This window comes from Meriones unguiculatus, chromosome 17 (assembly GCF_030254825.1).
Source record: "Meriones unguiculatus strain TT.TT164.6M chromosome 17, Bangor_MerUng_6.1, whole genome shotgun sequence".
NCBI lineage: Eukaryota > Metazoa > Chordata > Mammalia > Rodentia > Muridae > Meriones > Meriones unguiculatus.
The window spans coordinates 99,096,117-99,166,615 of NC_083364.1; the positions used below are offsets into that span (position 1 = coordinate 99,096,117).

Consider the following 70,499-nt stretch of genomic DNA (forward strand, 5'->3'; position numbering starts at 1 on the left):
ATGACACAGGGCAACAACAGGATAACCGGGAGGATCCAATATTGATGGTGTCACAGAAGCCAAAGATCTGACTCATTACAATGAATATTTGCAAATGAAGATGTGTGGATAGAGGGGTATACAGTGGGAAATACTGTGACACACTACAGTTTCCACAATGAAATGTTTTCCTAAGCTTTGTTTTTGTTGATATTGCTTGTGTGTAAGTGTGTGTGTGTGTGTGTGTGTGTATTATTGGGGGGAGTTTGTAAGAGTAAAGGGTGTATACGAAGGGACAGGGATGTGACTGGGACTGAGGTTCATGATGTGAAACTCACAGAGAAACAATAAAAAGTTTTAAAATAAAAAAAAGACCATCTTTACCTGTGGTTTAGCAGAGCTGAGGGAATGTCTTTATATTGGGCACTGCATTATGTTATTATTCAGTGATGCAATTTGTTGGGAATGGAGTAAAATACTTTGCTGTTTTCCAGTGATTTTTAACCTAAAATAGAAGGACACTTAGAAAATGAAAACAAACGCTCCACAGGTAAAGGTAACTGTAACCAAGCTGGATGACCTGAATTCAATCTCATGACCCATATGGTGAATCTAGACTTCACAGATTTTTCCCCCCGGCCTTCCCATGTGTCCCATGGTACACATATACCCCCAACACAATAAACAAACAAACAAATAAATAATAAACATAATAATTCTTCGAGAGTAAAAATGGCAGCAGGATCTTGTAGACAACATCAAGTCTATAACAGGCATTTCTAACACACTTTTATCGGGAACAATGAAATATCAGCCCTCTTAGTTGAAGAGACCAACCTTGCATTTATGTTCCCAGTAAGGAGAAAAACCCGGGCCGGTGACCAGGGAGAAGCAGCTGTCCACACTGTCATGAGAACAAAAGGCTCATAAGAACTCAGGCCACCCTGCCAAATAGAGATGTTGACTGTGACAATGACTGAAGATTCTTAAGAAATTTGAATCAGCTTAGGCATTGAAACAGACCCCTCAGGAGCCCAGAGTTCTTCCCTCTGCAGTGGACAAGACTTTCTGGGCCACTGAATGAGTTATTTCTTCCTCACTGTCACCAAATATTTGGCAATAAATAACATAAGAAAGGAGAGGCTAATTTTGACTCATAATTTGAGGGTGTAGTCCATCATAGTAGCAAGAAACTGAAGCTGCTTGCTCACATCTGGTCAGAATAGGAAGCAGAACAGGCAGGAAGCAGCACCAGGCTATACAAAATAAGCCTCAAAGTCTGTACCCCAGTAGCCCCTTTCCTCCAACTAAACTTTTTAGGCTCCCCAAACATAATTATCAAATGGAGACTAAGAGTTCAAATATATGAACTTGTGGGGAATATTTCACCTCCACACTACAACAACCTAGAGATGGTGAGAATTGAAACACTGTTCTGAGTCCCTACAAATGAAAACAGCAGGTGAAGAAATTATCAATTTGCCATCCAGCTTTTGGGGTGCTACATCAGCCATGGGGGGGTGGACGGCGAGCATTCAGTTTTCTCAGGTGGAGGCATCACTCGTCACTTTGGGCCATGTGCTTGAATACCCAGGACAGGCACAGACTCAAAGCTGTCTACAGCAGCACCTCCTAGGGACATTTGAGCAAAAGGCAGACAGAGTAGAGAGAAGAGTAAGAAACGTGACTACAGGAGGAGAAAGAGCTTCAGGCAGAAAGCTCAGATGATACTAGGAGGATGAATGGGTGGAAACCACTGGGGACAAAGGGCCACACACCACATGCGCTTCACACATCATATAAACCATATTTACCATAGACCATACAAACACTCCAGAGCTCGCAATTCTCACGTTATGGCGCTTTCCACCACACACTACACACATGCTCTATATACTTCCCACACACATGCTGCACAACCTCAGACCTCACACCTAACATACCACTTACACACTGCACATCGCACAATTCGAACATGTTACGGAGCTATGTGCCACACACCATACACACCACAGTACTCTGTATACTTCACAGCACACACCACACACCTTCCACAATACGCACCTACCATACTCTATACCACATATGTCACAACCGCCTCGACCAGCAAGGAAGACGCCACACTGGACTCTTCTCAATGCAGTTTATTCAGGAACCTTGAACAATCTTCTGACTTCTGACTCTCGGGAAGCCCAGACCGCCAATTAAATAGCCTATGGCCAGCCAATCCTGACAAGCTACATGGCGCCTGCAGATTAGTCCACAACTGCGGAAGCGAGCCCAATGCACATACACAACCAATTAAGGAGTTGATTACCGAGAGCTTTTACCTACCAGAGGCAGAAGCCAGCGCCATCTTTAGGGCGCGGCAGAGCTTGGCTCTCCACACACATACACACTACACACCTCGAAATTCACATGGGACAGAGCTATGTGCTACACACCACATACTCTGTACACCTCACACCACACATACCACACACTCACATACCATACACACTTCACACCTCACATGCACCTAATCAACTCATGCCTCAGGCACTTCATACATCCCAAACTTCACACTCCTCACATCACATGCCTCACAACACACACATCTCATTCCACAAAAACTTCATACCTCACAGATAATGCACTACACACCTCTCATTCTACACAGAATACACACACTACACATCTAACACGTCACACATAATATAGCACTACATGCATACACTGCATATACCATACACAATGTATAAGCTACATACCACACATGCGTATATAAGCATTTATACCTTGCACACCTTACAAGCCAAGCACATATGCCACATATTCTACACACTGCACACTTCATACTTGTCACACCACATGTACTACATAGCATGCACCATTGTTTCACAAGCCCATACCTTCTGTGTATCCCCTGCCCATACACAGATGCCTGGGGCTGGGGAAGAGGGGTTCCCTCCTAGGGAAGGTTTCTCAGTGTGATGGCTCAGCTGTGGCTGCTGGCTTTGCATGCTGGAGCCCTTCGGCTGCCCTAGTCCTGTGACATAAGGGCCTTGTACCTGTGGCTTTAAGACAGACCAGGGAGCCTCTGGCATGTAAGGTCGCCATGGTTTCCTGCCTCCCCCCCAAGCCCCCCACTGCACACACATGCACCCTGGTCACACTGCAGCTTTGCTCCCTGGGTTCTGTGCTGTGTCAGTGTGACACAGCTGTACAGCAAATAGCCATAAACTGTGTGACCTGAGCCAACAAAGATTGGAACCAGAACTCCAAAATCAAGGTGTCAACAAGGCCATGCTCTCTCTGAAGGATCCTTCCTCAACCTTCCAAAAGGCTTTGGCTCCTGTTGTATAGCTTGGATGCTGAAGTCGATCTGTCTCTCTCTCCTTCTGCCTCTCCCTCTATACCCTTCCCTCTTCCTCTACCCCTCTCCTCTGTGTGTGTGTGTGTATGTGTGCACACACATGTGCGTGAATGTTTGTGTGTGCATACAAATGTGTGTCTCCTGTCTTTCTATGTAAGACATACTTACTCAATTTGGGCATCTAATCTACCATGATCTCACTTTAATTTTAACTAATTGTATCTGTAAAGACCTCATTTTCAGTTAATTTCAATGTAACCCTGAATTTGAGAAGACATTATTGAGCTGATGTGTATAACAGGGAGTAGAGATAGGAGACACACAGGTCCCAAGTACCCTTATCTCATTTTTCAATGTGTGTGAATCCTCATTGTGTAAGGGGGTCCATAGGGGCCTCCTGTCCATCAGGCTTGGTGGGATCAGGGGTGCCTCTAGGGCTATAGTGCTCGGTATGTGGACATGGCTTTACTTGGACTCTGAGCCTGTCTGATGTACGATGCTCTCTTCCCACAGCCCATCCCTAGTGTCTTAGCTGACTCAAAGTTAGGGAAACTCCCTCTGACATCTATGTGCAGGTCAGCCCAGGGTGTCTCTCTGTGGGGCTGGGTCAGCAGACACTCATGTACATTCCCCTCAGTGGATCATGCACAAAGACACAGGCACTCAGCATCTTTAAAAGCAAGGATAGAGAGACTCCCCTCACTTCGATTCAGTAACCCTGCAAAGCCTCAACCCCAGAGCATCACCTGAAACACGAATGGCCCACGCTATTGTTTCTGACCACAGCAAAACTGCAAACTTATGTCCCCATGATTAACAAGGCATATGTATCAGTTAGTTTTTGTCAACTTGGCACAAGCTCGAGTCACCTTGGAAGAGGGAACCTCAGTTAAGGATTTGCCTCCATTAAATTGGCCTATGGGCATAATCTACAGAGTATTTGCTTGTTAATTGAACTGGCCTATGGGCATAATCTATGGAGCACTTCCCTAATTGTTAATTCTGTAGGAGGCTCAGCCCACTGTGGGCAACACCTTCTCTAGGCAGGTAGGTCTGGCCTGAATAAGAGAAACTGAGCAAGCCAAAGAGAGCTGGTAAGCAGCATTCCTTCATGCTACCTTCCTCCAGGTTCCTGCTTTGAGTTCCTGTTCTGACTTTCCTCAATGGACTGTGCTATGAAAGTACAAGCCAAATATTCTCCTTTCCCCCATGTTGGTTTGGACAGTAATCTATCATAGCCGCACAATTCAAACTAGAACAGCATATCAATAACAAGGCATAATCATGTAGACCTTTGTACTGTGAGGTGGTGGGTTTGACGTAATAGTCAATGGCTGGGTTGTACAATATTAATGCTATAGTTTTTTCAGAAACACTGTGCTCTCTGTAAAACAGGCATACTCAGTCTTCATTTGCCATCCATCCTGTAAGAAGATGGACATCCTGTGAGAAGGCCTGAAACAGGGTGCACGATTCTTGAACATAATCTTCACCTCCACAGTCCTGTCCAGTCCCCACCTTCCTGGGTCACTTAGAAAAGGCAAGCTCACCAAGGGGATGACTTCTGCATTCCCTCCATCAAGGTCCAGCACAGAGGGAATTTCTCCTCTATCTGGTGGTCTCATACTCTCTGAGATCACTTCTGCGTCACTTCTGCTCATCTTCCAGGTGAAATGAAAGTAAGGCTTTCCTTAGCTGATCTTCACAACGCCACTGTCGGTTCCAAGAAAAACACTTACAAGCTATGTGGAGTTACCTGGGACTTGGGCATCTTACTTTCTACCTGCAGAATTCATGGTGGACAATGCCTGTGTTCTCTGCCAGGAGAAGCACCACAATTCCACAGGTAACCAGGGACAGCATCCTTCAAAGTAGCTTCTTCTGGGGACTGGTTGCCTCAGTGCTTTTGAAGAAAATCTAGGTTTGATTCCATGGGACTATGGCAGTTCACAACTTTCCAGTTCCAGGATATCCAGTGTCCTCTTCTGGCCTCTGTGAGTATTGCATTCACACAGTGAGTAGATATACATGCAGACAGAACATGCACACACACACACACACACACACACACACACACACACACACACAGTGTGGCCTTCCTTAGGCTGCTTCTCATTGAATACTTAATTATAGAAATCTCACTAATACAAATTCATGTTCCCCTCTGAAACCTCACAAACCTGACCTCTACTCTCTGCCTCTCTCCTGGTACTCAGATTCCAGGCTTCTCTAGCCTTCTCACAACCTCCTGAAACATGATTAGCTGGGAATCCGTGTTCAAACAAAGTCAATAAGTGGCATTTCACATTCAGCTCGTAACAGGAATGTATCAGATACACCTGTTTAAATAGCATCTGCGCACAACAACAACAACAAAAAAAAAAGTGGAGAAATGGTCCAACATGTGGCTATGTCTCTGTGGAGGAGAAAAAATTGTCACCTCTGCAATCCTGTGTCATCTGTGTATCTTGCCACCACACCCTGGCCCACCTGAGTCAGCTCCAACCAGGCCTGGCAAGTGTGGCCGTGACTTATCACTAATCTCCCTGAGAAGCCGGCTCACCATCCATTCATCTTTAAAAGCCCTAGGGTGACTCACGAGGCTCAACACAAGGGAACTGATGAGGCAACATATTTGCTTTCTACAGACCATAGAAGCAGCGATGAGCAACTCTGGCTATGATTAAAGGGATAAAGCAGGGCTCCATTGCACAGTGCCAGGGCAGCCATAGGACAACGGGCTTTAGGTCATGTCACGAAGATCTCTGTCAACCCCTTTCTAGAGATTTAGATCATTTACAGTCATTGACCAGAAGTTAGTCTTTCAGATCGCAGTTGGAGAGTCAATTCTTACATGTGCATTGCTGAAGATAAAAATAATTGTCCCTAGAGCTACATGGATATTCCCTGTTTTTGTCTCTCCCTGTCTGCCTCTCCCTGTTTCTGTTGTTCTCTGTCTCTGTCTGTCTTTGACTTTCTCTCTCTCTCTCTCTCCCTCTCTCTCTTTCTGTCTTTGTCTTTCTTTGTCTATTTCCATCTCTTTTTCTGTCTCTCTCTCTCTCTCTCTCTCTCTCTCTCTCTATGTATGTGGGTTTGTGTGTGTGTGTGTGTGTGTGTGTGTGTGTGTGTGTGTGTACGATGTGTTAAAGGACAATTTGTGGGATTCGGTACTCTCCTCCATAATGTAGGTCCTAGGGATCAAACTCAGGTTAACAGACTTGGTGGTGCCTTTTATCCACTGAGCCATCTTGTTGATCCTCGCCTTATTGGTTTGTTGTTGCTGTTCCGTTTCTGAGATAGACCCTTTCACCAGGGCCTGGGGCTCACTAATTTGATTAGGCTGGCTGGCCAACAGCCCACCTGTCTTCTCTCTCCAGAGCTGGGGTGTTGGAGATAGAACCCAGGTCTTCATGTCTACTGTTGAGCTACCTTCCCAGCCCTACAGTCATTCCTTTATTTCGGTTTATCATTCTCTCCCTTTCCATCTCATGCCAATGTGTTTCTCCCCTTCAGACGGTAAAGGGGAGATACCTCATTCCCTGGGCAGGTGATATGCTCCCAAATGACTTTCTCTTCCCTTCCTCTTGTTCCATTTGTAACCCTATCCCAAAAAGAGGTGACTTATGAGGAAGGGAAGAAAAAAGAGAGATGAGGTTTGGCTACCACTGGCTCATGAAAACTACTGTCTTTGTCAGTCTAGTCATATCCTTGGTCTTAGCTTGTCAGAGCTCCTGTCACAATGGACCTCAGTCTGGGTGTCTTCATTTGACAGAATGTCACTGAATGGCTTCAAATAACAGAATTCTAGGAACTCCTAGGAGTACTCTGCTTTTGTTCTGGCTCCTCGCTTCTAAATTGCCAACACCCATAGCATTCTGTGGCCTATGGCCACATCACTCCTATCTCTGGCCTGGTCTTCACATGACCATGTCCTCTCTGGACCTCATGAACTCTGTGTGACATTCTCTGTTCTTAAAAGCACAGTCTCCTTAAAAGTAAGACTGACCAGGTTCAGTGCCCTCATCTGACTTTGATCACATCGGTAAAGATTTGGTGTGCAAATACCCACTGCCTGGTACTGGGCTTATGACTTGAACATGACTTTGGGGGACACAATTGAACCAGTGCACAAAAGGAGGGCAGAGTAGAGACCAGCATAAAGGTCTGCATGGGGTCCTGGGTTGGAGCAGGGGAGAACACCCACCCACAGCTGAAATAGTTCTGTTCACTTGGGGCATAAGTGATGCAGATCAGACACTGAAATGATGTCCCTGAGAGGGATAGTGTTTACAATCCTGGCACTCTGTGAGCTCTTGAAAGGAAGGTAGATTATGTTCTTTCTTGAGAGTAGCTGGGTGTGGAGTTGCCATCACCTTGGTGACAGGAGACATGAAAGGTATGTAACAAGTGGGATTCTCTCCAGATCTGCCTGTAGGACCCAGGACCAAAATGATAGGACATGATCCTCCTGAGCAGGCCTAGCTATAGAGCATATGTGTAGTGTGTTTACACCTAGTGAAACAGCCCTCTGGACCAGGACATAAGGCAGCCACCCCTGGGGGTTGGGATAGGAACTTGTCTCTGTGGGACATAATTCAGTGAACAGGAGAAAAGGCATCACTCTCAGTGTGGCCCCCAGAAAGGCCTGCCAATAGCAAGTTAATTGGTAGCCTTCCTAGCCACAAGTGACTTTCGATGTCTTCCACAATGAGGGGGTTATGATGTCTGGAGCTGACCCAGGTTTAGGCCCCCTGGAGCCACCTAGGCCTACAGCTCACTTTAGGAGCCCATGAGGAGACAGCAGCTCACACAGCCAGAGACCAAGGTAGAAAACCTGACCCTGAGAAACTCTAGTTCCGAAGGCTTAACTGGTTTGGTTCGGGTTGGCTGGGTCTTCCCTCAAGTTTATGTTTGTTGCTACCCAGGTGTAAACACGTCACCACCAGTCTAAAGTCCTGATTAAGAATCCTCTTTTTTAAAACAAGAAAAATGTTTAGGTTAAATTAAGATCCCAATTTCCACTTAGAATATGGACAAAGCATCAAAGGTAGTCAGGATTTTGGAATTCAGGTCCCCTCTCTGCGCTGTGGATGGCAATCAAGCCTTGACTTAGTCTTATTTTAACTGTGATGGAATATTGATGCCCTCTTCACCTGAAACACTCTAGTTTCCAGAAGCTCTGAGCACTTTCAGTAGTTGCTAGGCAATGGGGGCTCCAAGCTTCTCTTATAGGCAAAAGCCTCCCCCACTTTTAATAGGGAGTGTCACTGCAGACCTGAGTGGGTGTCAGAGACTGCATGAGAAGACTTGGAGGCCTGATGGGGCAGGGTGCACTGAGAACCTTCTTTTCAGCCTTTGCTAGCTACCCACTCCAGAGAACCAGTAACCAGAACCAGGGCCCCACCCGCCTCTCCTTCCATCCTGGCCCAAAACCTTTACTGGTATTTCAAGAAGTCAGAGCAGTTTAAAGGCCCCATTCTAGATGCCTTGGTTTTGTATCACTTGTAAGATGGCAGTGTAATCATAGCCCTCTGTGCCGGATGAAAGGCACCCAGTGAAAGGACAGGTATAATTGGGCCACCTGAAGCCCATGTCAACATAACAGGGCTGAGCCCCAGGTTAGACTCCCAGGAATGCCAGTCTGGCTGGTGCCACTGGCATGAGAAGCAGGCAGATCCAGGGAGCCAAAGGCCATGCTGCCCTGCTCTCTTCTCAGCCTGCCCAGACTCTTGAGTACCCTTCTTCCCTTGGCCACCCATGTTACCTGTTCTGTTGCCTGCCCCTCCATACCCAGGTCCTGGGTAGGCTGCTGAATAGAAAAAATAAAGGCCTGTTCCCTGTATACTGAAGCTTGGCCTTTGTAAGTATTTCATTGAACAGCCTGCTTGCAAAGAATAATTTGGCAGAATCCCAAATATCTTCCTTATTACTCAGGATCTTGTTGCTCTGTCCATCTATCCATCATTCATGCATCATCCACTCATCAGCTGTCTATCATCCACTATTCATGTACCATCACTCACCCACCCATCTTTCATGGGTCAATGTTTCACCAGCCACGTGTAGGTCTCAGAGACAAGTACCAAGCACTACAGTGCTCATCTCTAGAGCCTGGGGTCTTTCCCTGGGGCCCAGACCACTGCTGAAACAGAAAGAGCCATGTATCTCATGGAATCCACGCACATTGGTCCATGAGCCACCTTTACCCTCTGCTCACAACTTGCACTCCAGTAGCCTGTGCCTCAGACAGGGTGCCACATGCTCAGCAGCAGAGCCTGGGAACACTCAGGAAGGAGCCCACAGAGACTCTTTGCCCCAGGCACAAGATGATCAGCAGCTCTGTGCCAGTCTGTACAAGACTTCCCTGCAGCCACTGAAGACCAATAACACTACATTTTTCTCATTTCAATAATACATAGAGTGCTTCTGGAGAGGAAGCCAAGAAACAACACCCTGAATTTGGCCCTTCAGGGACATTCTTGGCTGCCTGACTCTGGTTGTTTTTCACAGAGAAGAGGAACAGGGCAGCTGGGTGGTTCTGCCTTGACAGTTTACCTGTGACTCAGGCCCCAGGAATGCCAACCACCTACCTCTATCCTCCTGTAGAATCCACAGACCCTGGCCTGTTGACAGAGAGGACTGTAGGTAAGTGCTTGCAAGGAAGAGAGATATGAAAAAGTAGGATGGGAAGGGGTGAATCCCATGAAATAGTGGAGCCCACTCATCAGAGGGAGGGATGAGATGAGAAACAGATCAGAGGAGTCAAGCTTCCTGAAGCCATGTGTAACTGTGCAAGAAAATGAAGAGAAGTCTCTAGGCTTCTAATGGCTGTATCAGGCTTCATGGACCCTAGGCCACATCCAAATGATTAACCTTGGCCTCTGCACTCTAAATTCACCTCCAGATGGTCTCAGCTTTGATGCAACCAATGGAAGAGTTGTGTGGGTTGCCCTGACAGGATGTCCTTCATGTGAATGAGCTGGGAACACAGTGTATCATCATAATCTGTGACTTACAAATTCTGATTCTCTCATAGGCCCTGAGAAAGCTCAGGCAAAGCAGAGATGCAACTCAAAAGGTCTGGCAATGTTCAGAGTGTAGTGAGATGTGTTCCTTCTGCTTAGTCCCTCTGCTGATCCAGGAGCCTATAACTTTGGGTAAGATCCTCTACCTTCCTGGATCTTGTTTATTCAGTATTAAACAGTAATGATAATAACACACCTCCTTTTCCAAACTCTGAGGAATGTCAGTGACGGCTTTGAGCTCCAGGAGAAAGGCGCCAAGTTGCTAAAAGCTGTTATTAGACGTAATTGGGCTTGGAATAGGAGAACCTTCAAAGTGACTGGACTCAGTCGCTTTTCTTCTCCCCTTTCTTGTCTCCCTCCAACATGCTATTGCTCCTTTTTTCCACCCATCACATCATCATCATCCTTCTCCTACCCCTCATATCCTCTTTCTCTCACACTTAATCCTCCCAGATAACACCCTTCACTGGGCATTCTACCTTCACAGTGAAGGACTGGCAGAGTGTAGGCATTGAATCCAAGTCTCAGACCCCAGCGGTAAGGATTTTCCATTCAACCATCCATTATCCACCCATCCACCCATCCATAATCTACTCCCCATTTTCCATCTGCCTACTCACTCTTCAATCCTCCATCATCCATTCACCTCCCATCTATTCATCTATCTAATTAGTATCTATCTATGTTTCTACTCACTCTAGTCCTCATATATCTACCCTTCCACCTTCCATTAAACCACTATTCATCCACCTAGCCACTCATTCATCCATTTACCAACCTATCCAGGGCTGGCTCTTCCACGCCTGTGTTCTAAAGATGTCTAGAAGCAAAGCATAGCCTTGCTACCAGTTTCCAGCCAGGATACAGAAGGTAGGATTCACTTGGCAGAAAAAATGTGAGCTGGTACCCAGGCTCTTCACAGAGATTTCCTGCCCTGCCCTATGCAACTTTGTGGGCCCTTCTTCATTCTTCTTGCCCCAGCACATGCATTGTGCTCCTCTGTGGGGCTAAAGGTATGAAGCATGAGCAAGAAGAGACCTTAAAGCCTCTGTCATGCCCTCTGGCCTCATGATTCCTGGAACTTGTCTTCTAATCATGCTCAACTACATGCACAACTACATGTGGGCCCTGGGAAAGTAGCCCAAAGTGGGCATCCTCCTGAAAATGAACCCACTGGCTGGCTCCCATGGCATCCTCCCCCAGCATCTTGGACAAGTACAGAGCTCTGAAAAAGAACAGGTTCCCAGAGAGCAGCTTACACAGCATGGTCCTGGAACCACCAGCACCAGACTTGAAAGGGCCAGCTGACACATCCATGTTCCCACCTGGTGTTTGAGCCTGCTTAAGGTCTGGCCAGACTCTGTGCATGAGCTAGTTCTGAATGTTCTCCAGCACCAGCACCATGTATGAGAACCCCAGCTTAAAAAGAAAAAACAAACAAACAAAAAACAGTGTGGGGTGAACTTCCTCCTAGGATATTCCCAACCCTGAGCCCAGCATTGCTGTGGCTGAGACCTGTTCATGAGGAGAGACATGAGGTTTATCTTCTTGTTGTCATCCTGGACTAGGGAAATACAACAGAAACTTTGGAATGTCAAAAGGTCAGCTGCTCTTCCCTTGTGAGAACACCTCTGGTTAGGGCCAGGCCAGCCCAAGCAATGTAAAATCCCAAATGGGTAAAGCCATCTGCCCCCTCACCTCCACTCTTACATACCAGCTCTGCTCACTACAAAGGGCATTTATGGAATGTAAACTTTATTTTATGAGTCTTCTGTGATATATTGGGCAGCCTGCCAGGTGGTTGGTTGGTTGGTTGGTTGGTTGGTTGGTTGGTTGGTTGGTGTCTGCAGTGCTAGAGGTGGAACTGGAGTCTCCTGAATACCAGGCAAGTGCTCTACACTGGCTCCAGCCCAGTCCTTTTCAGGTGCCTTGCTTCCCAGCATCTCTCCTTTTCTTTTTCTTCTTCCCTCCTTATATCTTTCCTTGCTAAGATTTTTTTACCTAGTGCTACAGTATTTCACCCATGATTCAGACACTCAGAACATCTGTGAAGTACATACTGCCTGACAGTAATGAGGCCAGCATGGTGGAACGAGGGACTGCATGGAACAGCATCTGACACTGGGCCAGGAAGTACAGGTGACAGTTACTCTAAGAACTCATAGAGAAAACAGCCATCACACAAACTTCCTCATGAGCTGTGGAGCTGGGCTAGCTCAGCCAAACGACTCTTCTATGGCTATCCTGGTGTCCTTCATGTGACATATACATAACACAGCCACTTGGGATGGCCTGGTTCTCCCTTTAATTCTCTCTCAGGGACTTGCTTCCCACAGCAGACTCTAGAGTTCTGTCCTTGACATTCTTAGAGTGAGTTGGCCTTGTGAGGCACCTCAGAGTTCTCAAGAGTACAAAAGTAGAGGCTGATCATCTCTTGACATTTAACTCCACAGCTGCACAGCTGAACTCCTGCCCCATTCTGCTAGAAAAAGTGAGTCTCAGAACCAGCCTGGCTAAAGGAAGCTGAGCATGCTGCTGGGGTGGATTCATAAGGACTGCAGATGCAGAAGACAGATCATGGGGGACACAGACCAGCTGTTATGGCAACTGCAGGTTATTGGAGGACTTTATCTTCACCTCATGTTATGGTAGAAGCCACTGGACAATGGCCTCCATGGAGCCACAATCAGGGGTGCTAGATCAAAGACAAAGGTACCCAGAGAGCGAGTGCTCTGTGTCAGTGACCCAGGTCACTACAATGGTGTCACCATTGTGGAAGTAGCTGTAATTGAAGTTGAGAGGGTAAGACAAGGATGGCCTAGAAGTTAAAGGCAGCAAAGAGCTGCTTTATATACTAGAATGACAGAGCAGATATGATGGGTGCTGCTTTCAGCGGTGAGGTTTGGGATGATTTTTTGCCCCCTGCCTCCTCCCAACACCAAGAAACAGAAGAAAGGAATTTCCACAAGCTGTGTGGAGAAGAGTGTGTTCCAGGCCCTATGACTAATGGGGAGTTCAGTTTGGATACATGGGTCATGGGGCAACCAACAGGGATAACTGTGCAAGTGAGGTCTCCACCCCCAAACAGGTAAGTTTAGAGTCAGCATGGAGTAACAAGAAGTTCTCAGACAGCTGGGTTTCTCCTTCAGAAGAAACACAGGACATGGGAGAGGAGTGAAAGAAAAGCAAATAGTAGAACCTGAGAGAACTGGGTAGGATGAGGTCACACAGTGCAAAGTTGAAAGTATGACATGCAGAAACTAGTCACCACCAGGGGCTCGCTGACATCAGTGAGGAAGCTTGTGGGGTGGTAAGGCTGGTTCAGGAAGTTCAGATGAAACACAACACTGAGAAAAGGATGCCTTAAGATGCTGCAGGGCTTACACAACAAAAAGACAGCACAACCCCCAGAGGTAATGCCTAGTCTGTAGGCTCTTCACAACTCTCTATACAAAATGCAGATGTATTACTGTCATATAGCACCAGTCACACTGCCACCATTTTTCTACAAGTTCCTATGCTCCTTGGAGAGTTGTCAAATATCCCAGTCTACAGTTAAGACAAAAGGCTTATGCCATGAGACAAGGAGTAGCACTGTGGTGTAAATAGGAAATGTACATATGTCACCCTCCACTCCATAGGCCCCAGCTTGTGGTGCTCTTTGGCAGTCGGTGGAGGTCAGTGGTTCCCAACCTTTCTAGTGCTGCAACCCTATAATACAATTCTTCGTGCTGTGGTGACCCCCAACCATAAAATCATCTTGTTGCTACTTCATAACTAATTTTTGCTACTGTTTTGAATTGAAATATAAATATTTGATATACAGGATATCTGATATGTGACCCCTATGAAAGGGTCATTTGACCCAAAGGGGTCATGACCCATAGGTTGAAAATCAATGTATTAGGAGAGGGGCCCTTGCAGGAGAAAGTTGAGAGATGTAGCACACCTGTTTCTGGCCCTGCCCTCCCTGAACTACTGCCTCACCTTCCCACCTTGATGAATGGTATAAAAACTGTTATCCAGAATAGACCCTCCTCATTCAAGTCAGGCCTGTCAGCTAGAGAAGCAAAGTGAATAAGGGAGGGCATTCCCTCTGTGGGTTCCCTTGATAAGGGAGAAGCTAAAATTTGGGTGAAATGGTCAGGCAGGATTTCCTTAAATCTTCTTTTCAGGAAAGTAATAAAGACACAAAAAGAAAATGAAGTGCCCCAGAGATCCTGTAAATGTGGGTAGGCCCAGGGCCAGAGACATGCCACCAAGCACAAGAAGGTCCCATCCTATTGGTTTCCTGAGGGAGTTAGGGCTTATCATCCCAGGAATTTAAGAACAAGAAACCCTTTGGTTCAATCTCTTGAGAATGCTCAGGCTGAGTCACATGCTGCAGGGGGACATATTGTATCAAGCATGGAAATCGTGTTTGTCCCACCTTTTTTTTTTTTTTTTTTTTTTTTTTTTTTTTTTTTCATATTCCCTTACAGGTCCCAAGTACTAACCATTAAATGTGAGAAGAAGGACCTATTCTGTGAGAAATACCTAAGGTTCAGGGCTTCCCTACCTGCAGATAACTAATGGCATTACCATTAGCAATTACTCTGAAGCCACAAATCCCTCTCAAAGATCACCCCCATGATCTGGGACATGAACACAAGGAGCCAGGTGTTCCTGTAACTGGCTAGACTTTCTGAAAGGAACAGTTTGGGCAGAATCAGATCCACCAAAAGTAAAAAGGTTAAGAGCCACAAAGCTCTCTTCATATAGGTGCACAGCCTTTTGCATAGGAGGACATCTCTGATGCTAGGGAATGGGAGGAGTCAGCGGAAAGGAAATGATTAGAATGGGATGGAGGAGGCTCTTCTGTGGGTTGTGGCAGGAGAGAAAGACAGTGTCAGTGTGAGACTCCTGGCAGCCTTGAAAACAGCTGCTATCACACAAAAGACTGTTTAAGTTTCGTTGTGTTAGATTATCATGAAGTATATTAAGTTTCACAGAATAACATCTTAGTCCCCTTAGGTTCTGAAATTTTCTCTACAAATAAAGTCATTTTGTTCATAATGCTAGGAATTTTCATGTCGTTGTCAGGGGAGCTTAACTTGATTACCGTTAGAACTAAAGGGTTTGAATTCCTGAATACTGTAACTTAGTCAAATTCACAAGCCTGATACATGTTCCCTCAAAAATTCTAGACTGTCTTTACAAATCAAACTCATTATCCTTTAAAATTACTTCTAGTGTCCCAGAGAAAGCAAAGCATCTCCCATGCTGAAGTCAGACCACTAAATCTGAATGCAGTATAAGCCAGCTGAGCATCTCATGTCCCTGACTGTCTTCCCTGTGCTGTCAGAAACCTGCTCCTGCACACAAACACCTGAAAACAATGTCAGCAGCAGCCACAGACTTCCTGCAGTGTGCTCAATTCTCTCTGTATTTCCAGTGACAAGTACCTCCCAGGCCCAATATTTCATCCTAATTTAATTCCATGGTGCTAAATCTTCTAAATAGACTTGTTCCAACATTTGTTATTTAACTCCATGCCATCCCAGGCTTGGAAGATTATGGCCAATGCAAGGAGAGACATCACTTTGAGGCATGTTGGCTGAGTCGCTAGGGGCCAGAGGTAGCATATTAGCTGAATGCTTGATCCTCTGATGTGTAGGCAGCTGAGGTGTGTTACTTGGGGTCAGAGTGGCCATAGGTCCAAGCTCCCCAGATTCCTCGTGTCCCAGGTATGTCTTCTTCTTTTTTAAAATTCTGTTTCGTGTGTGTGTGTGTATGTTTTGCAACATACATGTATGTGTTGTACCACATGTGTGCCTGATTGCCAAAAAGATCATAAGAGTGTGTTGAATCTTCTGGAACTGAGGTTACAGATGGTTGTAACCTGCCATATGGGTGCTGGAAACCAAATCCAGGTCCTCTGCAAGAACAAGGGCTTTAACCACCAAGCCATCTGTCAAAGATATGACTTAGTGGAGCCTATCCTACCTCACACACACACTGACCTGGGACTACGTCTTTGTCACAGAGGTCAGTGACTATGAAATAGAATATCTATCTGTTCACTCCAGAGGAAGTCCAAACCTTAAGGAAACCAAACCAGACACCACGGCTGGCAAGAGTCAAAGAACAGACCATTTTCACTTCCTTCTGTCCATCAGGGCCACCATGCTGCATCTGGCTGTCAACAGGGGGACTTCCCTGGGTCCTGTACATTCTAAGAGCTATATTAAGCTCCACACTTCTGAAAATAATGTCAAGATAATAACAAAGGGCCAGGTACACTGATTCCAAAGACAAAGGCTGGCATCTATGTGAGTGTGCAGGGTTCAGAGATCAGGAACATCAGCAATGAAGGCATAGCAGAAAGGCTGCTGAGGGACAGTGAGGGAAAAGTCCTCACCCCAGGAATGTGGAAGGACTCAGAGAGGAGGCCCAGACCAAGAGTAAGGTGCCCAGTACCAGGCCTCTCCTCTTCATTCTGTGACCCAGTGTCCCCAGGTGTGAGTGGGAGCTCAGCAAAATACACAAGACAAAATCTGTCCTCTAGGCATCAGAGTTAGTCATATGTAGGTTGAAGGATTTATTTCATTGTCTCCAGTTCAGTGCAAACACAAAGTTCTAACCCAAAATATCTTCTTTCCAAAAGTTCAAGTTAAAGATCTCATTTAAGAATGGCAAAAGTATGGGCTGGAGAGATGGCTCAGAGGTTAATAACATTGGCTGTTCTTCCAAAGGTTCTGCGTTCAATTCCCAACAGCCATGTGGTAGCTCACAACCATCTATAGTGAGATCTGGTGCTTTCTTCTGTTACCCAGGCACACGTGAAGGCATAGTGCTGTATAAATAATAAATAAATAAATCTTAAAAACAAAGAATGGCAAAGGAAGTGATTTCACAACTTTAAAAATTGTATGGAGGTTATGGTGGTGCACTAGTATAAAATGCTGACAAGACATAGGCAGAAGGATCATGAGTTTAAGGCCATCCTAAGCTATATGTTGGGCAGGCAAGATGATTCAACAAGTAAAAACACTAGTTGTGTATTGTTTTGAAAAATGAAAATCCCAACTGTTCTATTTTACCAATAAAGACTTAGGAGCCAGATGCTGGGGTGAAAACCTGTTGGCTCAGAGAGGCAGAAAAAGCATTCAGTTGACCTTCTATCTCAGCTCACATCCAGATGGAAAAAAAAACCGAAAGGTTCAGTAGCTCCACTAACAACCCAGGAGGAAAAGGCCAAAAAACCCCAAGGCCAAAGTCTTGCTAGCTTAAAGCCCAAAAAAGCTAGAGAGCTAAAAAAAAAAAAAAAAAAAAAAAAACTTCTACTACTTCTACACATTGTCTTAAACACCCCCCAACTCCAAGTCCCTCCTACTCTTTAATCCCTGTCAGCTGGTTTCTTGCTCCACCTCTTGGCCCAGGTTAACTTTAGTAAATCCTGTGCACAGAAAGCTCTTGTATTAAAGGTGTGTGCTAGGGATGGCTGAACTATACAATAATCACCTGTTTACAATAAACAGAAAGTCCTTGGATTAAAGGTGTGTTATAGGGCTCAGCCACACCAAACAAAAAACAGGGTCTTACAGTTCACAATTTTCGGGGTTCACAATGGGAATCAAATATCCTGCAACATTACCCCCTTTTTGTCTAAATAAAAGACTTTTTCTAACATCAATAAATATACTATTACATAAAAACATATGTATTTAGCAAACTTGAAGAAAGTATTTTATTATCTATCATATCTTGGTGAGTCCAAAGTTCTGCACCTAAATCACTTTGTATCAAAACTTGGATTACAAACCAAAAACCATCTTTTTAGACCTATAAACATTTTCTTAAATCCTAAAGAACTTAATCTTAATTGTAAGGCTATAAGTATTTAGTCATCAACCTCATTAGAGATCTGAGAAATATAAATGTTATCAAAATAAACAAGAAGTTCAGAGCAAGTAGCTTCCAAAACTATAGAAATGACAGACAGCTGGCCACCTGGACAATCACCCAAAATTTATTTATAATGTTGGAGCATTATCATCAGCCTTCTGGCTCAGAATAACTGATGGACTTTTCTGTGAAGCAGATATTATGAAGTACCTCCCAACCCTATCTTGACAGAGCTTGGCAGTCAACTAGGCCTGCATTCAAGCTTGCCCACCCTAGGCAGAATACTGTGTGTCATAGAAACAGGACATTTTCTCTGCCCAGTGGCTTTGCCACATTTGAAGTCATCTCTACATGGAGGTTCTACTCATCACTGAGGTGGGCTGAGTGCTGCCAGGAGTTGACCTGTCTTGTCAAAGAATCCTTAAAACAATAAAAATTCCTTTAAATGACATATTGTGTAGGTCTTTGAGGGGTTTTTGTTTTGTTTTGTTTTGTTTTTTCTTCTCAATGCAGTTTATTCATGAACCTTGAACAATCTTCTGACCCTGGGGAAAGCCAGCCCACAGCTTAAATAGCCTCTGGGTAGCCAACCCCAGTGTGCCTCGTGGGCAATGCAGATAGGTCCACATACACAGAAGCAAGCCAGATCCTCAGCCTTAGCCAAATATGGAGTTGTTTGTGACAGAGAGCACTCACCATCGGGAAGGTGGAAGGCAGAAACCAGCTCCATCTTTAAGGCGTGGCATTACGCATCTCTCTACAGTTCCCCCTTTTTGTTTTAGACGCATCAGGCAAGACTAGAGGTCTGATCTCTGATATTAGAAATAAATTGGGACTTTGTACCAATGTTCATTTAGGTGTCATCCACCCAAAGAGCATCAGACCCGTCCAATACCTTTTTCTCAGAAGTATGACCTGGGGCATCAACCCGCATGCAATCAGACATGCTCTTCTCTGGGTCGAAAGCAGCTGACCCTGAGTGCAGTGCTTAGCCTCACATCCTGAGCGTAACATTTTAGCTTTTTATGGTAGCCAACCATGCTTGGGGAGACTTTCCTGCTTCAATGGCTGAAAAGGCCTGAATGATCATGGCTGCATTACGCTGTTGTGAGACTCTAATCTTGCATATACACCACAGGTAAACCAAGGAGACCAACACCAGAAGGCCTGCTAACACTCCCATGCCCGCCCATTCCTTCAGATGATTCATGGCTGCAGCAATCCATGATGATAATCCTGTGGCTAGTCCTGCGTCCATTCTGGTAGAATTTGCCGTAACAATGGCCACTCTCAGCTGCTCCATTATAGTATCGAATTCTTCAGTCCAATAACCTAAAATATAGCTAGACAATTGTTTAGACAGATTTGCAGCACAGGAAAAATTCTCATGTTGTATGCTAGTGACACAAAGTCCAGCATACTTTCATTGACAGCCAAGTTGAGTGATTTGCCACAGGGTATCAATTTGCTCCTGCACGAGGTCAATCCTCTGATTGAACACCATCAAGTCTCCTTTTAGTTGAGCATTAATTCCTTTTTGTACATCCAAAGCATGAGCTACATTGGCTAAAAGATTATTTAGGGTCTGAGCAGTCTGCATAGTATGACTCATGGCTAATGCCCTGGTGGTAGCTCCAACAGCCGCCAATGAGATGGCAGTAACAATGGCGGCTGTAATTCCAAGATCCCCTTTCTGTCTGAAGAGAGTCATAGCATGAGGGGCATCAACGGGCACAGGCACCCAGAAAGGCATGCGAGTAACCAGGGCATACCTAAATTCACTAGCATTCCGGCATTGGGCAAAAAAGCAAGTATCATTACCACAATTACTTGGCTCTATCTGGCTAACAATGAATAAAAATGGGGGTTATAAACAAACAGGTGTGGACTTATAGGAAATATTATGAGAAGCCTTAACCCCCTCATTGGAACATCCTGCATCAGTTCTAGAACTAGCAGTGGTGGTGTCTGAGGTCTGAGTAGGTTCAGGAGACCATTGCCCCCAGGGGCGAGACGTGCTACATGTAAATTGACTAACTCCATGTTTTCCTCCATTTTTGAAAGTCATTTAAGGTTCTTAAATTATCTTTTTTCTTTTTTTCTTTTTTTTTAATTTTTCATCAATTACACTTTATTCATTCTGCATCCCCCCATAAGCCCCTCCCTCCTCCCCTCCCAATCCCACCCTCCCTCTCCTTTCTGCATGCATGCCACACCCCAAGTCCACTGATAGGGGAGGTTCTCCTCTCCTTTCTGATCTTAGTCCATCAGTTCACATCAAAAGTGGCTGCATTGTCCTCTACTATGGCCTGGTAAGGCTGCTCCCCCTCAGGGGGAGGTGATCAAAGAGCAGGCCAGTCAGATTATGTCAGAGGCAGTCCCTCTTCCCATTACTATGTAACCTACTTGGAGACTGAGCTGCCATGGGCTACATCGGTGCAGGGGTTCTAGGTTATTTCCATGAATAGTCCTTGGTTGGAGTATGAGTCTCTGGGAAGTTCCCTGTGTTCAAATTTTCTTGTTCTGTTGCTCTCTTTGTGGAGGCCCTGTCCTCTCCAGCTCTTACTATTTCCCAGTTCTTACATAAAATTCCATTCACTCTGCCCAACAGTTGCCCATCAGGCTCAGCATCTGCATTGATAGTCTGTAGGGCAGAGGCTTTCAGAGGCCCTCTGTGGTAGGTTCCTAGGTTGTTTCCTGTTTTCTTCTTCTTCGGATGTCCATCCTCTTTGCCTTTCAGGATGGGGATTGACCGTTTTAGGTAGGGTCCTCTCTCTTGCTTAGTTTCTTTAGATGCACAGATTTTAGTGGGTTTGTCCTATGTTGTATGTCTATATGAGTGAGTATATATCATGTGTGTCTTTTTGCTTCTGACAACTCACTCAGGATGATCCTTTCCAGATCCCACCATTTACCTGCAAATTTCATGATTTCCTTATTTTTCATTGCTGAGTAATATTCCACTGTGTAGATGTACCACAATTTCTGCATCCATTCTTCAGTTGAGGGGCATCTGGGTTGTTTCCAGCTTCTGGCTATTACAAATAAAGCTGCTACAAACATGGTCGAGCAAATGTCCTTTTTGTGTACTTGAGCCTCTTTTGGATATATGCCCAGGAGTGGTATGGCTGGATCTTGAGGAAGCGCTATTCTTAGTTGTCTGAGAAAGCGCCAGATTGATTTCCAGAGTGGTTGTACAAGTTTACATTCCCACCAGCAGTGGAGAAGGGTTCCCCTTTCTCCACAACCTCTCCAGCATGTGTTGTCACTTGAGTTTTTGATCTTGGCCATTCTCATGGGTGTAAGGTGAAATCTCAGGATTGCTTTGATTTGCATTTCCCTAATGGCTAATGAGGTTGAGCATTTCTTTAAGTGCTTCTCTGCCATTCGATATTCCTCTGTCGAGAATTCTCTGTTTAGCTCTGTTCCCCATTTTTTAAGTGGATTACTTGGTTTGCTGCTTTTCAGCTTCTTTAGTTCTTTATATATACTGGATATGAGTCCTCTGTCAGATAAAGGGTTGGTGAAGATTCTTTCCCAATCTGTAGGCAGTCGCTTTGTTTTGATGACGGTGTCCTTTGCTTTGCAGAAGCTCTTCAGTTTCATGAGGTCCCATTTATTGATTGTTGCTCTTAGAGCCTGTGCTGTTGGTGTTCTGTTCAGGAAGTTTTCTCCTGTACCAATGAGTTCTAGGGTGTTTCCCACTTTTTTTTCAAGCCGATTTAATGTGTCTAGTTTTATGTTGAGGTCTTTGATCCACTTGGACTTCAGTTTTGTGCAGGGTGATAAGTATGGATCTATTTTCATTTTTCTACATGTAGACATCCAGTTGGACCAGCACCATTTGTTGAAGATGCTATCTTTTTTCCATTGAATGGTTTTGGTGTCTTTGTCAAAGATCAGGTGTTCGTAAGTGTGTGGGTTTATTTCTGGGTCCTCAGTTCGGTTCCATTGATCCACCATTCTGTTTTTATGCCAGTACCATGCAGTTTTTAAAACTGTTGCTCTATAGTACAGCTTAAGATCAGGGATGGAGATACCTCCAGAAGATCTTTTATTGTAGAGGATTGTTTTAGCAATTCTGGGTTTCTTGTTATTCCATATGAAGTTGAGAATTTTTCTTTCCAGGTCTGTAAAGAATTGTGTTGGTAATTTGATGGGCATTGCATTGAATCTGTAGATTGCTTTTGGTAAGATGGCCATTTTTACTATGTTAATCTTTCCAATCCATGAGCATGGGAGATCTTTCCATCTTCTCATATCTTCTTCTAATTCTTTCTTCAGAGATTTGAAATTTTTTTCATACAAGTCTTTGACTTCCTTGGTTAGGGTTACTCCGAGGTACCTTATGTCATTTGTGGCTATTGTGAAGGGTGTTGTTTCCCTAATTTCTTTCTCAGCCCTTTTGTCTTTTGTATACTGATTTTTTTTTTTAGTTAATTTTGTATCCGGCCACTTTGCTGAAGGTGTTTATCAGCTGTAGGAGTTCCCTGGTAGAGTTTTTGGGGTCACTCACGTATACTATCGTATCATCTGCAAATAGTGACACTTTGACTTCTTCCTTTCCAATTTGCATCCCCTTGATCTCCTTCAACTGTCTTATTGCTCTAGCAAGGACTTCCAGTATTATGTTGAAGAGATATGGAGAGAGTGGGCAGCCTTGTCTTGTCCCTGATTTCAGTGGGATTGCCTTAAGTTTCTCTCTGTTCAGTTTGATGTTGGCTATAGGTTTGCTGTATATTGCCTTTACTATATTTAGATATGTGCCTTGTATCCCTGATCTCTCCAATACTTTAAACATGAATGGATGTTGGATTTTGTCAAATGCTTTTGCAGCATCTAGGGAGATTATCATGTGGTTGTTTTCTTTCAATTTGTTAATATGGTGGATCACATTGATGGATTTTCATATATTGAACCACCCCTGCATACCTGGGATGAAGCCTACTTGTTCATGGTGGATGATATCTTTGATGTGTTCTTGTATTTGGTTTGCAAGTATTTTGTTGAGTATTTTTGCATCAATGTTCATAAGGGAGATTGGCCTGAAGTTCTCTTTTTTGGTTGGGTCTTTGTGAGGTTTAGGTACCAAGGTGACTGTGGCTTCATAGAATGAGTTTGGTAATGTTCCTTCTGTTTCAATTTTGTGGAATAGTTTGAAGAGAATTGGAGTTAGCTCTTTTTTGAACGTCTGGTAGAATTCTGCGCTTGAACCATCAGGTCCTGGGCTTTTTTTTGGATGGGAGACTTTCGGTGACTGCTTCTATTTCCTTGGGGGATATAGGACTATTTAATTGATTTACCTGGTCCTGATTTAGCTTTGGTAAGTGGAATCGATCAAGAAAATTGTCCATTTCATTTAAATTTTCAAATTTTGTTGCGTATAGACTTTTGAAGTAAGTCCTAATGATTGCTTGGATTTCCTCAGTGTCTGTAGTTATGTCCCCCTTTTCATTTCTGATTTTGTTGATTTAGATGGTGTCTCGCTGCCTTTTAGTTAGCTTGGCTAAGGGTTTGTCTATCTTGTTGATTTTCTCAAAGAACCAGCTCTTGGTTTCATTGATTCTTTGAATTGTTTTATTTGTTTCTAATTGGTTGATTTCAGCCCTGAGTTTGATTATTTCCAGCCATCTGCTCCTTCTTGGTGTGTCTGCTTCTTCTTTTTCTAGGGTTTTTAAGTGAGCCATTAAGTTGCTTGAATGCGCTGTCTCAAATTTCTTCTTGAAGGCACTTAGTGCTATGAACTTTCCTCTTAGCACTGCCTTCATTGTGTCCCACAAGTTTGGGTATGTTGTGTCTTCTTTTTCATTGAGTTCTAGGAAGATTTTAATTTCTTTCTTTATTTCTTCCCTGACCCAGCTGTCATTTAGTAGCAAGTTGTTCAGTTTCCATGTGCGTGTAGGCTTTTTGCTATTTCTGTTGTTACTGAGGTCCAGCTTTATTCCATGGTGATCAGACAGGATACAGGGATTATTTCAATCTTCTTGTATCTGTTGAGGCTTGCTTTGTGACCAACTATGTGGTCTATTTTGGAGAAGGTTCCATGAGGTGCTGAGAAGAAGGTAAATTCTTTTGTGTTTGGTTGTAAGGTTCTGTAAATGTCTGTTAGGTCCATTTGATTCATGACCTCTGTTAGAAATATTGTTTCTTTGTTTAATTTCTGTTTTGTTGATCTGTCCTTTGTTGAGAGTGGGGTGTTGAAGTGTTCCACTTTTAGTGTGTGGGGATCTATGTGTGGTTTAAGTTTTATCAATGTTTCTTTCACAAATATGGGTGCCCTTGTATTTGGGGCATAGATGTTCAGGATTGTGATGTCTTCTTGGTGGAATTTTCCCTTGATGAGTATGAAGTATCCTTCCCCATCTCTTTTGATTAATTTTGGTTGAAAGTTTATTTTATCAGATATTAGAATGGCTACTCCTGCTTGCTTCTTGCATCCATTTGCTTGAAAAGCCGTCTTCCATCCCTTTACCCTCAGGTAATGTCTATCTTTGTGACTTAGGTGTGTTTCTTGTATACAACAGATTGCTGGGTTTTGTTTATGCATCCATTCTGTTAGTCTGTGTCTTTTTATTGGAGAATTAAGTCCATTGATTAATTGAGAGAGATTAATGACCAGTGGCTGTTAGATCCTTTGAATTTGATGTTGGCTGTGGTCATACGGTTGTGTGCTTGGTTGCTTTTTGTTTTACTGTAGTGGGTTTATTTATTTCCTGTGTTTTCTTGAATGTAGCTAGTTTTCTTGGGTTGTATTTTTCCCTTCCAGTGTCTTCTGTAATACTGGATTTGTATGTAGGTATTGTTGAAATTTGTTTTTGTCATTGAAAATCTTGTTTTCTCCATCTATGAGGACTGAGAGTTTTGCAGGGTATAGTAGCCTGGGCTGACATCTGTGTTCTCTTAGGGTCTGCATGATATCCGTCCAGGCCCTTCTGGCTTTCATAGTCTCTGTTGAAAAGTCAGGTGTGATTCTAATGGGTTTGCCATTATATGTTACTTGGCCTTTTTCTCTTGCAGCTTTTAGTATTTTTTCTTTGTTCTGTATAGTTACGGTTTTGATTATTATGTGGCAGGAGGATTTTTTTTTTCTGGGTGTTCTATAGGCCTCTTGTATTCTTATTGGCCTCTCCTTTAAGTTGGGGAAATTTTCTTCAATAATTTTGTTGAAAATATTTTCTGGGCCTTGGTGCAGGGAATCTTCTTTTTCCTCTATTCCTATTATTCTTAGGTTTTGTCTTTTTATGTTGTCTTGAATTTCTTGGACGGTCTGTGTCAGGAATTTTTTAGATTTAACATTTTCTTTGACAGATACTTCTATTTCTTCCATTGTATCTTCCACACCTGAGATTCTTTCTTCCATTTCTTGTAGCCTATTGGTTATGCTAACCTCTGTAGTTCCTTTCTTCCCTAAGTTCTTTCTCTCCACAATTTCTTCCATTTGTGTTTTTTTTTAATTTTTCCAATTCTATCTTCAGGTCTTGAGCTATTTTGTTGGTTTCCTTCCCCTGTCTGACTGTATTTTCATGTTTTTCCATCAATTCCTTCAGCTGTTTGTTTGAACAATCCACTGTTTCTTTTATTTCATTCAGTGATTTAAGCATTTCCTCTTTAAAGGCCACAAACTGTTTGGCTGCAGCTTCTTCTATTTCTTTTCGTATTTTATTTGTTTCCTCTGTTATCATCTTCATGAGCATAGATGTTAGGTCGTCTCCTTGAATTTCATTTATGCTGGGGTGTCTAGGGCTATTTGCCCCTGGATAACTGGGTTCTGGAGATGCCATAATGCTCTGGCTTTTGTTGGTTGAACTTTTACACTGTCCTCTACCCATTGGGCTATCTTAGTTGTTTGAATTTAGTTTCTGGTTGTTCCTGGACTCTTGTAGTGGAGAGAATCCCTTTGGCAGGAAGATGGTTTTTCCTGAAGGAAGCCTTCCCAGTTTTTTGGGTATAGTCCCTAGATGTCCGGTGTTTTTCAGGAGTTGTTACAGCTCACCTCAGGCATAGAGACCTGGGTAGTAACTGTGGTCTTGATTAGTCAAGAGGGCTCTCCTCTCACCGGGAGAAGTCCTGGAGACAGCTGCCCTCCTTCTGGGTTTCTTGCTGTAAATTTAGTGATCAGCTGCTGTAACCTGTGTGTCCCGTGGTTTGGTTGGTTTTGTTAGGGATAACTGGTTGCCCCTTGGAGCAGTATCTGGGAGTTGATCTCAGGGTTCCCGGTCTTTTGCAGGTCTGAGGTTGGGGCTCTGTGCCCCAGAACCCAAGAGGTAATCTGTGGCGGGTGAGTACTGCTCTGGTGTCTTGGGGCACACAGTTCTGTCTGTAAGGAGTAGTTGGTACAAAGCAGGCCTCTGGGCTGGCGGAGCGTGCGTCCACCTGCTAGTCTGCGGGAGCTGAGTTTCTAATCACTCTGTGCTCCCTGTTTGGGCCCAGATCTGTGATGGCTGGGCGTACTCGCCTGTTTGCGATCTCCAGTCTGCTAGACTTTCCCTAGGTGACCCCAGCAGCACGGTTTCTTCCTTCTCTGTGGGGTCCTCTCCGGACAGGGGTTCCCAGTCCCTGTTGTACTGGGGCGCACAGCTTGTCTGTACAGCTGAGCTGAGCACGCAGCTCTCCACGCGGCAGGAGCTCAGTTGTGTTGGTGGCGGGTACCCACCGTCCCAGAGACCTTCCGGGGAAAGACTGGGTGACCCGAGATCAGACCTGCAACCTTGCTTCCCCGTGAGGTCCCCCGCGACTGGGACTCCCAGCCTCAGGCAACCTTGTGCCCACGGATCAGCCTGGGAAAGTGATGGGGACACGCAGGCTTAAGGCACCAGCCCGGAGACCCAAAGCCCACGCCACCAGGGATCTCTTGGTTCTGGCTGGGCAGCCGAGAGTGGACCCGACCGATTCCCACGCCGTGGGAGCCTCCCCTCACCTGGGAAACACGACCGTTGTGGTTTCAGGGCCCAGAGTTCAGTCTCCTGGTCGCTGCACGGAGAGTGCTGTCCTGCTTCTCAGACACAATGCTCTCCCGGCACCGCCATCTTGGCTCCCCCGGTCTTTGAGGTTTTTAAAGACCATATCTATCTAGTCATCTCTGCACAATCTATCTATAGAATCATATCTATCTATTAAACCTAGGATGTATATTCTGTTATAAATTAGACTAGTATCTTACATGACCATGAGTTGATTAACTTGGATTATATAATTATCCTAAAATTTAATTTAGAACATGGTTGCTTTGGCAAGAGATCACATCCAAAGACCTTCTAGATCTGTATGATCTGGCTGGAATACAAATATTTCTTTAATCCAGGAGACATAGACAAGCAGATCTCTGAGTTCAAGGCCAACCTGGAATGGAGCAAATATCAGATAAAAAAAAAAAAAGCTTAGGTATGGTGGTATATGACTTTAATCCCAAAAAATAAAGTAAAGTTAGTTTATGGAAGGAAGCACCCATGTTTAAAAGTGATGCCTAATCGAGTGGCAGGAAAGGTGATGAATCAGAGAAAGACTTGGCAGAATAGGGTACGCCCAACTCTCACAAGAAGAGAGAGAAAAGGGAAGCTACTTAAGGGACAATGAGAGAGAGGAGGCAGTTTTACCAGGACAGTAATAGAGAGACTGATTGCAGAAAGAGAGAACTCAGTTAAAGACCAAATGAGCCAGAGAATGAGAAGGAGCCAGATTAGAGCAGATTGCTGGAGTTAGTTTAAGGCCAAGCAGAGCAATTCAGGGGCCTGAGAGAGAAGCCAGATTGAATCAATTAGCTGGGAGAGGAGTTGAGGCAAACAGCTGAGTTGAACCAGCCAGCCCAAAGCTCAGTAAGAACAAGAAAGAAGGAGCTTGTTAAGCAGTAAGTCTCAGAGGCTGAAAATGTTCTAGGCCTAGGTTAGATTGTATGGAGGCTAGACACTTCCAGGACTAGGCCTAGGTAAGCAGACAGAGGCAGTAAGCCTCCCGGACAACAATTGAACCAGGCGAATAAAAGTTCTTTTTACAGCTGTGCAAACGTGACGAGCCGAGCTGGGCCCCCAGGACATAAAACGTTGAGTGCAGTGATGACATCTGTGACCCCAGCTATGAAGCAGAGCAGCAGAAACAAGGGAGATCTTAACTCCAAATAAGGTAAAAGGAGAGAACCAACTCTCAAAATTATTCTCTCATCTCCACACCATGGTGTGTATACACCTACACATAAAAATAAATAAACATAAGCAGCTGAAAAGTACCAACAATTGGACACAGATTAAATTACCGTAAGCCCATAAAACAGAATATTTCACAGCTACTAAAAACAATTGAGAAGAATATTGAACAAGGGAAAATGGCATACAAGAAATGGTTCAATTTTATATACTATGTAAGAAATTTTGTATAAAAATTTACTTGTAATTAATTAAAAACTGAACTATTAGAAAATTAATGTAAGGGACTGGAGAGATAGTTTAGTAATTAAGAGCAGAGGACCCAGATTTGGTTCCCAGCAGCAACATGGTGGTTCACAACCATCCATAACTCTAGTTCCAAGAGATCTGACACCCTCTTCTGATCTCTGTGGACACAAGGCAAACATGTGGCATACATATGTTCATAAGGTTAAACATAATTAAATAAACCTTTAAAAAAATAAATCCCATTCACTCTATGGAGGTCTTGTAGGAAGAGCTCCATCTCCATCTGTGACTCACTGATTTTGAGCTTCGTCTAGCCAGTGATGAGGAAGTAACCTCTATCTAGCACTCACTGGGACTGGGCGGCCTGCAGGGCCAGAGAGCAGTATGAGCCTGAATGGAAAGGACATGTGGATCTAGCCATGCCTCCCTGTAGCATTTATTTCTGTGTGTGAACACTCACAGCATTACTTTGCCATATAACATACATATACCTAAGATAAGATAACAAAATAAAACTTAAAGTGGTTGTTCTATTGTTATAATGCTCACCTGTTTCTCAACAGACTAACATTTGAAAATGTTAATCAGCAATTTTAGACCTAGGACTCTTCCCCTCAATAATGAATGAAGAAAGAGACACAGACCAGTGGGGTAGAATGCCTTGCCCCAGATTACACAGGCAGCAAAGCTGGCTCTCAACCTCAGTTTGCCTACACCTTGAACCAGGATAGGAGGCAGACAGAGCCTGACTCCACCCAGAGCTAGTAGTTTGAGGATGAGGGTCAAAGCAAATACTAAGAGGAACCATGTCTCACCAAGACCCCAAAGGTAATGATGGTAAGCCCTGGGCTGTGTCCTGGTCAGTGGATGTTGGAGATGGATGGATGGTTGGAGCTTGAGCTGATGGAGGACAAGAGAAAAAAACCACCATCTGGTTGGCGCTAAGATGCACACTAGCAGTCAGTGGGGGTCTAAGACATTCCTAGTTTAGAATTATCTGTTTTACAGTTTTTCATGCTTTGCAGTTCTAGAGCCTTGAGTACACTAGGTTTGCACTCTGACAGTCCCACATCCCCAGAACTTTGGTGGCCTTTCCACCTTTTTAAATTGAAAATGAAACAAAACAAAACTGTATAGGCCAATGAGATGGCTTAGTGAGTAAAGATGATTGCTGCCAAGCCTGAAAACTTGAGTTTGATCCCTGGGAACTACATGGTAGAAAGAGAAAATTGACTCCCTAAAGTTGTTCTCTGACTTTCATCTCCACCCTCATACAAATAAATAAATAAAGATACATCTTGAAATAAAAGATGATATTATTAATATATATTTTATATTTTATAGACTGTATAGTGTATTGCTCCCATTGCGCTAGCTGGTTTTGTGCCAGCTTGAGGTAGGCTGGAGTTCTCTGAACAGGGTAGAGCCTCAGTTGAGAAATGCCTCCATAAGATTTAGCTATACAGCATTTCTTTTTTGTTTTTGTTTTGTTTCTCCAGGACAGGATTTCTCTGTGTAACCTGGCTGTGCCAGAATTCACTCTGTGTATCAGGCTAGCCTGGAGGTCAAAGTTTGCCTGGTTCGGCATTTCTTAATTAGTGATTGATGAAGAGGTGTGGCAGGTCAGCTGGAGCTGGAGAAGCAGCTGTGATTAGGAAGAGGCCAGCTTTGCTTTCTGATCACCTCCTCCTGAGGGGGGAGCAGCCTTGCCAGGCCACAGAGGAAGACAGTGCAGCCACTCCTGAGGAGACCTGATAGACTAGGGTCAGACGGAAGGGGAGGAGGACCTCACCCATCAGTGGACTTGGGGAGGGACATGGGTGGAGAAAGGGGAAGGTGGGTGGGGTTGGGAGGGAAGAAGGGAGGAAGCTACATGGGGGGATACAAAGTGAATAAACTGTAATTAATAAAAATAAAAAATAAAAAAATTTCAAAAAAATAAAAAGAAGAGGCCAGCATCACTGAGACAGTTTTCTAGGAAGTATTTCCTCAGGGTCAGCACACTCCAGAAGTGGGCAAGGTTGTACTTCATGCTGACAGCTAAACTTTGTAGTCTGAGGCGTTACTGGTTTTGAAGGCATGAAGGCATCATGAAAAGCAGCTGAAGTTTGACATTGTGTAGCAGGGCTGAAGTCCCTGAAGAGAGCCTAAGAGATACTGTTGGTGAAAGTGCAGCTCAGCTGCAGCAAAGGACCCCAACATTTTAAAGATGTCAGTGCCATGGGATGACCACCATGAACAGCAGCAGGTATGGAGTGAAGCCAGCTGAAGCCTACAAGACAGGCTGTGTGTGCTGCAGGGAGCAGAGCTGGAGAAGTGACTCAAGCCCTTTGGAGGAACCCAGAAGATCACAAATGGATCCCATATAATTGAACATTGAGTTATTTACACTTTTGGAGTTTAGTTTTGCTGTTTTAAGACTGTGACTGTACCCTAGTTCTTTCCTCTTGAAGTGTTTAATTTTTTTATTTTATAGAAGCCCACAATTGAAAGATTTTAGATTTTAAAAGAAGACTGAATTTTTAAAGACTGCAGGATTTTTAAATTTGGGATGTTTATGTTAATGTGTGATCTTGGAGAAGAAAAGAAAAGAAGGGTTGTGGCTTAACAATGAAGTGTTTGTGTGTCAAGTTGACAAAGGTTCAATTGTGCTGGCTGGTTTTGTGTTAACTTGATACAAGCTGGAGTTACCTGGAAGGAGAGAGCATCAACTGAGAAAAATGCCTCCACTAGATCCAGATGTAGGGCATTTTAGTATTGATGGGGAGGACCCAGGCCACTGTGGGTGGTGGCATCCTTCGACTGGTGTCCTGGGTTCTATAAGAAAGCAGGCTGAGCAAGCTACGAGGACCAAGCCAGTAAGCAGCACCCTTCCATTGCCTCTTTGTAGCTCTTGCATCTAGGTTTCTTCTTTACTTGTGTTGCCATCCTGACTTTCTTTGATGATGCACTGTGATGTGAAAGTGAAAGGTGAGTAAGCTCTTTCTTCCTTAACTTTCTTTGATCATGATGTTTGGTCAGCAATAGTAATCCTAAGTAAGACACTCATCCATTTAAAAAGCAAAATTTAATAGCTTTTATCTAGTTGGGCCATTGTGAGTCCATTCTAGAATATTGTCATAAGCTGAGGATGAGATCTTATGCCTTTAATTGCCACACAAGCTCTCTCCCTAGCTGCCAGCAACTGTTCTTCTGCCATGGACAGCTTGGTCCAAACATTTCACACAGTGTCAGGTACCATGTGTGGTCCTTTGCACCAGTGATACCCTTGGGTTCATCTACACAGGCCTGACTTGAAGCATCTTTCTTTGCTCTTTCTTCCTCACTGTATCACTGTATGGCACAGGTATTCTGTGGTATAGCTGTGGACCATGGATGGGGCTCTATTTCCTGAGTCCCAGAAGGATGCTCCAGGAAGCTCTTCCACACTGTCCTTTATTCTGTCTAGAATGACCCTGGTCTCAGTTTCTAGCTTTCTGACCTGAGACCCCTCTTTTAGATATGGCTAGAGACTATGCCTATGCCATCTCCTACCTCATATGCCTCTAGTCACAAGGGAGCTGGCATATAAGATATCAAAGACAAGGGTGCTTGCACTGTAGCATTCATCTGACTACCCCCAGCCCTGGGTCTCACTCGAGACTATCAGGCTCCACTTCCATCTGGTGTGGATTAGAAAGGTTGCCAAGATGCAGAGCAGACCACCTTTCAGCCCACTGAAGCTTTTAAGCATGCTCACCACAGCAGGAGGTGTACAGAGGCATAGTGGCTTCTACTTCACTGTGAGAGAATGCCTTGGCTCTACAGAATTCACCGTGCAGCAGCCCTAGGTCTTCATTTCAGAAGGCTTGGGTCTCATATGACATCCAGAATGCTACCACTTCATGCTCTAGTTACCGTGGTGCTCACATCTGGACCACCACAATTCTCTGCAGCATGTATAGATAGGCTGGGTCACAGTCTCTGTATGGAGCAGCATACAGACGATGCCTGAATTGGGTCCTCCCTGTGGGAGATTTCTTGAACAGGGATCAGTAAACAGCATGCCAAGGAGCTGTTAGTGAACATCCTGACAGTTCTCAGCTGAGGGCAGCTTTTACTAGGATTCCACCACTGTGGTGGGAAAGCAGGCTACTGCCAGTAAGACTTCACATGCAAAATCAGGCAGCAACCAATAGTATTAAGCAGATTCCACTGAGAACCTGGTTCAAGTGTAAGATGTGATAGAGAACTTGCCTGAAAGCCACGGAACTGAAGTGAATCACCTTGCAGTCTATTCAGTATCTTCAGAGATTGTGCTAAGAAAAGAGTAGTATTGTCCTGCTAGGAGCAATTAAACAGCTATCTGCTAGCCTGCAGACGCCTGTCCACAAATGGCCTCGGCAATTTCACATCCTGGCATTCAGTCACTGCTTTGATGAGGACTTCTGCTCCTTGTGAGTATACTGGTAGAAGCCCTCATCCCCAGCTCCTCCCTGTCTTTCCTTGGAGTGTCCCACCCCATCGTCCCTTGGTTCTAGAACTGCATAAAGCTTCCAGACTTTGTGTTTTCCTTCAGTTTGATGACTACCACATGAGAAACAGCAATGCCAAGATCCTTTTGGAAGGTGACATGCAGACAAAAGCTGTGGGATAGTTGCTGAGGTGTAATGGTTGCCTCTCAAGAAGTTATCATGAGCAAGCCTCCAATATTTCAGAGCAGAGCTCCCCACAAAGAGTGGAACAGAATGGTTAGTTGTTCCTGAACCCTGATAACCAGTGGCCACAGCCAAAGCTGTCACCACACCCAAACCTCAGAAGGCAGGAATAGGAGAGGTCAACCTTATGTATCCTGAGGCCTCTGGATGGCAATGTTTCCTCCCATCTTCCAGCCAGGTCCATGGAGATACTTGCAGGCTCAGAATTGAGGCAGGCCCATGCTGAGAAGCATGCAGAGTTCACCCACAGAGTAGGCCTCACTCACATGTCACAGATGGGGAAAATGACTGGCCATTCTGGAGATGAAGGGTAGAGATCCACAGACACCAAAGTTTCTCCTGGAGAAACCTCACACCCATCTGTCTGGGAGCAGTGACAGAACACAGGGCACATGGAGTTTCCCTTGCCAATCATCGATACATTGACACCTCTAGGGGGAGCTCTCCTCTGGAACTGGATCTTAGAGGGAGGTACCCTGGCACTATCTCCCCCCACACACTGGCCCTGAGGTGGGGCTCCTGTGTGGGTTGGGCCTGTGAACTCAGGCCAAACCCTAGAAGAAAGGATCTGATAAGGGAGCCCCTCCTGGAAGCTTCAGGGATGACTTCATCGAGTCATCACCTGGGATGAAGAAAACAAGGGCCTGGTCTTCTGAAAAGACATTCTTGAGGAGGGAAACCTTAGTCTACAGATCCTCTCCCATGAAGCTTGCCCTGCACTCTGTTCTTTATTGAAGGTGCCCATGGGCCCTTCTATGGGCACCACACTGCCTGGAGACAGACACCAGATCTGTGAGTTCTTGGTGGTCCTTGATCTGGGAGCTAGGGAGTCTTTTGTAATGTGTGGTGCTCTGTGGGTGCCTCTGGCCAGTGCTGTGCCCAGGTCAGGAAGCAGTGCACTATCTAAACCTTGGAGGAGAAGCTAGAGAGGACAAAAGGCAGCCACATTAAGGAGCATTCTCTGGGGTTGGGGCTGAGGTGGTCTTTTTACAGATCCAGCTCATGACCTTAATTTGTGCCACAGTAGGTGCTGCTCAAGTTGTTTCAAAGTAACACAATGAGGATCCTAAAGGAAGGTCAGAATAAGACGTTGCAGGGGCTGGTGAGATGGCCCAGCAGGTGAAAGAGCTTTTCACACAGTCCTGACCTGAGTTCAATTCCCAGAGCCCATGTGAGGGTTAGGAGACAATAGAGTCCACAAACTGTTCCTCTGAACTTCTCATGAGTGGCATGGCACATGGGCACACACACACAATAATTGTTTTTTTATAACACTGTGGTTTGTTAAAATAATAATAATAATGTGGTCTCAGAATGTCAAAGAATGTGTTGGATGTGATATCTGTGTGTTCTTATTCATGCGAGCGTTCTGTGGTGACACAGGCAGGAGGTCTAGTAACAGTCATCTATCCCCTCCTGAAAGCATAGGCAGCAACAGAATGGCAGCTCAGATGTGTGTGGCTTCAGTAGAGAATAAGATTGATTGCTAATGCTATTGTGTGTGTTCTACATCCCAACAGAAGAAACCTCTAGTCTGCCTCTGCAGGTTAGAAAAACAAGCTGTAGCTGCCCTGAAGAGATGGAGTCAGTAAACCTTTGAGAAGGTTTAAAGACTGAGAAGCCACAGGGTGGCCTGGGTCTGGGTGTGTCCTGAGAAATAAACCCACTCAGCAGAGCCCTCAGGATTCCTAGCTTACTGGATCAGGGCAGATGGAGAAACTGTTTGCAGCAGCTGTGGAAGGAACCATCTCCTAGCTTAATAAATTCATTCCAGGGTCACAGAACACCATGTCCTCTGTTATACCCCTCCAGTGCTTCCAAATGGGCCAGTTGTGAACAGAGGCTGTGTGCTCCAGCTAACTATGTCCTCATAACCTCTTCTCTGGCAATGCTGGATGTAGTACTCAAAACCCCCAAAGTACATCAGAGCGGCATGTGGGACATGGGACACAGGGAGGGAGGTGGAGAAGTGAGCCTCTGAGCTCCTTCCCCACCCCTTTATCATATCTGTAACTTCCCCAGACTCTAGGCTATAAAGTTCTCTCCCTGCTCCTCTGGGTTTGTCTCAGCTAAGGACCCTTCAGTCTGAATGGCAGGACTCCCACCTATCTAGTCTAGCATTTACCTCATAAAGGAAGTTTGGGGATTACTGGCTCCACACAGCTGAGCCACGTGGGTATGTAAAAGGCTGGTGGGCCTAGAATCACTCACTGCAGGTCCCTGTCCTGGGGTCTGCTCAATTTCAGTTCTGACTTTTAGAGACTTGAGGTGATTCCCTCTCTTGCTCCACAGAGAAAATTCCCTGAGCCCAGCCTGGCCAAAATATAGTCCAGCCCAGGAGAAAGATGCTTATGACCTCACAGCCTGAACTGCTATGGCTCCAAGATCTGATAACCCACTGAAGCCAGCCCTGGCATTTCCAAGTGTCTTTCAAGTATTTCTTGGAGGAAAATGAATCTCTTGTGAGAGAAGTCCAAATTCCCCGGAGTCCCTAAATATCCTTCCTCCCACCTGCCCTCCTAAGCCTGACCTTCTCCTAAGGCCTGAGCCCCCTCCAGAACAAAACATTCATGCCCACTGCTGGGTGTGGTGACACACACCTTTAATCCCAGCACTCAGGAGGCAGAAGCAAGTGTATCTCTGAGTCTGAGGTCAGCCTGGTTTACAAAGTGAGTCCAGGACAGCCAGGACTACAAGACAAACCCTGTCTTGAAAAACCAAAACAAACAAACACCCAAAAAACAAAAATCCTATGTCTATGTAGGTGTCCTGGGGGAGTCTACGGCTGCCATTGAGTGAGGAGCTGCAGACATGTCAGCCCATCCACAATGGATGGTCATTCAGAACTATTCCAGTTTCCTGATCAAGAGGAACAAGCAGATATACAGCACGGAGCCCAATAATCTGAAGACCTGCAACTCCTTCTGCTACAACAGGCTGATTCATCGCAAGGCGGTGGGTGTGGAGCTCGAGGCCAATGGCAAAGAGGTTGTGGTGGTCATGAAACACAGATCTGGTCAGGGAAAACCTGCCACTTCTTATATGAGGACCATCATCAACAAGAATTCTAGGGCCATCAGCGGCATCAGGCACATGATCCAAAAGAACAAGTACCGCCCTGATCTGCAAATGGTGGACCATCCGAAGGGCCAGTGCCATCCTGCAAAGCCAGAAGCCTGTGATAGTGAAGAGGAAATGGACTGCTCCACCAAAAACTCCTGAGCACACCCCAGAAAAAAAGAGTCCACTGACTTTTTCAACCACACACACACAAAGTGTCCTGGGGCAAAGCACCACATTTCAGGAGCTTATAGCATATTCATCTACTCTCAGTTTTGAAGGCTCGAAGTCCAAAGTCAATATCTTGACTTTGGCTGGATTTTCTTGAGGCTTGTCCCCTTAATGTGCAAATGGCATCTTCTCCCTTTGTCTTCACTTGGTGGTCTCTATGTCATGGTATTCTTTTCTTACAAGGTACCATTCATGTGGGATTAGGGATAATCTCATAACCCTATTTAACTTTAATTACTTCTATAAGGACCTGTCTCCAAATCCAGTCTTCTAAGAATGTCAGTCCGTTTGGGGACCTTTGCCACCATGGTGAAGGATGGAGGTCACAGGCTATAGGAACACCCCATCTCTATCATGAACTGTTGTGATCCTGTCTTCCATTTGATCTTCCATTTTATCTCTGTCCCACATTTTGGGAGCCTAAGATTAGATTGTATTTTGCAAGTCTCAAAATCAACACCTCCCTCCCCTGGCCAGCATGCATGCAGGGCATGTTGAACTGCTTTGTGAGTTGATGGTAAGGTACTGCCCAGAACCAAGAAGGTGAAGCCAGTCTCCCATACTGAAGAACAACAGACAATAGGAGGAGATGACCAGAAAGGAAAAGGGAAGTGGCCCCTCCCTTGCATATGTAGGTGACCAGACCCTCAGTGGCATCAGAGAAAGACCCTACTCCAGCCAGTTGCCCTGTTGGTAAAGGGATCTTGCACTGTTGTTCCTTGAAGGTCTAGTACATCTTTGTAGCATATTCATTGTCCTTGTGAAATCTTCCAGCACATTCCATGATATTCATTGAAGGGCTGGTTGTAGTTCTCCTCCTGCTGGGGGGCTGCCTCCCAGCAGCCCAAGAAGTCAGGAAGGGCAGGAGATGAGAATCATATTTGGAATGGCCAAAGAGAACCATACAGGAATCACGCACCCTGGGAACAGCTGATGGCTAGTTCAACTTTACTTCCAGAGAACAAAGAATATATACCCCTAGGGGAGTGGGTGGGGGCTCAAAGAATAGGTGAACATAATTGGTTGAAACTAGGCATTTCAAGGATGCTTGATTTACATTATATAGCATCCAATCATAAGAGTGGGATGTTAGTGCTTGGTTAATATATGGCTAGGCGCAGGGAGGGGAGAGCTAACAGGGAGCTGTGTCAGAGGCCATATATCAAGTGTAGATAGAGGAATCTGTTATCTAAAGGCAATCTTCAGATGAAGTCAGGCAGAGAGCAGAGGACCCCGCTGAGGGGAGGAAGTTCTGCCTTTAGCACCGAGCTCAGAATGGCTATCCAGTACAGGCAAGAACTGCAACCTCAACCAGCAGGGACCAAAAGCTGGTCCCCCCACTTCTGTTAAAGGGGAGCAGAGGACTCACAGATGAGCTTAAGTAGGGTAAGGTTTGCCTCTTAAAGGTTATTAGCAATGTCTGGGGACATTCTTAGTTGTCTTGTGTAGGTGTCAAGAGAGCTAGTTACTCAAGCACGGGCATTGGCAGAGACCTGGGTGTTGCTAGATGCAAGGGTGCTCAGTATAGCCTTAGTTACAAAACCAAATCAGGTATAAGTGCCAGCAATATGGAGACTGTCCATCTCTCTCCTGAGGGGAAACGGATAGGGTAGGGCTAGGAGTTAAGAGCCCATGTTTATTTCCAACCTCTCTATCAAAGCTGACAAGGGAGTATGATGACAAAGCTTACTGTGGCTGTAAGCGTCCTTTGCACTAGTCACCTCAGCACAGCAAAGTTGAATGAAGCTTTCATTGTGGGTTTAGTACAAGGCCAGTGCTGCTCAAATTGAACTAAGCCTGCAACCAAGGGAGAGCAAGAACTGCAAAAATTACAGCTTTGCCCAGAGGCTCAAGGGAGGAGCAAGCCTGGAAAAGACCCTCTATCGTGCTGGAGGAGGCCTGTGACACAGAGGCTATGCTAGTTTTCAGATCAGAAGGCACATGTGGATACCTCAGACCAGGCCATGGAAATGGAGGGAGGGAGGGTAGAAACACGGTCACCCTGCTGAGAACTGGGCCAGAAAACCCTCGGGTTAATCATTTTCCTGCACTGGTTTGGGGAATTAGATGGAGTGGGTTTTCCTTGTGTTTTTCCTTTCTCTTTTTCACTTTTGATGGAGTCACAGATTGAAAGTGGGCTTGACATGCAAAAAGGCAGTTCCCAGAACATGTGGCTCACCACGTGGGTCTGTGAAGGAAATAGGCATCTAACACAGTGGGAGTACCTGACTCAAATATGTAAAAGGTGGCAATGGTAAGGGGCTCAGAAGCTGGAGCTGTTTTCTGCGGTGAGATGCCGGGTTTCCTCAACTGCGTCCACACTACAGGAATGGAAGATCTGAAAAGCTCATCCCTGACTTGACTCTGGGTCAATGGTCTCATTCCTCTTCCTTCCACAACAGAGACATCTTTTTTGGGGGTGGGACATTATCAAACCAACTCCCAAAGCAGCAGAGACAAAGAGGGGATGGCACAGGTATACGGTCAGCCAGGCTCTTAACCCAGGCACAAGTGCCTAGCAGAACAATGGCAAGCTCAGAACTAAGTGAAAGAGCAACTTGGACCAGGTAAGGAGCCAGCACCCATAAATTGTGACCCCCCCTCTCCCAAGGTACAAAGACCCTCATTTTGTGGGGGGCCCTCCTCAGCCTTCTGATGGGCCTATAATTAGGTTTATTGTAATGACAGCTTGGATTTATGGGGTGTTCAGCTCCCAGAAATGCTTAGTTCTCAAGCCAAATCCTGTTGAGGTTTGCAGAGGAGGCCAAGTGTTAATTGGCTATTGGTGTTGAGGAAACTGAGGCACAAGTAGATTAAGAGGTTTGATCAGGTCATGAAGAAGTTAAAGCAGCAAAATGGATCTCAGATTTCAGAGTTCTAGCCTGAATGCCATCCTAGGCCTGGCTTTATCATTTCTAGAGTAGGATTTGGAAAAAAAAAAAAAAAAAAACAAGGAATGGAAAGTGGTAGGCAGGGGCCCAGGCACAGCAGCCTGAGAAATATCAGGACCCCGTGTTCTGGGAAGCCTGGCATCTCCTGGGGCAGCCCCACCTACCAGGAAGGAGGTCCTGTGGTGGCTTGTCTGTCAGTCCTCAGCTTGTACGGAGCCTGCCATTGTCTAACTATATGGTCTGAAAGAGATCCAACAGCACATGGATATGTAAGCAATTGGAGATGACAGTGTACATTGGAGTCAGGCTCCATGAAGATGAAAGACAATGGTGATGAGCAGCAGGGAGCCATAGATGAAAGTCTCTCTCTGCAACAAAAAAGGGTAGGGGCTTTCTGCAGTAGTGGCTTGGTGACTCTTGTTCTGAGCAGAGGATGTGAAGCCCTGCTGAAAGGGAGTGGCTCACCTAGAGCCCTGTGACCCTGCAGTGCTAGAGACCAGCTCCAGCACACAGGGTGGGTGGCAGCATCAGCAATGACCAACTGATGGCTGATGTTTCTCTCTATAACACTTAAACTCTCAGGCTGGTAGCGTTGTTACTCTTAATCTTCCTGGCTGGTAGCCTTGCTATTTGGGGCTCTCTCTCTATACAGTTCAATTCTATGTGTACAGTTTAACTCTATTTACAATTTAACTCCCAAGAGCCACTGGTCATGAGAACCTCTAAAGGAAAAAACAGCAGAGGGTCTTAATCAGTCAAGCCAGGTGGCCCCTTTAACTCAGAGGTCAAGTGGCTGCAGCCCTGACAGCTTCTTGCTAAATACAAGGGTTGTAAAAAGAAAAATCTTAACTTAATAGCTCAGAAGTGAGCAGTGGTTTGCTGGAAAGTGGAGTCCTAATGAAGAAGTTTGAGGAAACACTCCGGATTGCTTATCACTTACTAAACTCAATAACTTAGAAACATGCAAAAACGTATACCTTTGGCAGATAAAGTAGGCAGATATTTACAAACCACACACACAATCAATAGACAAAACAAGGGAGCTCCCAGAGACACTATTCATCCACACATATGCAAGCATACAGATATAAATATACATATATACAATATATACAGACAATTAGACAGACACATTTTTGGATGAAGTGGGTGGCTTCAACAACTCTTTAATTCTGTCTTGGGTTTTTATACTATCTATTACAAAGGTTCTTGATGTATGGAAAAAATACATCATTCAAAAATTAATGCATAGAGTAGGACTGTTAATCCTAATAACTAGTTTGTTTATTATAATTTTAAAGCAAAGGATCTTAATCAGTCAAGCCAGGTGACCCCTTTAACTCAGAGGTTTTATCTATATGATCATTATGAGTTTAAAGCAGAAGTTTTATCTTATTTCAAACATACATTATGTGTTCAAAACAAGTTTTTATGTCAAGGTTTTTCTAAGAAACAGGCGTCTGTCTTATCTTATATAGCTAACCAGTTATTTTTTGTTTCTATATTCATATGGTCTTCCTTATTGTGCTGTACACCTACTCCTTATCCTTGAATTAAACCTAGAATGAATGTAAGTCATATGGAGGTCCACAGAGCTCCTAGTAGTTTTAATTACACTGCAGGAGGGTTTTAAAATTACTTGAATCAAGTCAGAAATTCTTTAAAATCATCATCAGTGGTTATGAAATCATCAGTCTGTTTAAACAGCACTATGAAGCTAGATCTTCAAAATAATCTGCAGGAAATCTGCCCAACAGAGTGAAGCAATAAGCAGTGAGGGTCTCTGCCATGCCAGATACATGAGACAAGCATGGAAAGACAGTATAGCAACAATAAGCAGTCTCGAGGCAAAATCCTTGGGGCCTTGCTTACACCAGGGATACACCCATCTGTCAGCCATGCGAAAACGAGTGGGCTGCCTCCAGGAAGCTCACTTGCTTGTTTCTGCCAATCCAGCGTGCAATTGCTCCCAGTGTTGCAGTGCAGGCAGAGTGTGGGACATGGTCCCTAGTAGTGCGTGACACTGTTGACAGGCTTCAAAGAAGACAGGCCTGGTCCAGATGACATGAAAAATCAGGACAGTGGTGCCTAGAGCAGTAGCAAAGGCCAGAAGAATGTGTACAAAGGCTGGAACAAAATGAGCACCAAGGGTTACCATAATTTATTCTAGATCAGAAGGACTTCCCGATACATGGGGAAAATGAAGACATCACAGGGCTGGATACACACACAGCAGTGTATGGTTGTGTCTCTATTCTTTCCTTACAGCATAGGTGTGACTAACAGAGGTCTTCTGAGCCTGGCTATCACCTCAGTATAGGCCTGTAGACATCTTCCAGCCTCCACCCACTATGACTGGTCCTCCTCAGAGTCCTACACCACAGCCCCAGTCTCCATGGTCACAATGAGAACTTTTTATAAAGGCCAACAGCTTAAAGAAACTAATGACAAGTGTTTCTGTCTTCCCACATTATCATCATGGGTAATCAGCTGTTCTTACAAGGACATCAAGTTGATCGATGTGAATGTGGAAGACTTCAGAAGTCCATTTCATAGTACCTGATGACATCATGGAAACAGAGCATGACTCAGTGAGTGACAGCACTAAGTAACAGGTGAGAAAGTAGCCTCTCCAGTGGTCTTCACCTGTTAAGCAGCCTCTCTAAAATAGTCCTGGATTTCTTGGCCAACTCCTGTGTACTGTCTCTTGCTGGAGAAGCACAAAGTGAACTCTCATCTGACTGCTAGCTAATCTGAGCTGGGACATCGACATCATGCAGCCACCACTCCTTCATGTCGACTAAGTCCCGCCTTTAGAGACAGTGCAAGCAAATGCTGCTAAATCTCTGTGTGAGTCTTGTTCATGTGTAGTGTGCATTATCCAGAGCTGCTACCTAGGACCCATCTCAGCACCTGGCTACAGCAAGTGAGCCCTTTCATCTAGGGTAGCAGGGCCCCTCACTGAGATCTGAAAAACAGCTTCCAGGCCAGAGTCAGGCACTCAGAGGGAGGGCTGTGGAGATCCATTGCTGCCATCTGGCTCTGCACCAAGGAGCAGATCATGGAGAGGTTGGTGTCCTCAGAGAAGAAGCACCCTTCCTCTCCAGGGTCCTGAGTGCTGACTGGCCTGTTCATCTTATCATTAATGAAGCCTATGAGGTCTTCATGGGGTCCCTTGACAGATCCTGACTGGGTGCCCTTTGGGGATGTAAAAACCCAGCCAGTGCTTCAGCTGAAATATCTCCCTCCACTTTTCCCTTGAAGCAGTCCCACAGTCCAGCAACACAGCTTACTGGGAAAAGGCAAGTAAAGGTACTTGCTGTCAAGCTACTTCTCACCTGAGCACTTTCCTATGGAGCACATGATGGAAGCAAAGAACTGACTTCTACAAGTTGTCCTCTGTCTTCCATACCTGCTCCCTGCCACCACAAAATCATTAAATAAATGTAATTTAAAAATAGTTTAAAGACAGCACAATAAAAACTGCCTAACAAAACAACCCAGGCAGACATGCAGATGGGCAGGAACCATTCACTCAATCTGCAGTATGCAATGGGATTTCCCAGAGTGCAGCTGGTATACAGCTCTACTGACTGTACAATGGCCAGAAATGGGAGCAAAAAGCTGCTGAAGCCAGGAGACAGTGGCTGGCCAGGTCAGGGAGAGCCAGCAGAAACTGCTTGTTGGTTTCCAGGAGGTTTGTGGGGGACATGGAACCCAAGCAGTAAAACACAGAACACGTGTCCGTGGGCTACGTTTTTTATTTGTGTATTTTTTAAACAAACACTTAATTTGGGCTACAATGAGCCAAATTAATAAAATAAAAATGCATGTTAAATCAAAGAATTTAGTTACTAAATTTCTGTTTCTCAAAATAGCAAAAGTGCTTATAAGTTGAAAATCCAGAGTACTAAACAGTATACAAAGGAAGTGTCTATCAATTCTAACATACACAAAACATTTATGAAATTTTAATTATCCACAGTTTGAGTCAATTTACTGTTGCTGTAACAAAATACATTAGGCTGAGTATTTATGAGAGAGAGAGAGAGAGAGAGAGAGAGAGAGGTATTTGGCTCAGTTTTACAGGCTGAATGTTAAGCAGCATTGGAAGACTCTTGTGAAGAGCCCCTAGCCCTGTCATACCAAGGTGATAGCATCATGGTGAGAATGTATAAAAGGAAGTGATCACATGATGATAGGTCAGGAGAGGGCAAAGGTCACTCTTGCTTTTTTTTTTTCTTTTGAGAACTAACTCAGGGTCCCAAAGAACTATATTAATCCTGTCCAAGGACACCCTTCCACATGGTCTCTCTGTTTACTGAACCTCCCAAAGGTTCCACCACCACAGTCATGCTGGGAACACACTGCATCCAAAGTATAGCCCAATGATGTCACAAAGGCTACAGATCTGCTAAGCATCCTGGGGCATCTTCAAATCAAGGAACCATTTTGAGGCCAAACACCCTCACACCCCCACACCTTCACACCCCCACACTCCCACACCTCCACAAACCCACACTAGGTATTGTTAGGAAACGTGCGCCTGTGAAGATTACACGGCGGGTTCACAAATCACACCACGAGATCGGTTCCATGTGGGAGGTTTATTAGGGGAAGGGAGAAGGGGGTTGCAGAGAGACGGAGGCGGAAGAGGGGGGGCTCTAGGAGTTCTCTTATAGGGTGACCCAGGCCCATACACAGGTAATTCCAGGTGGTCAGCAGGTGGTCTGGGTGTCTTCACAAATGCCTGATAACCGGTTTGTCAGGTCCCTTGGGGCTGGCCGTAGGGGTACCTGATTACTGATCCCAACAGGTATGGGTTTCTGGGGTGAGGCACAAGTTCATAGGGATCAATGTTCACTTCTAATTCAACACATGCTTTTTCAATTTCATCTTTTCTTTCTTATGAATTTGAATGATGACAAAATAGCTCTCGGGATGCTCCTCCCAGGAGTGAGTCTCACAGTTAAGTGAGGCCAGTTTAATTGCCTGTTATCATATGCTTCAAACAGAAAAGCCAATTAAGGTAATTTAAATAATGACTTAGTTTTTATTCAAGTCACTAAGTAACAGCAAGTCTTTTGAACACTCATTCGATGAAGCCCATGTCATTTGTTGTTTCTGAAAATGCAAGGTATGAATGTAAATTCAGTTAACTCTCCAACAAGGTTGATACAATCTTTTGTTTTTCTAATGAAGACATAAAAATAAATGGTGGAGCCACAGGGCATTATGGTAACATGTGCCATTACTGAGCTGACATGTGGGGCAATGTGACTTTAACTGAAGTAAAAAGCCACTGGTAGCAGAATTTACAAAGATATTTTACATCCACAACCATAGTAGCCATTCGCTTATTAGTGGAGCAGGATGTGTTCTACCTTTGCAGCCCATCTCAGACTTCAGAAGTGCTCAGCTCTGAGGACAGTAGCTTGCTAACCCCTCTAAATTGTTTGCAATAATGCTAGGTGTGTGTGTGTTAAAGAGAGACGGAAACAGCGAGACAGATGTGTGCACACGCTTTCACGTGGGTGTGCATATATATGTGGCGTGTGGACGTATTGCAATCAATTTCTCCAAATTTGGGTTGTATTTTGTTCCCAAATGGAAATTTTTAATCAATCAGCAGACAGCTAACGAACAACTTCTTCTTTTAAAGCCTTTAGCAAATTATCACAATTATTGAAAATTCAATTGCACACAAGAACCAGCTTAAGTGACTCCAGCCCAGAGTGGGAAGAACTTAAAAATTCTAATTGCTCTTAGGAAGACCTGGGTTTGTGGGCCAAATGTTCCACATAGCTTATATATTTTTTAAATTCTTTATTAATTACACTTTATTCACTTTGTATACCCCCATAAGCTCCTCCCTCCTCCCGTCCCAACCCTCCCTTCCTCCACCCTCTGCATGCATGCCCCTCCCCAAGTCCACTGATAGGGGAGGTCTTCTTTTCCTTCCTTCTGATCCTAGTCAATTAGGTCTCATCAGGAGTGGCTGCATTGTCTTCTTCTGTGGCCTGGTAATGCTACTTCCCCCTCAGGGGGAGGTCATTAAAGAGCAGGCCAATCAGATTATGTCAGAGACAGTCCCTGTTCCTATTACAATGGAACCCACTTGGATACTGAACTGCCATGGGCTACATCTGTGCAGGGGTCTTAGGTTATCTCCATGCATAGTCCTTGGTTGGAGTATCAGTCTCAGGAAAGACCCCTGTGCTCAGATCTTTTGGTTCTGTTGCTCTCCTTGTGGAGTTCCTGTCCTCTCCAGATCTTACTGTTTCCCACTTCTTTCCTAAAATTCCCTGCACTCTTCCCAAAGGTTGCCCATAAGTCTCAGCGTCTGCTTTGATAGTCTGCAGGGCAGAGCCTTTCAGAGGTCTTCTGTGTCAGGCTCTTGACTTTTTCCCTCTTTTCTCCTTCTTCTGATGTCCATCCTTTTTGCCTTTCTGGATAGGAATTGAACATTTTAGTCAGAGTCCTCCCTCTTGATTAGTTTCTTTAGATGTACAGATTTTAGTGGGTTGATCCTATATTATATGTCTATATGAGTGAGTATATACTGTGTGTCTTTCTGCTTCTGGGACAGCTCACTCAGGATGATCCTTTCCAGGTCCCACCATTTACCTGCAAATTTCATGACTTCCTTGTTTTTTATTGCTGAGTAATAGTCCATTGTGTAGATGTACCACAATTTCTGTATCCATTCTTCAGTTGAGAGGCATCTGGGCTGTTTTCAGCTTCTGGTTATTACAAATAAAGCTGCTTTAGCACCATTGTTGTGGAATGAGATTTAAGAACCTGTGGTTTTTAAACTTAAATTTGACAAAGCATTGAAAATTTTATTTAATAATTTGCCTTATAATTATATCCATAGAGGTAATCTCTGGGACACAGAACCTGTGATATCTGACACTTTGATAACAATGACAACAGAAGCCTTCCCTCTTCTCTATAAAACTGACTGGATTCAACCTCACTGGATACACTTGCATTCCTTCATATGCCTCAAATGCCATTCAACCCAGCAGCAAATTCAAATTATTAACCAAGAAATGTCTTCTTAAAGATGAGTCCAGGCAGGTTCAAGAACACATAAAAACAGTAAGAAGTTGGTTAGGGTGATGCCCATCTGTGTTCTCAGCTCTTAGGAAGCAGAGGCAGGAGGATCATGAGTTGAAGTCCAGCAGTCCTATAGAGCAAGATCCTATCTCTAAATAAAACCAACAAAACAAAACAAATGCTACACTAGGGGCTTGAGAGGGGCCTCATCAGCTTAGGGGCACTTGCTGCTCTTGTAGAGGACAGAGTTCAGTTCTTAGCACCTATGTGTCGGCTTACAACTATCTGTATTCCTGCCTCAGGGAATCTGATCCCCCTTCTGTTCTGGGCATGCTGCACAAATGTGGTACAGACATACATATGTAGGAAAACAGTAATACATATAAAATTTTTAAATATTAAAAGATAAACCTTAAGATGATGTTCTTCTTGAGGAATACTACCCTAGAATCAAATAAAACTAAAAATCTAACTAAAGAATGTGAATATTTAAATTACTATTCAGTTTATAGTCGCTTCTTAATGTCCAGATAATCAATGCAAAGACAGTATTTATGTTTTGTTTTAATAAGAGAAATGTTGTTTTTATTTCTTAGTAAAGTATTTTGTTTTACAGTCAATATGTATTTCATTTTAGCTGTGTTAGATGCTCAGTGGGTAAGAGTACTTCCTTCAGAAGTGTAAGAACCCAAGTTCAAATCCTACTCATCCACATGAAGAACTGGGCATGGTTGAGTGTTCTCATAACTACAATGCTGTGAGGGACTGGAGAAGGGGACATTGCCAAGGACTGCTGGCAGCAAGATTAGCTCCAGGTCTAGTGAGAAACCCTGTCTCAAGGAAATAAGGTGGAAAGTAATGGAACAAAACACCTCAAGTTTTTCTCTGACCTCTGGGAGCATATGAGTGTGTGTACCTACATGTGTGCAAACAAACTGCATAACACACATGCATGTGAACACACACACACATACACATTTCTTTGAGGGACTGTAGAGTTGGCTCAGTGGTAAAGAGTTCTGACTGGTCTTCCAGAGGATCCAGGCTCATTTCCCTAGTACCATGGAAGCTCACAATCTTCTGTAACTCTAACCCAGGTAGATCTACTGGCATCAGTGGGCATGCATGTGCATGGTACACAGACCTGCATGCAGATAAAATATCCATACGCAAAAAAATAATAAAATTTAATAGCTGGGTGGTGGTGGCACACACCTTTAATTCCAGCACCGAGGAGTAGAGACAAGCAGATCTCTGAGTTTGAGGACAGCTCGGTTTACAGTGAGTTCCAGGACAGCCTGAACTTCACAGAGAAACCCTGTCTCAAAAAAAAGCGCCAGATTGATTTCCAGAGTGGTTGTACAAGTTTACGTTCCCACCAGCAGTGGAGGAGGGTTCCCCTTTCTCCACAACCTCTCCAGTAAGTGTTGTCACTTGAGTTTTTCATCTTGGCCATTCTGATGGGTGTAAGGTGAAATCTCAGGGTCGTTTTGACTTGCATTTCCTTAATGGCTAATGAGGTTGAGCATTTCTTTAAGTGTTTCTCTGCCATTTGATATTCCTCTACAGAGAGTTCTCTGTTTAGCTCTGTTCCCCATTTTTTAATTGGATTACTTGGTTTGCTGCTTTTCAGCTTCTTTAGTTCTTTATATATACTGGATATTAGTCCACTGTCAGAAAAAAGGTTAGTGAAGATTCTTTCCCAATCTGTAGGCAGTCGTTTGATTTACAGAAGCTTTTCAGTTTCATAAGGTCCCATTTATTGATTGTTGCTCTTAGAGCCTGTGCTGTTGTTGTTCTGTTCAGGAAGTTGTCTCCTATGCCAATGAGTTCAAGGGTATTCCCCACTTTTTTTTCTAACCGATTTAATGTGTCTGGTTTTATGTTGAGGTCTTTGATCCACTTGGACTTGTTTTGTTCAGGGTGATAAGTATGGATCTATTTTCATTTTTCTACATGTAGACATCCAGTTAGACCAGCACCATTTGTTGAAGATGCTATCTTTTCTCCATTGTATGGTTTTGGCATCTTTATTTGTAATAGCCAGAAGCTGGAAAAAGCCCAGATGTCCCTCAACTGAAGAATGGATGCAGAAATTGTGGTACATCTATACAATGGAATATTACTCAGCAATGAAAAATAAGGAAATCATTAAATTTGCAGGTAAATGGTGGGACCTAGAAAGGATCATCCTGAGTGAGCTGTCCCAGAAGCAGAAAGACACACAGTATATACTCACTCATATAGACATATAATATAGGATCAACCTACTAAAATCTGTACATCTAAAGAAACTAATCAAGAGAGAGGATCCTGACTAAAATGCTCAATCCCCATCCTGAAAGGCAAAGAGGATAGACATCAGAAGAAGAAGAAAACAGGAAACAACCTAGGAACCTGCCACAGAGGGCCTCTGAAAGGCTCTGCCCTGCAGACTATCAAAGCAGATGCTGAGACTTATGGCCAACTGTTGGGCAGAGTGCATGGAATCTTATGTAAGAAGTGGGAAATAGTAAGAGCTGGAGAGGACAGGAACCCCACAAGGAGAGCTACAGAACCAGAAAATTTGAACACAGGGAACTTCTCAGAGACTCATACTCCAACCAAGGACTATTCATGTAGATAACCTAGAACCCCTGCACAGATGTAGCACATGACAGTTCAGTATCCAAGTGGGTTACATAGTAATGGGAAGAGGGACTGCCTCTGACATAATCTGATTGGCCTGCTCTTTGATCACCTCCCCCTGAAGGGGGAGCAGCCTTACCAGGCCACAGAAGATGACAATGCAGCCACTCCTGATGTGATCTGATAGACTAAGATCAGAAGGAAGGAGAAGAGGACCTCCCTATCAGTGGACTTGGGGAGGGGCATGCATACAGAGGGTGGAGGAAGGGAGAGATTGGGATGGGAGGAGGGAGGAGCTTATGGGGGTATACAAAGTGAATAAAGTGTAATTAATAAAAAATAATAATGATACTAATACCAATGCTAATACTAATACTAATATAATAATTTTAAGCAGCATGCTGTATATTATAGTATATGCCCTTTGCCTCCATATGCTAAGACTATCTAAAAAAATTATTTTTCTCCAGCTTTGCTGAGTTCTTTGTATCCAATAAAATGGATCAGCTTTAAGCATATAACGTGCTGTCTGGAGTAATTGTTAACCATTTTACAATAGTCACCATCACCAGTCTCATTCCTTATACAAGTTATGCTTTCAATGTTGCATCTGGGAAACCAGAATTATAGATGGCTGTGAGCTACTTTGTGGGTGCTGGGAATTGAACCAGGGTCCTCTAAAAGAGCAGCCAGTGCCATTAACCACAGACCATCTCTCTAGTCCTACTTCCCTGAAGTTTTGTGCTTTAATATACACAACCTATTTGAGTTCGTGCTGTTGATAGTCCCAGGAGAGATTTTGAAGCTGAGCTAAACATTTGTTGCTCTATTTCTACATCTTTATTCTGTTGTATGCATCTTGTCTTTCTGTCTTATGCTCAGTAGTACTCACAGATAAAAAAAGCATCAAGAGTGCCCATGGAAGGTGGTGGGAGGAAAAAAGTTTCTACGTGTGTCTATCCAGTATGTATATACATATATGTGTAACTATAAGTCCATTTTAAAGACTTTACCTAAATTCTCCACCCTCTATCCTGACCTCCCTTTTCGCTTCCCTTGCCCCCCACTCTCACTCATCTCTTGCCCCACAACATCAAGCAGTGTCAAATGAGATTGTTGGCTGCTCTACTCACTGACAGGCCTGGGGACTCACACCACAGCTTCAGACTTAGGAGGGAACAAGTTCATTCCTCTCAGGAAGTGGGCTGGGCAGGCAGGGGAAGTCAACAAGGCCCTGACAAGAGCTAGGACATGGATACCAGCCTGGTCATGAGGTCAGTTCAGAAATTCTTTGGAGGTAGGTGTCAGGGACACCACCCTAAGCAGAAAGACTAGCCACCAGGAGAAGCATAGCAGCTGAGTGAAGACCCCAAGTCCCAGCCTTGCAAACCTGAGCATATGGGACCCTCCACATGGTGACCCCACTGAGCCTCTCTAGCCTTCCCTTTGAAATCACAAAAGTTGAAGGGTATCATAGCCTGTCTCAGAACAAGAAGTTCAAAGGTACAGTATGATTCTCTGAGATGTTTGGGGCTGACCCCTTTGTGTCTGCCCTCTTTCCATCATATGTCCTTGGACAGAAGGCGCAGAGCCCAGAGCACATATTCTTTTAAGAAAATGGCTCTGGAGTCCTCAGGCTGTGAGAGGGAGCCTGTTATGGACACAATCACATCACTGAAGGCAAAGGGGCCATGGTGGGATGGATCTGAGAGGGTTGTGCTCAGATAAAATCTGGTTATGCTCTGTGGCTGCTGTTGACACTCAAGGATGAAGATGACTCACCCCAAATCCCCTGAAGACAAGCGTCCACAATGAGAGCAGATTACTTCCTGGCATCCAGAGGGTATTTTGTACATACAGATGTTCTAGTAAACATTTATTTACTAGTTCATTCATTTAAATGAACAATCAAAAGAAAAGAAAGAGGAAGAAAGGAGAAAGGATCTGGTTTCCCAAAGAGAGCTGTGTTCCTGGAGTGGGGATGAGTACTGGGAGCTGGACAAGCAGAAGAGCAAGTACCAGTGAGCTTTACATCAGAGAGGGCCCAAAATAGGACACAGAAGCAGGCTGGGCCACTGAAAAAATAAATTCTGCCAGCATTTAGTGAGCATATACATGTGCTCTAGGATCCTCCCCACAGTCTGCCAAATAAGAACTCTGCTCACCTGCCATCTCTATTTACCTGTCACATCTACCCACCTGCCTGAGGTCATACTGCACTGTTTCCATGCACACACACACATACACACTCACACACACTGAGTTCCTCATGATGAGACAGTTCCTGTGCCAATACACTCAAACTGGGAGAATCTGTAGCCTCTACAGAGTAGAGGCGGGCAGCTGCTGAGGAGATAGGCTTATGAAGAACACTAACAGTACCAAAATCTTAATCTAAGTTTCAAAAGATACTGGCTGAGAGGTACCAGTGCCTGATGTAGGTGTGGCCTCCAAGGAGATCTAGTACTTGACAGATTTAGTTTCTTTCATCTTTTTCCACTTTTCTCAAAGGTTGTATGGGTCAATGTCAGGAAGCTTGCTCTGCTTCCAGAAGGTTCTAGTCATTTAGAAAATAAAGTAAACAAAAAGCCATTAAGGCAATTTCCTGAGGTTCTGGAAGGCAACTGTTCATTAACCTAGTGCTTTGCTTTGAGTACAAATGGACCCTGGTCAGAAAAGACAGGTCAGACCCCTGCCAGGTACTGTCATTTCTTGGGCAGAGAAGACTGAGGTGACATGCTTCAGATAAGTAGGAACCATCATTTTCCCCTTTATGAGAAACTTGGTGATTAGTCCCTGCTGGAAACATCCTAGTTTCACATCAGCCAGCATCTCAGTGAGACCTGGCTCATTTCCTGAAGTCATGGGTAACTGCTGAGGTTTGCCTAAGACGCCTCTCATATGGCAGTGGAGACCAGAACAAACATATGCAACTTCTCACCCTCCAGGACAGTAATGGCTGAGAGAAGGGAGTGGCTTGGCTCTGATTCCATTTTGAGCCCCTTAGGGCCATGCTTTCCGCTTCTGCAAGACTCTTGTGATTTGGGCTTACCTAGAATGATAGAGAATGGCAAGAGAGTTATCTGCAGAGCTGGCACCCTCTGCAAATTCCTGCCTCCTGCCTCTGCCTGCAGCAGCACTTAGCTCCCTGCTGCAGCCTGCCTGGCTGGGAGCTCTGACTCTTAGCTGCCTCCCTGATCCTTGCCAAGGTGAATTATTCATGAACCTAACTGCTGGTAGAGTTCCCATGAAGGCTACTAAGGGAACAGCCTGTATGTAACCCGAAGCCTAATAAAGGTGTGGGGCACTGGGGGAAGGTTGTGATGGAGCCTCCAACTTTATTGCCAAGTCAAGCAGAAGGAAAGCCATTTCTCTGGATGGCTGACATGGCCAGATTAGATGCAAGGCAAGAACTTTCCTCTTCTGCCACCATTTCCAGGCTCCAAGGATATGGCTACTGGGAGTTGAGCACTGGGCCTATGACTTGGGGTCCCTACGCTGGGCCCTGAGAACAGGCAGGAAGATGTGAGTCTAGGCCTTGCTGAGCACAAAGATCTTCCCATATCTGTGCCCGGGTTTCTATGATGGTGGTGTGGTTGTGGGGTATAAGTGCAACAATCCCCTTGAGACAGATGGCAGGAGACCTACCCTGCTCTTCCCTAGTGGCCTTGGAGCCCTTTCAAGAGATGACATCGGAGATACATCTGAAGTCTAGGCAGGCCTGTGGCTTTGACAGCCATTAAGATGCTATATATAACCTCTGAGAATTGGAGTGTCCTCTAGAACAAGGTATAAGAGCAGAATCTGAGGAGTGGCTATGTCCTCAGGGAGACCTGGGAATTTAGCCCAAAAGCCTGGTCTGGTCCAAGACTCTTCATTCTTCTGTCTCAGCTTCCTCTTATGTAAAACAGAATGAGCTAGAACACTCACAGCAAAGGCCCCATCAGCATTTAATATTGCTGGTGTGTTTTGGTTTGGTTTTTGTTGTTAATAAGACAAGATCTTACTCTGTAACTTAGGCTACCCTAATTACTATGTACCCCATGCTGATCCCTCAAACTTAAGGCAATCTTCTTACCTCAGCCTTCTGAATGCTAGGATTATAGGCATAAACTCTATGCCTAGATCAGTTTTAAGATACAAGAAAGTGCCAGTGAAGAACAGAATGGCCCTCTTCCACTGCCCTGTGCTCCACCTTTCTCTTCCTGCCTCCCACCCACCAGGCTGAGTGCAACTTGGCCTGGACCCTACTTTAGAATCTCTCTGTGTCCCAAACTTTATCTCCCCAACAGAAACAGCTGTCAAGTCAAATTTAGACTCCTTGCCCAGCTCAGGTGTCTAAACTCACAAAACTTGAAGAGCCAGTTCCTTAGCTCACTTGAAAGGTCAGGAAAGAGAAGAGAAAGTAGCTTTGGAAGAAGAATCCAGGGGGTGCTCTGCTTCCAGAAGAGGCCAATACCAGATGCCTGTACCTTTCTGCATCATGGCTCAATCCAGAGACAGCCAGGAAAGGTCTAGGCAAGTCTTTCCTACAAGTCTGGGTTCTGAAAGTCCACAGGAAGGACAGGGCAGGGCAGAATGGTCAGCTTTCCTCTAGAAGCAGTTGTACCCTCTTGACTCTTTGTACTCATTTGGAGACTCAAGGTCTAACCTGGGCTTATCTCTCCATCTGTAGTATGAGACCTTCCCATGCATCATCTTCATCATCTCTCCCTTAAAACCTACCTGGGTAGCTGAAGAACTCTCTGGAGCATGGACAATTCTCTGCAGTGCCCTCTGCTCACAGGCGGCTCTTGGGTTCTCCATCTGCTGGCTTTTATTTAACACACCATCATGTACCACTGTGTCTCCACCTCCCAATGGGACTGTCAGTCATCAGGGTGTCCCACCTTGAAGCCCTAGCATCCTGTTTTCTCTGCCAGTAAGCCCCTTGTCATTGACCCCATTGACAAGCACTAGCCTCAGAGGAAATGTGACTGGAGGACCTAATAATCACATCTCTCGGCTTTCATCACAGCCACTGTCTGGACTGTGCAATCAAACTAAGCTCTTATCAAGTTTAGAAATCACCTGCTCCCTCACTGGACCCAGAGCTCTTAAAACAGGGCTGGTGGCTCCACAGTGCCGGTCTCATTCCTGGCTTAGGCAGCTCAAAGTTCAGCTCATTGTAATTTGAGGGACTCGGGCTTCAGACAAGCCCTGGGCTCCAGCCACAGAAGCTGGCCAGACTGACTTTCTTGCTGGTGGTCTGCATCCTTACGTGCAGAGTGCGTCCAGCCTCTGAGTCAGAAGCTGCTGGGGATACACTTGCAGGCCTGCTGTTTCCAGCATGGATGCATCCATAGACAATGGGTCACCAGCAAAAAACTCTGTGTCTATAGAATGATGAAACAACTGTTAGGCATCCCAAGCAATGACATGGCTTGCCGTTGCCTATGAACAGGAATTGTCAGAAAAGGGGCTAGAGAAAGAACAATACTGCTCCTGATTCCCCCTTGCTGCTCCTGGTTGCTGTTGTGAAACAAGAAGTTGAGTTCTACTGAAATGAGGACTGGACTGGCTCCAAGGAACCTGATGACCCTGACCAGCAGGAAGCAGCTAAGAAAGAACTGCACCCCCTCTCCCACTAACCCTTTCTCTCTCCTACCTGGTGTTGGGGTGTTGAGAGGGATTGGGGTAAGAGTCGGGAAAAAAAGATAAAAGAAACATAAGAGTTTTAAAAAAAAGGTACAACAATAGAGGCTTGAGGACTGAGCCCAGTATGCCTAAGGGCCAGAGTGAGTCTGCTGTTCAGAGCACAAGCAGCTGGACTATTCCCATAGCATACCTTGCATCTTTTTTCCTGTCTTTTGTCTTGGAAGTATCTAGGTCTGCCCATCCAACCAGACATCCTTCATGTAGCTAAGTCAATACATAAGACCTGGATTGTCATACTTCCACCCATGGTGGAGGAGAGCTTCCAGGTTATGCAGAGGCTGCCATTTCCTTGGATCCCTATAGGCTTTGTCTTTTATCTTCTCTGGGCAAATTGACTCTCCTGTCTCTTCTTGGTAGCGAGAGATGAGGTTGGGAGGCCCCCACATCATCACTTGCTCAGGCTGTGCACTGCTTTTCAAAAGCACCTGATGCTTGGGAATGCATTACATGAAAAACTAGAGACATGCAGTTAAAATCCGTAACTGTTCATTCACTTGAGCTGTCAGACAAGACTTGTCTCTACCTTAAGGATCAGAACTGTATTGAGGTCTATGGCATGACACCCTGAACATGCTCAATCTCATCTCAGAAACTGAGCAATGTTGGGCCTTATTAGCACTTGGATGAGAGAATTGTTCTAGGAGCTGTATACACAATAGGGAAACACATGTCCACACACACATACATATACACACATGCACAAACGTACAAATATAGATATATACAGATGCACACCTATGCACACACCACAATATACATACCACAAATACATACACATGTACAGCCACTCATATATACATGTAAAAATGCACGATAACACACAGACATGCAAATATACTAATATGTATATATATACTCACACATACACTATACAAACACACATGTACACACATGTGTACTGCAGGCCCAATCAAGCACATTGTTTGTTCTTGCTTTGGGTTTCATGCAGTAGAAATTGAGGCTGAGGAATGAGGCCCAAAGGTGACCTTCTGGGTTGCATGTGCCTAAAATTACAAGTGCACATGTGCATAGCAGTGCTCACAACCCCACAGGAAATCACCACACAGGACACATTTCTCACTTCCACCTGTGGGGCAGGAGAGAGAGGGCCCTTCTGTTGCTCTGAAAGTGGAAGCTGCAGGCTTAGTAAGTAGCCTGTATCCAGGTGCCAGACTAAAGAAGGACCAGCATCAGGTGGCAGCAGATCCCTCTCTGGGGCTAGGAAGAGGCCCACAACCTTGTGGGTGAGCTGCAAGTGTGCAGAGGTTGTGACAACCTTGGGCCAGTGCTGGCTGGGTTGATTTGATCCAGCCTCCAAAGTTCCCCTCACTATGTTTCTTTCTTTAAATATGGTTGATGCCAGCTACTCAGGGAGATAGTTGGGAAGGCAGAATTCATATTTCTGGAGGCCTGAGCACAGTAGGTGGTGTAAGTCCACGTGCAGTGAATGATAGTTGGAAACTAAATTCGGCAGGGAAGGGGAAGTGTGCCACTAGGTGAAGGCAGGCTTCCTGCATAGGAAAGGAATACCTTGGGTTTGGTAAATTAGCTTTCAAGGCCCCATAGCTCAGTAGGTCAGGTGCTTACCAAATAAGCATGAGGACCTGAGTTCAATATCCAGAATGCATATAAACCATGAGAGTTTTGGTGGTACATGTTCGTAGTCTCCAGGCTGGGAAGGTGGAGACAGCAGATCCCTGGGGCTTGTAGATCAGCCAGCCTAGCCTACTTTGCAAGTTTTAGGCCAGTGAGACACTCTGTGTTAAAAATCCATCAGAGTTGAGGAAGTAAGTTGTTGGACTGTCCCAGTGTGAGGCTCAGGTACCCATTCTTTAGGAAACTTCAAGGATCAAGCCTGAATCAGGGTGGCAAGGCTGACAAAAGTCTCCATGTCCAGTGGTCTGGCCTACTTGTTTCTTCAGACGTTTCTTTCCCCCTACATGAGCCTCTCCCCATCTTGTCTCTACAAGTACCAGATGCTACTATTGCCTAGGACCCCTGATTTCCTAGAGCTGGAACTCCTTGTCTCTCAATCCTCTCAAGACACCTAGGGCTCTATAAAAATTGTAACCTACCTCTGTGTTCAAGCACCTCCAAGGCCTGCTCCTTCAGGAGAGTTCCCCCATGCCTCTTCCCAACTCATGCCTTGCACAGAAACAAGAATAACCCCAACACCTCTCTAGGACTATCCTACTAACAACACTGTTCCTAGGCCTTCTTCCCTCTTCAGCAGAGATTCTGGCACACACATCCGGGTTCGGTTCCATAGTCTGGCCATTTTTCTGGGAGGGGAGACAGCAATGGGGACAGAGCTGAGCTCTTGTCAGTAGGTCACTAGTCTTTCCTCACTCATAACAGGGATACTCACAGGGGACCACCTTCCCTGTGCCACATCACCAGCCCATGAAAAGAGCTTAGAGCTTGGCTGGTATTAACCAGATTCTCCCCATCTGCCCATCAGTAATTAGAAGCTACCAGGTGGGCGGTGAGGCAATGGCTTGGCATTGTTTTCACCAGCATGGAACTACTTTCCCTGCATACAAAAACCTGCCTCAGCCAGTTCCCATGACTGTGTCCCCAAAGGGGAGAGAAAGCATGTTTGATGCCATCAGTAGAGGACAGAATTATGAGTCTTCAAACATCATCTTAAGGGCCAAGCCACATACCAGCTCTTTGGGCAGCAGCATTTTCCCTGCCCAATGGGGCAGGTTTGCTTTTACACTGTTTGCTATATGCCTGCTATGGGCCAGATGAGCATGGAGTGCGGCCTTCTGGAGGGTGCAGAGTTATCTTCCTGGGTCTGATTCCCTAGACTCTAGGGCCTAGAGCCTCACAGCATGCAATACATGGAAAACAAGGCAGGGAGGCACAGTAAATTTCAACAACTTTAAAGCCATTACCACAGTATGGTGTCTAGGCCTCTACCCCCAATGCATGCTTTGTACCCTAACACTCAAGGGGCTGGTGTTAGGGGTAGGGCCTTTTCAGGGTCAGGGGGTGGAGGGGTGATTAGATCTCTTGAGGGAGCCCTTATGAATGGGCCTCATATCCTTGTTGGATGCTAGAGAGATGATATTTCTCCCTCTACTATGAGATAATGTAACAGAAGGCCCCACCTTTGAACCAGAAGCCCTCCCTAGACACCAAACCCACCAGTGCCTGGATCTCAGACCCCCAGCCTCCAGAACTGGAGACACTTCACCCAGCTTCTGATAATCACCAGGTTTCCCATATTCCTCTTCTTCTGTTGCCACAGAGACTCCTGTCCCCTACAGCCACCCAGAGTCTAAAAGGGTTAGGCTAACTTTGTAACCTATATGTCCTCCAAAGCCTATAGTTTTGAGTTTTAGGTCCAGGTTAAGCTAAAGCCTCTTAGTACCTTTCCAGAGAGTGAAGGAATATGACCCTATCTGTGAGGACAGATATAAAAAAAGGGAAAGCAAGCAATGACCTTCACTCAGCAAAAGAATGACCAGACCCTTGTCCTTGAGATAGCGTTTCTTAGCAACAAACCTAGACTTCTTCTGAGTAGCTTTTGACCTCCAGCCAAGAGCCCGCAGCCCTAATCTTCAAGGATGAGCTAACCACCCCCACCTTAAAGTGCAGCTGCATCCACACTTGGCAGGACTGGCCAAGCTTGAGCACCTAAGACTAACCAATTATCTTACTTTATAGCTTCCTCATCCAATCCTAAATTGCCAAAACTAAAACTTCAAATTTCCCGCAATTTTTCTTTTAAAAACCTAAAGGCCTTTGTCTCCCGGTGCCACTCTTTGCTGACCAGCAAGGGTGATGCCGTTGTACAATGGTTAATAAATCTCTTGCTTTTGCAACGAGTCTTGGTCTGGGGGAGTTTCTGGGAAGGGCGCGATTGAACTCCTGAGCTGTGAGACCCCAGGTCTTACAAGTCAACAGTGGTTTTTTGGTTTGTGGTCAGGATGAACCAAGGCACTCATCAGAACCTTTAACACTTATCAACTGGAAGAGTAGAGGAAGGAATGCCATTCAATTCCACCATCAAATTCAGGCACAAGGAATCATCTTTTTGATTCTTGGAATGCGCTGAAGCTGGGGGTGTGTCTTAGCTATAGAGTGGTTGCCTTGCATGCATGAGGCCCTAGGCACAAACCTCAGCACCACCAATAGGTAAATATGGACACCACCTTTAAACCTGGACCAGATCTAGAGCCAAGGAGTCCCCTCTGGAGGGCCAGGCACCAGCAGCAAGCAGGTGCCTTTGTTAGGTGGTCTGAGGCCATGTGAAGATGGATCTAACATTCAGAAAAGGCCAGTTTCTCCAAAAACAAAAATAGTGCAAGATGCAGATAGCATTAAGATGAGAGGTACATAAACAATAACTTGGCTTTTTTGCACGGGTGACTAATACAGGGCTTTGTGGTCATTTAACAGAAAGGACTCAGGGAACAGTCTGAAACAGATGACCTGGGGAACCATATACAGACACAAAATTCAAAAGATGAAAATCTCACTTGGATTAATGCCTCTAGATCAGTTCTCCTCCTAGCCAATGTTAGAGGCTTTTACATCTTTTCTAAACTTGCTGGGTAGAAAAGGGTGTGGAAGGGAGGAGACAGGAAGTGTGGGAGGCTTAGGATGTTTACTATCCTGGTGAGGGAAGGCTCTGGGGAGAAGCAGCATGTAGGCTTGTTTTGAGACAACTGATCCAGGTCCACAAGCAGATACCTGCAGGGAGGGTCAGGAAGCCATTACGCTGGAACAGTGCCACAGCTGAAACCAGTCCATGCTGCCCTAAGGTCTCTGCACTCAGAAATACTGTGTTGTGCCTGTGAGAGGCAGATGAGGAAACTGAGGATGGATCAACGGAGTCATTTGCCAGGCCACACATCCCAAGCTCCCTCTTTACAGCCACCCTGCAGGTCATAATACCTCTCTCTGCCCAGGGCATCTCTGAGCACCAGTGTCTTTTCAACCCTTCTCTTATCCCCAAAGACAGTGTCATAGCCCTGCAGCCCAAACCTTTTCGGACTACAATTGTAATGCATCTTTATGCTGAGACAGCTTGCACCAGCCTGTCAGGGCAGCAGCCATCTGAAGGATGCTGTTCCCAGAATGTAAATGAGGAATGTGGGGAGGCAGGTTAGGGCAGCCAGAATGTGACGGTCCTATGACCTAGGGCTCAGAGAAAGGACAGCACCTCCCTAGACAAGGACCAGGGAGAGTGAGGGGCATGAATATCTGTGCTGTTAGCACTCTGGGAGCACATTTGCCAAGGAGACCCCATGGAAAACTTATTTTGGATAATAACCACATGGCACTTGATCCAATAACAATGATAATGACCAGACAGATGCCTTTCCACCCAAGATGGTGTCATGTTTCAGAAAATCCTTGGTAGGTTGAACATAGCATAAATACAAGTGTGTAATCACCTGACACACCTAACACTGGCTCAGCCACACAGCACTGCAGTTTCTAATCTTTTCTGTTGTGATCTGGGGCTGACTGGGGCTACAGTTGCTACCACTGCCACACATCTCCAGAGAACATGGTACCACCTGTGCCTAGTCCAGGAAAAATGCAAATGCAAAATGGTAAGTTCTGTTTCCATTGACTATATATTGCTCTTTATCATGTGAGATTACAGACTCCTCCTTTGAGCCAGTGTATGTCAGGGAACTTCTATGAAAGAAAAGCCATGTTGAAGGGGGTGGGCGATCTGCAGTAGGCATCACAGTGACCCTGAGTCCCCAGGGCTCAGTGAGGTGAGTGGAGCTGCTAAGTCACCAGCCTGATGGACGATCCTGGGCCTCACAACTCCCTTTTCTAGACTTGTTGCCCATGGACCACTCGCCACTCTACCTCTACCTAAAATATTCTGACAACCAGAGTCCCTTAATTCCTCATCTAGCATCCTTTCCCATTGCCCTTGCCAGCTTTTGCACCTTCAGTATTCATCCCATGGAGTTTGGCCAGAACCTCAGCAGGGATCCTGTGTCACAAAAGCCTTTTCTCCTTGGCTGGAGCCCCTAGGAAGCTTTCATCAATGTGTAGGCAATGGTTGTCTAGCACTACATGAGGAAGTAGCCAAGGCCTAGCAGATATGTTCAGTCTTTCACATTGCAAAAAAATAAAAGTTCACCATTGAATAATCATGCAATCAAGTTACCAAAACAATTGAGGGAAGAATCTCATATTTTAAGCTTATAGTTCTGTGTTGAGCCACATTTGTAGCTGTCCTGAGCTACATGGTGCCATATACAACACACATTCTTTGAGAGCAGATGCTGGAAGCCATTGTGTCACAATGGTAAAGCACAGGCACTCTGGAGTGGAAATGTTTGGTGTCCTGATTTGGTTTCTGTTGCTATGGTAAACACCATGACTAAAACAACTTAGGGCTTATGGTGATGTGAAAAAGAAATCCCCTATAAGTCTCAGGCATTTGAATACTTAGTCCCCCATTGTTGGTCTTATTTGGGAAGGCTTAGGAGGTATAGCCTTACTGGGGGAAGTATGCCACTGGGAGCAAGCTTTGTGCCATTTCCAGGGCACTCCCTCTGCTTTTCATTTATGGTTCAAGATGTGAGATCTCAGCTGTTCCAACCACATACCTCTGTGTGGCTATTACTGATCCTAACCCTCTGCAGTCTTAAGCCCAAAATCAACCCTTCCTTTTGTTGCCTTGGTCATGGTGCTCTAGCAAAACAACAAAACAGTAACTAAAACATGGAAGGAAGGGTTTATTTCAGCTTACAGTTTATGCTATATCTTCAAGGGAAGCCAAGGCAGGAACTGAAACAGAAACAGAGATGGCTTCCTTTCCATGCTTGCTCAGCCTGCTTTCTTATAAAGCTCATGACTACCTACCAAGCCAGGGTGGCACTGCTCAGGTGTTCTGCGGCCCTCCCATATAAATCATCAATCAAGAAAATACCTCACAGAAATGCCCAGAGGCCTATTAAGTCAAGTGAGGCTCCTTCTTCCTTGTCTTTAGTTTGTGTCAAGTTGACAAAAACTAACCAGTACACCTAGGACCATCCTAGCCATGCCATTATTCCTTAACTTTGTGTGTCTCAGTGCCGGTGTCTTCCTCTGTTAACCTCAGAGAACAGGTGCTGCTCACCTAGAAACCAGGTGAGGACAGAAGGGGCTCACTTTTGGGTCAAGTGAGCAAGGCATCTTAGCTGAGGTGACTTTAGGCACTAGGAGAAAGACTCCTGTATGAGTGTAAGAGGGGCTGCCTCTATCATGAACTCAGTTGCCTGCTCTTTGATCACTCGCCCCTGGTGATGTGGCTTTTCCATGCCACATAGGAAGAGGATCCAGGCAGTCCTGATGAGACTAAACAAGCTATGGGCAGATAGCAATAGTGGATAACTCCCCCTTTCAGTGGACTAGAGGAAGGGGATAGGGAGAAGAGGGAGGGAGAGTGGGACTGGGGGACTTGAGGGAGGAGGCTTCAGTCAGGAAATGTAATGAATAAACTGTGAAGAAAAAATTAAAAGAGAGAGAGAGAGACTTCTCTGTCAGCCTGGAACACATTTGTATTTGATCTTGACTCCTTCAAACCTGGAAGCTGCCACCATGCATGAGAAAGGCAACCCCACCCCCACCCAGCACATGCCTTGCCTTGAGGCTGCCTGTTAAGCTCCAGGGCTCCAGATCACCTCTCCCTTTTGTTTTTGGTGTTGGAAATGCTCTATGTGGTGTTAAAGTGGGGCTGACCTCTTACATGTCCCCTGGTCTCTGCTGATACTCCAAGGTATTTCAAGTTATTTTGCATTGGGGGGGGAGGTCTTAAGATCATGATGAGCTCAGCTTATTCCCACAACCATAATTGACACTCTTTCCTTTCCACCTGCATTTTTTTCTTTTTTCTTTTTTTTTTTTTTTTTTTTTTTTGTGGCTTCTGCAATTACATCTCAAAGGGCTGCTAAGAAACCTAGGGGAGAAAACATGGTTGAGTTGCATGGAGCTCATACCTTGTGTCACAGGGCTAGAAGAGGAAAGCTTAGATTGTTTTGTTTTGTGAGAGAATCACAAAACCCAGTCTGGCCTCAAACTCCACTATGTAAACAAAGACAGCTTTGAACAACTTCTTTTTTTCTTTTAAAGACAGTGTCTCACTATGTAGCCCTGGCTGGCCTGTAACTCACTGTGTAGACCAGACTGGCCTCACACTCACAGAGATCCTCCTGCCTCTATCTCTAGAGTGTTAGGATTAAAAGCATGCACCACCATGCCCACTCCCACAATCCTTTCTGTGAGAGAAGGGAGAGTGTTTGCCCATCATGCTTGATGTTCTGGGCTTGGTGGTATATGCTTTTAATCCTCTTGCTTGAGAGGAAAAGAGTTTCCATTACTGTGAAGACAAACATTCCTGCCTATACTTATCCCTGCTTCTGTCTCACTTAGGGTCAACCAGAGAAATCCAGGTATGCTCCCCTAATTAATCACATGGGACACCTACTTCTAGGGAGCCTGCCAGGCTGATTCTCCTCATCAAGATATACCTGGTGCCTTCTGTCTGTCACAAAGCTTTCCCCTCATCTACAAAGGCAAGCAAAGGGCCTGACTGCCTTGCTCTAGTGAATAAAGTAACCTCAGTTTTCCTCACTTGGATGATATTCACCTACTCCACAAGCATATAGGATTGCTGCTCCATGCATTCTAGTCTCTTTATGATAATGGCTGCCCTGCTTGGGGCCATGGGATTGATTGATTATGTTACTCTCCTCCTTTCCCCTTCACCCTTGAATGAGATTTTCATGCCTAACACATAGAAAAAATAACAAAGAGGCAGAAGCAGCAACTTGAAAGCTACAAGCAACAACAGCCTGGTAGTAAGGGACAGAATTGCTTTCACAGGCTGGAGCACTGGCTTTGGACTTATGTCCACAGCCTCTGCCAGGGTATTCCCTCATCATCAGAATGAACCTGGTGTTGGTACCATCTCATAAGAGACACATGGTAATCATTGCTCACTGCACTGGGTTCTGGGGACAGCCCTTAATCATGGTCTTCCAGAGGCAAAACCACAGCTCCAGACAAGGGCTGAGCCTGGGAAAGTAATTTTGGAAGTGGCTACCAAGGCACAGTGGTACAGGTAAGGAAGGATCAATAGCATACATCTGCCCACAGCAGAGACAAAAGGCAGGGCAGGAAGGAGATAAGGGGCCTCACAAATTAACAGTGGAGAGAGAAGCTTCAGGTAGCAGTAAAGAGAGTGCAGTGGCTTTGCAGCATTGTCCAGGAAGGCTGAGGTTCACATTGCTTGTACCAATGGTCAGGCAGAATACAAAACTGTGATTGATACCCTGCCTCCTTCCAAAGACTCAGACAAATGTGGAGCCACAGAACAATATAGGGTGAAAATTTTTGTTGAAGACCAGGTGGGTTCTTTTCTTCTCAAGCAGTAAGTATAGTTTGCCTGAGAAAGTGCAGGCGCAGCAAGTTCTACCTGCCTATTATGATCCAGCATTTTGGAAGGGTGTGAGATGGCAGCAGAGCTGGAACAAGTGGGATTCACTAAAACTGCCTGTGTGAGACAGGCCAGACATAAGAGAAAGTTTAAAGAACTTTCAGAAAATGTAGGTAGAACAACAGTGATGGAGAAAGGGTGTGTCAGGGAAAGTTGAAGTGTAAAGAACTTTTCCAGAAGTTTGGTGCCAAGGGAAGAAGATGCAACAATGGGGCCTCAGTGGAGAGTGAGGTTCTGCCTGCCACTACAACACCTGAACACATCCCATCTCATCTGAAGAGTTCCTTATGGTGGGAAGTTCTGATCAGCTATGTGAAGATGAGAAGGTCACTAAGGTGGTTATTTGTTTTTGTTGTTTAAAAGCTTTGTTACATTTGTTTGTTTTTGTATATGTGTAGATGTGTAGGACCATACAGTTCAGAGGACAAGTTGCAGGAGTCAGTTCTCTCTGTCAATCATGTAGGTCTCAAGGATTGAATTTTGAATTTTGGTTGTCAGACTAAGTGCTCCTAGGTGAGACTAGGATGATATTTGGGGTCAAGTCTTTGACCAGATTATTTCTCCCTTTGGGAGTGTGATTTTTTTTTTTTAATGACATTGTTTAGAAAGTCAATAGTGCTGCAAGGCTCTGTCAATGAGCTCTCCCTTCCCACCTGACTCCCTTTCCTGGGATCACCTGCTGTTTACCCTCCCAGCTGCTTTTTGGGTTTTACTTCCACATTGTTAACTATTAGTAATAATATCATATTTCTTGTTTTTTTTTATTTTCCCCTCATGTACACCATAAATCTCCATACGCTCTCACTGCATAATACCCTACTCACTCACTATAATCACAATTATCACAATCTGTGACCAAATCCATGTTTACTTTTAGTGTCATTATGACCCATTAAATGTTGTCTCAACTAAGACACTTAGGATTCTATGGGTTATATATATCCCATATATATGTATAAAACATTTTTTTTCCTGGATTTAACTATTGTGTTGTTGTTAAAAGAAAAAGTATCAGCTCAGGACCACCAAGAGATGGACAATAGTTTGAGGAGAAATCCAGGACCTGTCAGACAGGATTTTTGAAGGGTTAGGAACAGACACTGGATTTCAGTGGTGTGGCCACCAAAAGTTAAAAGAAAACTTCCAACCAAACTGAACTAAATGGATGTGCCTATCTACCATCCAAGGAAATTTACCATAATCAATGAATGTCATGGTGGGATGCAGGCTCTGCAATCCCACAAGACAGAGCAGCGACTCCAGACACTGGACAGCTGTCACCTGATAATCTGGGGACTGTTTAGGACAGCAAGGATGGATCTTCCCAGGCAGCTGCTGGTTGATGAGGAGAGCAGGCGTCAGCAGGTCTGAATGTCCAAGAACTGGGTTAGGGGGTAAGGGGGGAAAGTCTGTAGACCAAATCCAAGTCAGAGGACCTCAGGAAAGAAAAATTATCAGCTCAGAACCCCCAAGACCAAGTTCTCAGCAAAAACATTTATTTGCCCCCGGACAGAGGCAGGGATAAGGGACAAAGACAGAATAGAGGAAGAAGGAGAAAGGGGAAAAAAAAAAAAAAAAAACAAGAGGAGAAAAGGAGCAAGAGAGAAGGGTATTTATTTGTCTTGTGGGGCGAGGTACAAAAGACTGTCTCTGGATAATCTGGATAATCTGGGGACTGTTTAGGACAGCAAGGATGGATCTTCCCAGGCAGCTGCTGTTTGATGAGGAGAGCAGGCGTCAGCAGGTCTGAATGTCTCTATCATCTGATAGAGAGGAGATAGACATGGCACATAAGGAAATGGTAGTTTATAAAGGTACAAGTAGAAACTGTGTTAGGATGAGCTGTTTAGCTTTAATAGGGCATGTTAATGAGGTAAGGCAAATGGGGCTTTTAATTGATGAACTTCAATGCTTTGATAGCTGTACCTTGGTAGTCAGCCTCAGGAGGAGGAAGTAGCCAAATAAGGGAATACACCTTGGGGGCTAGCTTTGGGAATGTAATCCAACAGTTTTTAGCAAGCCAGAGGGGATTGGGGAGGACAAGGCCTGGCAGAGCTATGCTGGCCATGTTCAAGTTGTCTGAAGTTCCTTCAGTTGTTACGTAACTTCTTAAATACTTTCCACTAATTGTTACTCAGTAATTAAAGCTCTGTCAAACTCATAGTTTTAGTTTGCTTTCTGTTGCTGCGGTAAAACATTCTGCCCAAAGCCATCTTGAAGAAGGATAAAGTTTATCCGGCTTTCAAGTTACAGTCCCTCATTGAGGGAAGCCAAGACAGGAACTCCTGGGGAGATGGAAGTGACTTCAGGGGGAAAATTCTAGAAAAGGCAAAATTATAGAGATGGAAAGTAGCTTTGGAAAGGAGAAGGTGGACAGCTGAGGGAAGTGAGGACAGTGATGGGTTTCCCATTCTTCCTATGTGTGCACTGTGGTGATGGCTGCCCAACTGTGTCAAGAGTTCAGAGTGTACCCATTCTATTTCAGAGAGCTTCACCATTTAACCCTATTATATTATTATTGTTGCTGTTGTTGTGACGCGGATGCAGCCTAGGAAATTCAGAATCTTGAACACGCTGGGCAAATGTGTTTTCATTGAATTACATTCCAGACCAAGGAGCCTGACTTAAAGGCTGCAGAGCAACATGCCTGGGGAATACTAAGTCCTGTGGTCCTGTTCACAGAGTTCCTGAGGATTAAGCTTAGTCGGGGCTCTTTTTTTTTTTTTTTTTTTTTTTTGTGGCCTAATTATTAACATTCTCACACAATACTCTGCTTATTTTTTTTTAATTTATATTCACTTTGTATCTCATCTGTAGCCCCCTCCCTCAAGCCCTCCAAATCCCACCCTCTCTCCCTCATCTCCTCTCATGCCCCTCCCCTAGTCCACTGAAAGGGGAGGTCCTCCTCCCCTTTCATCTGACCCTAGCCTATCAGGTCTCATCAGCACTGGCTGCATTGTCTTCCTCTGTGATCCCCCTCAGGGGGAGGTGATCAAAGAGCAAGCCACTGAGTTCAAGTCAGAGACAGCCCCTGTTCCCATTACTAGGAAAGCCACTAGGAGACTGAGCTGATATGGGCTACATCTGTGCAGGGATTCTAGGTTATCTCCATTCATGGTCCCAGGTTGGAGTATCAGTCTCAGAAAAGACCCTTGGGCCCAGATTTTTTTTTTTTTGTTCTGTTGCTCTCCTTATAGAGCTCCTTCCCCTCCAGGTCTTTTTAGCCCCCCTTCTTTCATAAGATTCCCTGCACTCTGCCCAAAGTGTGGCTATGAGTCTCAGCATCTGCTTTAATACATTGCTGGGTAGAGTCTTTCAGAGGCCCTCTGTGGTAGGTTCCTGTCCTGTTACCTGTTTTCTCCCTCTTCTGATGTCTATCCTATTTCCCTTTCTGAATGAGGATTGAGCATCTTACCCAGGGTCCTCTTTCTTGCTTAGCTTCTTTAGGTGTACAGATTTTAGTATGATTATCCTATATTATATGTCTAATATCCACTTATAAGTGAGTATATACCATATGTGTCTTTCTGCTTCTGCGATACCTCAGTCAGGATAATGTTTTCTAGTTCCCACCATTTGCCTGCAAATTTCATGATTTCCTTGTTTTTAATTGCTGAGTAGTATTCTGAAAGGGTTAGGCTAACTTTGTAACCTATATGTCCTCTAAAGCCTATAGTTTTGAGTTTTAGGTCCAGGTTAAGCTAAAGCCTCTTAGTACCTTTCCAGAGAGTGAAGAAATGTGACCCTATCCGTGAGGACAGATATAAAAAAAGGGCAAGCAAACAATGACCTTCACTCAGCAAAAGAATGACCAGACCCTTGTCCTTGAGATAGCGTTTCTTAGCAACAAACCTAGACTTCTTCTGAGTAGCTTTTGACCTCCAGCCAAGAGCCCGCAGCCCTAATCTTCAAGGATGAGCTAACCACCCCCACCTTAAAGTGCAGCTGCATCCACACTTGGCAGGACTGGCCAAGCTTGAGCACCTAAGACTAACCAATTATCTTACTTTATAGCTTCCTCATCCAATCCTAAATTGCCAAAACTAAAACTTCAAATTTCCCGCAATTTTTCTTTTAAAAACCTAAAGGCCTTTGTCTCCCGGTGCCACTCTTTGCTGACCAGCAAGGGTGACCCCGTTGTACAATGGTTAATAAACCTCTTGCTTTTGCAACGAGTCTTGGTCTGGGGGAGTTTCTGGGAAGGGCGCGATTAAACTCCTGAGCTGTGAGACCCCAGGTCTTACATTTTCATTGTGTAAATGTACCACAATTTCTGTACTCATTCCCCAACTGAGGGACATCTGGGTTGTTTCCAAATTCTGGCTATTATGATAAAGCTGCTATGGTTGAGCAAATGTTCTTTTTTATACTTGAACATATTTTGGATACATGCCTAGGAGTGGTATAGATGGATCTTGAGGTAGCACTAATCCTAATTGTCTAAGAAAGCATCAGATTGGTTTCCAAAGTGGTTGTACAAGTTTACATTCCCACCAGCAATGGAGGAGGGTTCCCCTTTCTCCACATCCTTTCCAGCATGTGCTGTCACTTGTGTTTTTGATCTTAGCCATTCTGATGGGTGTACAGTGCTAAACTGAGAATTCTCAATAGAGGAATATTGAATGGCAGAGAAACACTTACAGAAATGCTCAACATCCTTAGTCATCAAGGAAATGCAAATCAAAACGACCCTGAGATTTCACCTTACACCCATCAGAATAGTCTGCTTATTAATTCTTCCTAGAGACAGGTGACAGACCTGCCCCAGGTCACCTTCCTTGTCTTCACAAGCCCTGCCCTTCCCATCCCTCGTATGTGTCTCAGCTCCTAGGAAACTTCAGGCCACTGCCAAGCTGTCCCCAGGGCAGAGGCAGGGCCCTCACTCAGCAGCCCTGGGACTGGCAAGGTAGAGCCCATGGGGAAATGGCACACAGCCTCACCTGCTAAGCAGATCAGACCTGGGCAGAAGTTCTAGGTGGGACCTATATGCTCCAATTAACACATCAGGAAGACAAGCAGAAACACTTGTGAAGCACCATATACTGTCCATTCCTCCTTCAGCTCTGCCCAGTACCCAGCCTCTCTGAAAATGGAAAAGATGCTGACATTTTTGGAGGGGCCATTATTCTGTCCACAACAGCAAGCCTTGCTTGAGAAGCGAGTCCAAACTAGCCTTAACTAACTCTTCAGGAAAGGTTAACATCAGGGGTGCCTAGGAAAGCCGTGTCCACACCAACACAGACTACCAGCATGGTTCAACTGTAATTGGAGACAGAAGATTGTCATCAACTAACTGGAGTGCCTGGAGTCATCACAGTTGGCCCCCAGCTTGTTGAATACCTGTGCCTCCAAGGCTACTCATTGTCAGGTACTCTCTGGCCAGGGAGAAGGATTGGAGGACTATACGCTGTTGCTGGCAGAATCTTGCCGTGGGAAAGCATATGGTGGTGTGTTCAAGAAGGCTGTGGCTGGGAAGGTTTTAAAGACTAAAATAGGCAGGTACACAATTGTCCTCCATGAGGTGATCCTCCTCAGCCACAGGGTCAGTCAGAAGGTAGAAGACAATCAGAAACCAGGTGTATGTCCTTATTTTCTGTGGGGGGTTACTTGGCTCAAGACTGGTCCTTGCAGTTGTGCACTGTTCTTACATCAGGTTCATGTACCTGAAACCTTTCACACTCACCTTTGGCTACTTACTTGTTTGGTTGAGGCTTGACACTCTTACATCATGATTATGTTTTCTTAAAAACAAACAAACAAAAGAGCCCCTCTTTTTGGTGTGTTTGCATTCCTGATTGTGAGTACAGGCATGTATGTGACATGGCACATGTTTGGAGGTGAGAGGACAACCTTGGGTGTTGGTCCTCACCTTCTTCCTTGTTTGAGACAGGGTGTCTTCCTGTTATTTATCACCCTCTCCATATCCCCAGGCTAGCTGTGTTAGAAATCAGGTGCTCCTCCAGCCTGCCCTCAGCAACTCAGTGCCAGTAGACACCAGACAGGTCATCACCTGCTGCTGCTGTGGAGCTTTTCCACTGTTGCCACCAGTTGCATATTTTCCTGTGCAACATGTGTACCCTTTAAAGGTCCCTCCCCACATCATGGTTCTCTCTGTGTCTTGTTCCTTCTCTCTGTCTTC

The 70,499-nt window shown here is 44.9% G+C and overlaps 1 pseudogene; it reads left to right on the forward strand.

Moving 5' to 3' along the window:
• Positions 1-36,139: 36,139 nt before the first annotated feature.
• On the forward strand, positions 36,140-36,716 carry LOC110563684 (large ribosomal subunit protein eL28-like; annotated as a pseudogene).
• The last annotated feature ends 33,783 nt before the right edge of the window (positions 36,717-70,499 follow it).